This window comes from Argopecten irradians, chromosome 8 (assembly GCF_041381155.1).
Source record: "Argopecten irradians isolate NY chromosome 8, Ai_NY, whole genome shotgun sequence".
Lineage (NCBI taxonomy): Eukaryota > Metazoa > Mollusca > Bivalvia > Pectinida > Pectinidae > Argopecten > Argopecten irradians.
Window position 1 is genome coordinate 41,181,824 of NC_091141.1, and position 72,089 is coordinate 41,253,912.

The 72,089-nt window shown below is 33.7% G+C and overlaps 5 protein-coding genes across 7 annotated transcripts; 3 read left to right on the top strand and 2 right to left on the bottom strand.

Annotated features, from left to right (window-relative positions):
- Window positions 1–6,234: 6,234 nt before the first annotated feature.
- LOC138330383 (protein phosphatase inhibitor 2-like) lies at window positions 6,235–15,597 on the bottom strand. The gene is made up of 4 exons (XM_069277969.1): window positions 15,496–15,597; window positions 14,260–14,490; window positions 13,031–13,128; window positions 6,235–12,491 (listed from the first exon to the last, which is right to left on the bottom strand). Exons 1-4 carry the CDS (start codon window positions 15,570–15,572, stop codon window positions 12,286–12,288), a joined length of 612 nt encoding a protein of 203 aa, XP_069134070.1. The 5' UTR covers window positions 15,573–15,597; the 3' UTR covers window positions 6,235–12,285.
- A 198-nt stretch (window positions 15,598–15,795) lies between these two features.
- LOC138330385 (deubiquitinating protein VCPIP1-like) lies at window positions 15,796–33,732 on the top strand. The gene is made up of 18 exons (XM_069277970.1): window positions 15,796–15,915; window positions 17,302–18,218; window positions 18,600–18,728; window positions 19,246–19,376; window positions 19,723–19,834; window positions 20,555–20,654; window positions 20,874–20,983; window positions 21,564–21,651; window positions 22,131–22,274; window positions 22,556–22,689; window positions 23,608–23,783; window positions 24,544–24,681; window positions 25,217–25,336; window positions 25,678–25,912; window positions 26,387–26,506; window positions 26,837–27,027; window positions 27,468–27,989; window positions 28,626–33,732. The coding sequence occupies exons 2-18, from the start codon at window positions 17,354–17,356 to the stop codon at window positions 29,178–29,180; spliced, it is 3,870 nt and encodes a 1,289-aa protein (XP_069134071.1). The 5' UTR covers window positions 15,796–15,915; window positions 17,302–17,353; the 3' UTR covers window positions 29,181–33,732.
- Window positions 33,733–37,543: 3,811 nt separating this feature from the next.
- On the top strand, window positions 37,544–44,641 carry LOC138330386 (CD151 antigen-like). 2 transcript variants are annotated; one of them, XM_069277971.1, is made up of 8 exons: window positions 37,544–37,668; window positions 37,838–37,899; window positions 38,388–38,579; window positions 39,323–39,397; window positions 40,690–40,794; window positions 41,042–41,191; window positions 43,198–43,281; window positions 43,880–44,641. In XM_069277971.1, the coding sequence occupies exons 2-8, from the start codon at window positions 37,849–37,851 to the stop codon at window positions 43,943–43,945; spliced, it is 723 nt and encodes a 240-aa protein (XP_069134072.1). In that variant the 5' UTR covers window positions 37,544–37,668; window positions 37,838–37,848; the 3' UTR covers window positions 43,946–44,641. The 2 variants fall into 2 exon arrangements, with proteins under 2 accessions (XP_069134072.1, XP_069134073.1); XM_069277972.1 differs by having other exon boundaries at window positions 37,595–37,711.
- A 3,257-nt stretch (window positions 44,642–47,898) lies between these two features.
- LOC138329009 (CD151 antigen-like) lies at window positions 47,899–57,856 on the top strand. 2 transcript variants are annotated; one of them, XM_069275708.1, is made up of 7 exons: window positions 47,899–48,280; window positions 49,906–50,097; window positions 50,416–50,490; window positions 55,789–55,887; window positions 56,406–56,588; window positions 57,046–57,129; window positions 57,366–57,856. In XM_069275708.1, the coding sequence occupies exons 1-7, from the start codon at window positions 48,215–48,217 to the stop codon at window positions 57,423–57,425; spliced, it is 759 nt and encodes a 252-aa protein (XP_069131809.1). In that variant the 5' UTR covers window positions 47,899–48,214; the 3' UTR covers window positions 57,426–57,856. The 2 variants fall into 2 exon arrangements, with proteins under 2 accessions (XP_069131809.1, XP_069131810.1); XM_069275709.1 differs by having other exon boundaries at window positions 47,901–48,280; window positions 49,913–50,097.
- Window positions 57,857–58,937: 1,081 nt separating this feature from the next.
- LOC138330387 (uncharacterized) lies at window positions 58,938–61,277 on the bottom strand. Its single transcript, XM_069277974.1, has 2 exons — window positions 61,111–61,277; window positions 58,938–60,723 (listed from the first exon to the last, which is right to left on the bottom strand). The coding sequence occupies exons 1-2, from the start codon at window positions 61,166–61,168 to the stop codon at window positions 60,095–60,097; spliced, it is 687 nt and encodes a 228-aa protein (XP_069134075.1). The 5' UTR covers window positions 61,169–61,277; the 3' UTR covers window positions 58,938–60,094.
- Between the last annotated feature and the right edge of the window lie 10,812 nt (window positions 61,278–72,089).

A 72,089-nucleotide genomic window follows, 5' to 3' on the forward strand; every position in this document is an offset into this window, starting at 1 on the left:
TTTTTGTATAGATATTCATAAGAATATTTTTTTTCTGAAGTTTATCTAATATATATTCATTTCTGATTGGTCGATCAGCAGAGTCATTTTCTAGTCATTTTCTAGCTTTCTGATTGGTCATGCCTTGGAGGGGCGGGCCAAAATAGGGATAATAGAGCTAAATCCTTTAAATCGCTATTTGTCCTAGAGTATTCTGCATGGATTGTAACCAAAATTAGCCACAGACATCCTTGGGGGAAGGGAAAACAGAACTTGTATAAATTTTGGTTCTGGTCCCCCGGGGGCAGGAGGGGCGGGGCCCAATAAGGGAAATAAAGAGTAAATCCTTTAAAATTGCTACTAGTCATAGAGTTCTGAATGGAATGTAACCAAATGTAAACCACAAAAACATCAATTGGGGGAAGGGGGAACAGAACTTGTTGTGTAAAATTTTGGCTCTGGTCCCCCAGGGGCAGGAAGGGCGGGCTAATAGTATTAAAATAGAGGTAATTCCTTTGAATCGCTACTTGTCATAGAGTTCTACATGAATCTGAAACCAAAATTTGGCCACAAACATCCTTTGGGGAAGGGAAACTTTTCTGATTGGTCAGCAGGGTCGTTTTCTAGTTTTAATCCATGGCAAAACTGTAGAGTATAACTTGTCTAAACTGGCCCATGTCTAATCTGGGTCCCTGTGTATCCTTCTTAATTTAGCATAATTAGAACCTGTGTGATCCGGAAACCTGACAATACTCAGGTCAAATATGCTAGTCCCAGTTTTGACAAGTTACACTGTATAATTAATTTAAAAGTGATATTTATATACATTGTATTGTTTGTTTAATGATAAATACTAATGCATGTACATGTATTACAGTATAAGTCCCCCTCAAGGCGCAAAGTACGGGTAGCCAGTTGATCAAAATGTCTCAACATCTTAACCCAAACAGATACATTATGTAGCCTCCTGTCTCTGGCTGACATTATGTAGCCTCCTGTCTCTGGCTGACACGACATGTGGTTGTTGGTGAGTTTCTAGGCAATGTATAGCTTTTTAAATTTGCAGGATCAGTATTTTACAGTTTCCTATACAGATCATATTCAAAGGTTAAATTTCACAGGTCACTAATTCTTATAATTTTTTTGAGCTACTGTAATTGTAGTACGAGGTACGTCAATGATTTTCTGAATATTTGGCTGGTGTTTAAAATTCACGGATTTCAATGAAAACGTGAATAAAGTGAACATATACCACCAGTCTAAATATTAACACCATGTATATATTAACTCCAATTTTACCGACTTTAGCTTTCCTTTGCCTGACTATTCACTTTAACAAAATTAAAGATTTTAAAATTACAATTAAACCTTGTTGGCTCGAGATCAGAATCAGTGGGACTGAATGGTTAAACTTAATGAGTTATTTAAGTGTACTGAATATATGTATAGAACACATGTAAAACATTTGGTTGGGACTTTTAAGTAATTTGTGTTTTGAGTGAACAGAATTCAACATTTAAAAAAAGTCCCGCTAGAAACCTTTGAACATTATAATTTTGCGTAAAATTCTATTTGAGCTTTTCTGTCTTTGCATATTACATTGTGACATCATTATTTTGTGAGCAAAATTCAAGTAATTTTTCTCTGAAAAGTATGAAGACATGATGTCACCACCAATATAGTGCAAGGGCAGAGAACTCTATGTATTATATATGTAAATACAGAATAAATGATAACAGTTCTATGTATTATATATGTAAGTACAGAATAAATGATAACAGTTATGTTTCTTGGTCTGATGACTCCTTACAATTTCAATTGCCTTCCACTGTAGGTTTTACATGTTATGATAACTGAAATGGTCACACGACTATGGTTTTTATTTTCATTAACTTTTTTGGAATGTTAAGAATTTTCTTGTCATATATTTTTATAAGCGTTCTGTTATTACAACTTAATGGTTGTTGGGCTCATAATGTACTAATATGTTAATGGACATTTAAAAAAACTGAACTTTAAATTTGTGTAATTTATGTATTGTTTGATGTGTTTTACACAAATGAATGTACTTTGTGTTTTAATTTTATTTTAAGAATGTATACTTTGCATTATACTGAAACGCACTTGCCCTATTCTTTCTGTTTATTTATACCAAATGTTGTCTGACAAATTGTATTTATATTGTATGATGCATGCTGGATAAATTATGCCATTAATTTATGTACAGAGTTGTTGTGTTCTGTGAACATTTGTTTGTAGTTTCTAAACTGTTTCTTACATTTAGGTCAGATTATTTATTTACTTTGGAATCACATTCTTGGCCTAATTAATGTGAGCTCACATAATACTGCAATGATCTGAAAATTGTTTATCCACTCCAATCTAGTCAAAGCTGGCCAAATGGAGGTTGTACTGTAGGCCTAATGTGTTGTATTTACTGTAATGTCCGTATAAAATGCCCCTGTTCCTATAAGCGCCCTCCCCCTTTTTGGGGTTCAGTTTCACTTTCTTCAGATGAAATGTGGACATAAACCATGAAAACTGTGTTTTATTTCTTTTGCAAATTGTTTAATGTCTCGACAAATTTGTGAAATATACGTAAGTCCAAATTAAGTTTTATAATGTTTTCAATTTTTAGCGCCCTGGTCGATTATTGGTTAGAACATGGTACAAATGTCTTGTAATTCTGAACTTCTTTAAAATCCTCTTTCAACAGGTACTTTAATTACAGAATTTAATCAAATTTGAAGTATCTCTGCTATCTCCAGGAAATTTCATTCTGATTGATCCGAGTTTTCTGCCTTCTACTGCTTAAAGTTTGAATTGATTAGCAGGAACCATCCCTTCAAAGTTGCACATAGGTTTTTATGTGAGAAGTGTCACCCTATATTATACTTTGATGAGATTAGAAGCTTAGTTCATGGTTTTAGCCTAAATTTTCCTCATCAATTTCCAACTGTACCTAGGTAGTGGCATCCTCAATACTCCAGGGGTTACTGTAACTGACATTATATCCACCCCTGGACTATCTCGTAGTAAAACTGGAGGCAGCTCAGGTGAAAAAATCGGAACCAATCACAGGTCTCCAAATATTGCCTTTGATGATAACAGAGAGCAACGCTCAACTTCAAAGCCTGACATGGCTCTTTTGGTGTACACTAAATTATCCATTCTGTTCTGTTGCCTCCAGTTTTACTATGAGATAGTGCAGGGATGGATATATCATCAGTATTGAGGATGTGGTAGTAGAAATGTAATGCCTTAACCAGATGAGTGATAATACCTATTTGGCCACTTATTTTGATACAATGTCTTAACGTCCGATTACTGGCCTAATATTTAGGTTGTTTGTTTGACCGATTATTTGACCATTGCATGCGTTTGATTTTGATACATTTGAATTGTAAGTTTTAATGTGTGATACAGGCTCTTGTACCATTTGGGTTGCAAAAATGCTTTAACTAAGCAAAGTCTATGTTCATATATACACTTGCCTTGCCAAAAGTGCTTGTTAGTGTAAGGTCTGAAGGTCAGAAGTCAACAGTGAGTAACCCTGAAAACTTAAACTCATTCACCCCTGAAGACACATTTAGGCTCTTCTAAATCAAAGACTAGACCAGTCCATTATGAAATTTCAGGGGTGAATGAGTTAAGATAAGTTTTTTTTAAGCATTAACATATCTATGTAGGTCAATCTGATTAAAATACAGATCCTTAATATCACTACGTTGGAGTGGTTATAAGGATCTGTATTTCAGTCAGATTGCTATGAGGTGAATGTATGTATTATTGGTGTCAAAAGAAAAACCAAACTAGACTGCTACATTTTCATGTACAAAAAGAATATTTTCCTTCTAAAAATGAAAAATTTTGAAAGCTCTTAATTTGCTTGCAGACTTAGATCTTAAAATCTCACACTTTAAGCACAATTTAGTATTTAAAACTTGTGAACAAGGATGAAGTGTTCCTTAAATCCTACATTGTTAAACAATAAAAAATGACTTGAGATATTTTGTTGTGGTTGATTCTTCGCACACTGTAGCGAACCTAAAATGAGGACCTGTCAGTACATGAGGACCAAAGTGAAAACACATCTTTGTGTCATTCTGTATCAGAACTCAGATGAGTACTACAGGCCTTTTCTTTCTTTAAAGGTGCCCTCTTGGACTCTTGAGGATAGAAGCAAGGGTTTTTGTATAAATGTTTGATAATGACTTGTAATACCATTAAGTCCTTGCTGAAATCCACCTGGATTCTTAAAAGTGTCAACACTCGGATACACAGTAAGGCCTCTGGACTCTTGATTAAGGCCGCGAAACTAAATCATGTGTACCTGTGTGTTAAATCCTCTGACACAATTTTTATATCAAATAGCATGCTGAGATGAAGGGCTACCAAATTTATTCAAAATAATGACTTTGACCTTCATTCAAGGTGAATGAAGTCATAAGCTGAATTGTTTTGAAAAAAATGTATAGTAATCAACTAGTAGGCTTAGAGACCTGATTTGGGCCTCCCATGAAGGGCTACCAAGTTTGTTCACACATGGTTCAGGTCAAATATCCGATAATCTGGTTCTCTTGGATATACAGAAGGAGTCTTTGAAACATTGAATGAATGGCAAGGCCATTTGTACAAATTTTATTGCCCGGTTTCCATCATGCTACATTCGAAAGATGTATCAGGACCTTTGCCTTAAACAAATCATACACAAGTGACCTCGTTGGATCCTTAGTGAAATGATTGTGGCCCTCCTTTTCAGTAGACTGAAAGATTCGTCTTCAAATTAATTTTAGATGTAGGCTCACCTATTCTGTAGTCATGCATATCACAAGCTGGGAATGATTAGATTTTAAATCTTGATAATTGAAATTGCTTCCTGTTAGTATATTGGCTTATTAAAGATGATTCACCACTGATGAATGGTATTTTTTCTCTATCAAAAACTGGAGCTGTTGAATTTTTTATTTCTTCAGTTACAAAATCTAGCTTTACACCATTACTATCATTGAAAAGTTTGAGCATCTTACTTTACTTCATGATGAAAATATTTAAAATAATTGTCCTGAAAAAATCCATGTCACTATCAGGGATGGGTTCAGTTACATAGCAATGTAATTAATTAAATTACACATTACATTTTAAAATGGCATTACCATTACCATTACATGTATTTTGCAATGTAATTAATTAAATTACCATTACTTTACCAATGTAATTAATTTAATTACACATTACTTTCAGTTTTTAATAAAAGAACAACTTTTATCCCACGGACTGGGCACTCACTATGCCCCATATAGATTGAAGTACTGGTTGCATATTTACTAAAAGCAAAATAAATTATTTCGTTTTAATTTTTGTGTTAATTTGTTAATAAGACACACATATATATACAGGATAAAACATCAGTTATTGTACAAATGATGGGTATTGTTTATGCACTGTTGGTGGTGGAGCATCTTTAAGCTTCCTTGTGTGTATCAAATTTTAACGAAAGAGGGAAAGAAAGGAAAAACATAGAATAATCTCCCTTTCAACTGTCCCAAAACACATGTCCCAACTTTGATAGGTAATAACTTTTGCAATACTAAACTTTTTATGAAAATTCAAAATGATTTGGAAAGCAGGAGTATCCAAATTTAACTAACAGGGTATTAATGTATATATTACATCATCATTTTGTGTGATGACATCATAATAGAAATGATGACATCATTGATTATGTCACATTTTAGTGACTTTCTAGCACCATGAAGATTCAGGCTAAAGATATTGAACTCTACAATGCCGATGGAAAATCCCCTTCTTCAGTAAATGAAATGTCATGAAAATGTCATACAGGCATGCAGTCCATCATCAGGAAGCAGATTTACAGGACTGTGAGGTGGTGAGGAATTTCAGGGACATAATTCATCATGTCATCGAAAAGAATGGCTGACATCTCGCGCCCATTCTTTAAATGAAAGTTATTGATTTTCTGAACTAATCGCAAAATTAGCGAAATATGACTTTCTTTCGATTTTCAATATCAGTTTTAACAAAAAGATATTTGTCCAGGTTGTTATATATCGTTGTACAGAACAGATCACTAGATTTCTAATGGTATATAGATCAAATTCCTTCGTCTATCAAAACATTTTTTATAAAGCGTCAAACTGTTTTTTGGGACATAGATCATAATAAAGTGAGTAAAAACCATGTCTAATAGGTGGGTGGTTGATAGATCTATATTTAGTAACAAAACCACTTACGAAATACTCAATCCTTTATTCATAAGCAATACTTTCAATTTTAGATTTCAAACTTCTGAAATTCTTTGTTCAAAATCTACACTATACACAATTACAGGATATATATATTTACATACATATACATATCAATATATTAACAACACAAGCACTTTACCAAATCAATAGGAAAAATTTCATGTAATAAAAGTAAAAATGATATGTCCATTTCTATTGTGAATTACGAAAGATTAATGCCAGACTTACAAAATATAACATAACAAATCTGTTCACTACGATAGAAAATTACAAATAAAAAGATATTGTAACATATCTTCAATCTCATGAAATTTAGGATGGAATCAATAGTATTAAATATAGAACAGAACTAACACTTTCCATATCATTAGAAGATGCCGGATTCCGTAGGGAAAACAATTTTTTTTTTACAAAAAACATGCACATCAATTCAAGATATGTGTATCAATTAACATGTCTCCAGCATTTGTTTTCAAAAAATCTTCGAACCATCTTTTTTCAAAAAGTTTCTAAATCATGTGATATTCTTTTTTATTCTTTTGTGACATCAGCTCTATTCGTTCCTAATCTTTGAACCGTTGTATAATACTTATTAAATTTTTCTTTGATTTTCATAATTACATTTCAATTATTATTCAAGCATGGACAAGGAAGGAAATGATATATATTTTTGTTGAATCACAATTGAATTTTCAAATTGCTTACAAAATTATACATGATGTCTACATATCAAGATGTTACAGCATTTTCACAGATGACAAATATTCTTTTAAAAAAATCTCCGTAAATTTAAATCAATGAACCAACATATTATATTTTCGGAATAATGCAGAAATTTCATTTTACTTCGTATGACAATGACAAATTCTGCTAAAATTAATCATTTACTTTTTAAACATTTTAAACATACCCTGTAGTACATGTATCAAATTTTTGAAAGAAAGAAATTTCAATGGCTGTATAAAATAAGATATTTCAGATTTGTAACATAAAGCATTTGATCATATTATGCAGTTACCAACATTTCCAGTTACCAACATCTCTATAATCACAAAAACAACTATCGCACACAACAGAATCATTGGACTCATAACATGATTAGGATAAACATTCTAAATCTGTAAAAAATAACTTTGAATATTTTGATATAAATATGAACTGCATGATACCCAAAATTATACTACTGCGCAAATGTTTTAAGATAATTATCCATATGAATTTTTTCGGATAGGCTGCCATAAGCGTACATATCTCTCACAGGGACCAGCTGGCACTAAATTTTAACCAACAGTATACATATATATATATAATATAGTATCATATATATACATGTGTATACTGGTGATTAAATTTTTTGTCTCAGGTCCCTGTGATATCTCTCATACACAAAGGATATGAGGCGAATCTGTTTCAGTACTCAGAAGTATATTTTCAAATTCTAACCCCAACAGTTTCCTGATAAAAAATTATTGGCTATATTTCAAGAGTATATGACATTTTATATTACCCAGGTACATGTACATGCAATGTTTAACATTCCTATCTAAAACCGAAATCATTCACAATTTTGAAAGGAATGTGATTTTCAGTTCTACAAGTATCACAGAAATTTATCAACTAAAGCTATACTGATTTTTTTTTATTTGAAGACTTAACCAAAAATAAATCTTTTTCAAAGCTTTTAATAATTAAGTCTCACAAAAGTAAATGTTTATCATATTTTGTGTTCCGGTAATTTACATTAAACATTTACAAATAAACATTTACACTATTGAGTTAGGATGATGTTTTATCATAATAACTTAATCAGCAACCTTTTTATCTGTGTAAAGTACAATATATTTGCTGAAAACACTTGAGAATAATAGCACTTTTGTATATATACTGATAATATGCATAAATGTATCTTTTAATATTAGCATAGTAAGCACTTATCAATTATGATGCATTATAAATAAAATTTGGTATTAACATGAGGTAAAACATTCACATACTTATATTTCACCGATATCTATTCCATCTACCCATCACTAGAACTCCGAATTAACTCATTCACCCCTGAAATTTCATAATGGACTGGTCTAGTCTTTGATTTAGAAGAGTCTAAATATGTCTACAGGGATGAATGAGTTAAATTATCCCACCCGAGTTTGAGTGTTTTTCCTATTTATTTGTATGTAATTCAATTTTCTCATTTAAAGACAGAATCCCTCGAACTTGGACTCCTTGGGTGAGTGCGGTAGATGTTTTACTGAAAAAGTCCAAAATGTATACAATCACAACTTTTAATATTGTCAGGTACTGCACTATGACTTAGATGAACAAATTTATCTTTCTGTTGTATAGTTTGATCTTTTGAGGTATATTTAAAATGCTGCATCAACCTAGAAATTGTAACTAAAGTCTCCTGATATAAAATACTATTCATTAATGCGGTTTTCTGATGATGTCATCAATCTATGTGCACATGTTTAATTTTTTTTTACTTAATTGGCTATAACATTCATTTTCAAACTTGTGCCACAATTGACAGACAGGTTTCTCTTGAAACCATTGTAATGTCAAATAAAATATTTGCTAGGAAACAATGCTCTCCATAGGAAACTTTCAAATGCACCAGGGATCAGTTTGGCTAAAAATAAACGGGTCATTTCCAAAATTTTGACAATTTGTAATTAACATATTAGGGTCCATCAACAAACACATATTAAATAAGAAAGTTCTTAATTAGCAGGAGGCCATTTCTATAAAAGTAGGCCAAAGATAGTTTTTAAAATGATCCCTCAAACTTAAAAAAAATATTGGGGGTGGGGGTAACTAAAGGTGGAGGGGGAGGGGTATAATTATATTAGAAAGGTGAAAGGAGTCACGAAAAGTACTTCAGACATAAATTTTTGGAATACCACTACACAAAGCATGATCAAATTACCAACAAATTCACTCATCATGATCAGGGTCATTCCGAGTGTGTGAGCAGTTAAAACAATCTTGTTCCGACAGCTCCGTATATATTGCTATACGATATTACAGTAACCAGATCTAAATATACACAACACAAAAACAATACAAATATACATAAAGCTTAGCTCTGTATATTACAAAGCTTCAAGATGGAGTTTACAATAATTACATCTATGAGATTAATATAGTCCTGCACACATATTGCAACAAACCCTAAAGATCATTCTACACCTCGCCTTTATAAGTATCTGAGGTGGATCACTGTAGGATTACTAGAGGTGGATCGCGAGCAATTCTGAGAAATACTTATTCCAACAAAGGAAAACATTCATTTTAAGTTTTTGAACCTTTTTATTAGACAATCTTATCACCCTAGGTAGACAAAACAGAAATGGTGGTTTTAATTTCCTTTGTTTAAAGGCCTGCTATACCTTTCCGAAAAAGCTTTTAATTTTTAAAATGGGATTGTAAAACAAGATTGATTATTTTGTAGAGTCACAAAAGTTTTTAGCATTAATACTACACTTGTGAACATCTTCCGAACAAATGAATTAAAATAAATCAAAATGTTAATTTTTATAACGCCTTATAACGTCTTATATCTCCTGTTGTCATCCTAATTACAGAGCGTTAATTAAATATAACTGTGTCAAGACAGCAGAGCAGCAAAATGAATCTTCACTGTCAACATGGTTTAAAGGAAGAAAATCTTGTATTTGTTAAGTGTTGTAACCTTATCATAGGTCATTCATATATATTTTCTGATGTTTTTAAGAAACTTTAACTTTTTGTTTCAGAAAGGTTGTAGGCTTTTAAAAGATTTGGAAGTTTTCTATTTTTTTTAAGCATTGATCTAATGAACACTATATGGTGAAATTTAGGAAATAAAAGAAAATCTTGTAGAATAAAACATCACAGATTATATTATAGCCATGCTTGGAAAGGACTGTATCTTAAAGATCCACAAAATTTGTGGAGCATTATAAATCATATTTTTGTATGCTGAATTGTTAATAAATTTCATTAAGAAAAATTTACCAATGTCTTTGATATTTGGATTTTTTCTGGAATTTTTGCATAGCTACTTAAATAACAACAGCTTTATATATAATAGCTATAGCACACACTAACTCACAATTACAAAGGTTGCTATATATAGTAACACACGACATATCTATAAATAGCACTTCTGTCATAGATAACATCAGGAAACTGATTCCAGTGAAAACATCAAGCACTTATATCACCACTGTGATAGAACTAAAATTATTACAATTAATTCAGAGGGCAGTTAAACATATCAGATATGTGATCGACTGTACACAAATGACTGATCAGATTCTACAAAATATCTGCTATCAAACCAACAAGTTCTAAATCAAATATAATTCATTGGCAAATGGACAGCTGAAAGGCCAGTTTAAATTTTTTCTGAACAGTCTTTTGTTAACAGTCGCAAAACTAAGAGGGCATGTGAATTATGTTCATGAAAATAGTACAGTACAGCCTTGGAAAGTACAGATACACATATCCATAAAAAAGATTTGCATATATACTTCTTAATGAAAATAAACATTATGAAACAGTCCGTAGTGGTATTTGGTATAAAATATAATAGAACATTTTTCGACAGAGAACAATGTCTTAGCTTTTGCCATTGACATAAAACAACGGACAGGTAGAAATATTGTAGTTTTTGCATACCTTGAATAGAAATAGCACAAATATGGTATGATTGATATTTCTTTTAAAAGAAAAAAAATGTCTTCAGAAACAAAAAGATAATTTTAGTTTTACACCAATATCCATCTAAAATATGAAATTCAATTTTAGTGTGAAATGCCAGTAAGCCTAAGTAGAAGAACAACCAGAAAAGAAGAAAATTGAATTTCATGAATAAACCTTATCATTTTTTAAATACCTCCATTTAAGCCATTTATAATCCTGTTAGCCATCTTAATATCTTTTAGTTAATGAAATATTTGGTAACTGGGAATTGAAACCATTTCTAATCAATTTAGCCCAAGAAAGAAGATTTCAATGTATACCTGGGTAAGTATTAAATACAAAAACCGTTGTGAATAAAACTAAATTAGTAATATATACTGTGCCCTTAACCAATCCCTAATACCCACGATTACACACCTATAATACTTCTTATAACAATGTATTTCCATCATTTAAAGAGTGCATTCAAAACCAGGTGATTATACATTTTACACTTGTAGTGTTTGACAATTTAACCAGTGTTTTTTTCCTTTTGTCTTGTGATTTCTTGTGAACAGTGTACACATTATGTCTAATAACTCAGATTTTGAGAGCACCCTTTCTGCCAAAAAAGTGGACAGATTTTTTGTGGAAGGAAAGTTAGTAACACATTAACTGAAGATACATTAAACATGAATCATAAATAAATAACGGCTCAATCGGGATAAGAAAATAGGGGATTGAACAATCTGGGAAACAGAGATGTTAAACATTTGTATATTTCATATAACACACCATAACAAGCTATAAACATTCACTTTGACACAACAATTCAGGGGTCCTTCTAAAACGTCTCTGTAAACGGTAATGACACGTGTATCGGTCATGTCGTAAGTGGTAATGAAGTCATGCTCAGTAGGGCATAACCATGTCATTTTCATGAAACTTTATAGAAAAGTGTTAAACCATCATGTGAACAAATTCAATGAAATTTAGATTACTACTTTTTGTGAATTATTATCAAGAGTTCCGCCGTATGGTAAATTGCTCGACACAAAATGTAGAAAAATTTCAAATGATCATAATTTCATTACTTTTGCATCAATCCTCAGGAAACTTGGCAAAAGGGCAAAATGAGTCCCTGTCTATCTCAAAATTTTCAAATGATCATAATTTCATTACTTTTGCATCAATCCTCATGAGACTTGGCAAAAAGGCATATTACTGGTGTTAATACAATAACAATATGTCAATAAAAATATCCTTGGACATTTTACTGCATTTGCGGCTACGTTTTAGTAGGAGCCATGTTGAGAGTGTATAATCTAGCTTTACCTATGAACAATGCCTAACAATTAGAACCTATATATCACTGCTTACTCTCCCCTGTTAATGCTGTATCCGGATTTGGCTGTCGGCTAGAGTCTGTCACATTATTTTCTAATTTTTTACTTTCATTATCATCTTCATCATCATCATCATCTAATTCATCTTTCATCAACTGCTTGGCTAATTTGACCGCTTGAAATTCATTATAGTGTAGCTTTCTCTTCTGCTCAAATGCTTTCCGCTCGGCTGTAACAAATTTTTAAAAGGTATGTAATTATGCTACAAAGTAATCAATGACAAGCTAGCACATTCTGCAAATCTGTCTGAAAATTTTCAATTTTACTAAATTTCTTTTGATTTTATTTCTGGGTGTAAGTGCTCATATAATAATTGGGTTGCGTAATATAAATATTATAAGGGTAATTAGTACACATTCATACAATTGTTAAAACTCACAGACAGATTTTAATGAGCATTTTATGTATGCATCTTAAATGGAGCACTGAAAATGCATTTAGTTGTCTACCCGTAATTAGATTTTTCAATCTTAAGGTAAACGATGCAGACACCTATCAAATGTATTCAGCCAGTATTAAGGTGAAAAATCAGAGTATGCAGTGAAAAACCATCAACCAGCACTCAGTACCTGGCAACTTACAAGGGTTCAAACTCGTGACACAGAGTTGGAGGGCCTGTGGTAATATGTCGGGATATCTTACCCACTCAGCCACCTCTTCATTATTTAAAATCTAATTCTAGACATTGTTTGCAACACATTTCCTTACCTCTTTGTTCTTGATTTTCTGGCTCTTCATCAGAAGAAGATTCCTCATCTATAGAAGCATGACACAGCACAGTTGGATTTAAGCCTTCTTCAGTTAATCTGGGAACAAAATTAAAAGTAGAAACTCGGTATCAGCCAAGAACAAGCACAACATCTAATTAAGGCATTGAAACACAAATTATTTCAAGATTTTTGAAGATTTAATTCCATAATTGTTTAGTTTTATTAGTTTAATGTCGTAGTAACAGCCAGGGTCATGTAAGGACGTGGCAGGTTTGTTGGTGGAGGAAAGCCAGATTACCCGGAGAAAAACCACCGACCTGCGGTCAGTACCTGGCAACTGCCCCACATGGGATTCGAACCAGCATCCCAGAAGTGGAGGGCTTGTGATAATATAATTGTAGAAATAACTAAACTTTAAAGATATATAACTAATTGAAAGATTCATTGAATATTGTTGCTAGGCAACATTTTTCATCTGGGGAAGCTTACATATATAATTCTTGCTCCTATCTGAGCTTTCTGGCTATTGAAAAGTGGTATCAACATGCATATATGATGGTGGTGAGATCAGCTGGGTCGGGTGACACACTGACTTATAACTTGTTAGATGATATATACACCAGTTTCTTTCAGCTCTTTGCTTCTATCCCAGCCAACAAGTAGGACTTACCTGGGTAGTACTCGTGTCAGGATTGTTGTAAAATTAACAAAGTTTACTCTCTACTTTTATCTACATATATAGAAAACTTGATTGAGAAATATAGGTAAGCATAATATAAGATATTTCATATCCAATACCTTTTTGAAAAATAGATAGGTACAATCACAGCAGGCAAAGGAGACCTCTTTGGTTGATCCTTTATTGTCAACTGGTTTCGCTTTTACTGGGGCTTCATCAGGACACAAAGTTACCAAAAAAAAACAGGATGAACCAATGAGGTCTTCTTTGCCTGCTATGATTGCACCTACCTATTTTGCTGTAATAGTACTCCTTACTCCAACCATTCTGCATTTCTCCAGATATCCAGCCTATTGGACCCCTTTTTTCAATACATTTTGAAATACAAGTATAAGTGAAAGCTGGGGGTTAAATATAATCAATTAAAAAATAGAACTACAGCAATAATTCTTTCCAGTTTGGGCAGTTTCTCTTTTTAAACACATACCGGTACAATAGATAACCATCATACAACCATACAACACTAAGAGTTATCTCAGACTCATTACCTTGATGCGATTGTCTCTGCATTTAGTTCACTCTCCTTTTCACTGATGCTGCTGCGTCTTTGGTGCGTCTCTCCATCCTCATCTTCTGGGTCAGAATATTTGCTGTACGGTGTGAGTGGTTCATCAATCTTCATGTGGCCATAATCTTTATCTGCAGGATGATGTGTAGCCAATATATTCATTTCATCCCACGTCATCTCCTTCCTCCCATCCCTGGGCGTGTTGGTTGTGCTGAAAAGTACTTACACAATTTACCAGGTACTTTCAATAATCAAACACAATATATCATTGGGAGATGATGATAATGATGAACTAATGAATTAGTATTATATATTCATGTATGAGTGTCATGTTCTGTTTTATACATGTAAAAGGAGCAGGTCGGAAATAGAAATTAATATGGTCTCTTTCACTCAGCTGACGGAGCATGCTTCTTTGGCTCAGTCGGCAGAGCCATAGCTTTTCACACCGGAGACTCAGATTCGATTCCTGGTTGAGGTAGGATTTGTATGAGTGATTTTCCCTATTCTTCTACATATACGTTTATGTTGAAAAACATTTAAGAGATGTATTTAGCCACTGGTCCACTGGTGAGTCAAAACGTTAGAGGTAGCAATTTAAGTCCACATAACCATAGAAAAATCCATGCACCTCTTTATTGTATATTGTAACGTTATATGCCTATTGCATTAATTATAATGATAATTGTATCATATTTACAAATGTATTAATTCATTTTAATATTTTTCTATTATTAGCGGGGAGCGTAAGTTGGTCTAATCAACTGATAGCAACAGGAGACAGATACACTACATCATCTTATATGCCAAAGTATTTGTTCATTGTATAAATAAATACAGTCAAATACAACTTCAAAGAATCAAGAAATGTGTTGCTGTCATTGATTGATCAATGAAATCTCTCAATCTGCAAGGATTATTTTACGCCAGAAAGATTAATTGAACACATGGGGATTAGATTCGTTTGAAACGAACTATAAAATGATACAATAACGTCATACTTAAAAAGTCATTTTGACTCTTTGCGAGACGTAAGACATTTTTATCTATCTACTAGACTAGGCTACCTCTAAAAGGCTACTCCTCATAATCATAACAAATGAGACAGCTGATTATGGTGCGCTGTGTATACAATAGCGTTCTAGGTCACGTCAAAAAATTGCAATCATCACTACACACACAATCAAACCATCCATAATTTTTGCATAATTCTTACTAAATAGGTTCTGGTTTGTCAAAACTGGAAGATGATTTAAGAATCCCCTTCATCGGCTTCCTCTGCTGGGAAGCCATCTTCGAAGCTAATGATATGACCGAAGGGCAGAGGGTTTGTCATTTCATTGGTCAAATAAAGGAAAATAAAAATAATTTTAAAAACTTTTATAGACAATTCAAAAAATTTCCGTAAATTTGTGGAATAACCAAATGTATTTGATCTCCACTTTAGATTTCGAGATTTTTGGAAGACTTTTTTACCTTTTACAATCATAACGTCCAATTGAAAAAAACTGATTAATTCACGTCGGTCCGAATTATTACACTTCCGGTTGTAAATGAAATCGAAACAAAACTTCGTTTTGGGATTCCTCGATTTTATTTGTAATGACATAGCTTATCAATCGATTGTCACATGAAGGTTTGTGGTCCAAATGATAACTTTCTTTTAACTTAATTCACAAAATGTTTATGGTGAAAATATGTGAATCGGTATTGACGCATTTGATGGACCAAAACTTTGTTTACATTTTTATTCATGATTTTGACGTTCTGATAAACACGAAATGGCAGATAAAGGATGTAGTCAGGCGTATAAGTCAATAATGTTAACAAGGCAAACAAATGATATACTTTGACACAAGAGTAGAGTACAATAAGACAACTTAGCATATTGATATATCAATTATTGAACTAGCCAATCATTTGTATTCCAAAAACTGATGACATAAGATGATCTACATTTTTGGGTAGGTCCAGTTTGAGAAAACATGCACTCCTGACTCGCGCTGATAATCGAAACATTGTTGCAGTTTCGACTAAGCCTTAAATTATGACTCAAGTTTAAAGTTACATTTTTGTACAGATTACTATTAATTTAGTTTTTGTATAAATGTTTATAATTAATAATTGTGATGTAAACATTTATTTAAATCTACATGTACAAATCACTGGTAAATATATGGTGAGGTCAGCATATTGAACCTCTAGACATACAATTGAGTATAAGCTAACCTTTATACCTTTTGAACTAGAAGTACCTGGCTGGTACACTTTATTTTAACTAGTAGTGCACTGCATTTAAACTACAGGTAAACTGATAGTGCACTACACCCAGATACAATGTAGGTGATTGACACCAAAACCTCCTTACAGGTAATAGTGCTAATGGGCAGTGCAGTACAGTACCCAAGGCTACATATGATTTTCACCTGTAAATGTCTTGCAGCTACATGCATTTGTGTGTACATCATCTACATCTATATAAAGTTAAGATTACATTTGGCCTTACGAAAAGATTTAATCTTGCCAAGGGCAAAACCAGTCAGAGTTTTTAGAAATACAGTAAGCTTCCTACTTATACTTTCACTTTTAAAGTGAAGATTTTTTTAGGTACATTTGGGGCCAAATAAAGGCCCTTTCCCCTAAACAAATTTTGCTGTTTTGCCAATTTAATGCATATGTTTCCCCAGATTCTATAAAAACTCTCTCAAATATATATGTTTCAAGAAAAGTGAAACGTAATGTTTTCCCAATTCATATTGTACAAGCCCCTGAAATTATTGAGTAAGAAAATCACTGGCAAGCATTTATATTTTACTTTTTTTAATATGATGCTGTAACAACAATGACATCAAAGATATGATGATGTCATGGATACCACACGCACTTATCAAAAACAAACATCATGTGAATCCTACCTTGCTCTTTTTTTTTTAGAAGAAGTTCTTGATGTATATATAAACGTTATGATTATTTACAGATATTTAAGAAATCATCGATATATAAATGTTACGTTTATTTACAGACATTGAAGAAGTTATTCCTGTAAGATGTAAATGGACTGAAGAGACGACACTATGCAGGGCTTGTCGAGACAGAGGAGTGACGAGTATAAAGTTCTGTGTGGATCGTGCCCAGATGAACTCTGTCAGGCAAAGTTGTTTTTCCCTGCCTATGATAAAAGCGTCGAATGCACAGGCTGTGGTAAAAGACATGAGCAGACGACGCTTCAAAATATCGCTGAAGTCACCAACCCGAGCGTAGCTTTGCACAACATTCTGAAAAATATCCTTCTTGGAAACGTAAAGCCAAAGAAAGGGACAGATGACGTTAAAGTTCTGGGCTTGTCAAATTACGTCTGTAAGTCCATCTCTCCCATTCTCTCTCAATATGGAATGGACAAGAGATCTGGAAAGGCGAAACTTTTGAGAGAACTTTCACAGCAAGACATTTTCAATTGTGGAAAGATTTTGAGTGATCGAGCGTTTCTTATTGAAGAAGAGAATTTAGAGGTGATTGGATATGGGAGGGATAGATCGGGAAGTGGGAGATACCTGGCCGACATTCTAAAGGAAATTAGACTCTATAACGATAATCAGGAACGTCTCATCCCGATTCACGCTGACGGAGACGGACATTGCCTTGTGCATGCTGTTTCTAGAGCACTGGTAGGCAGGGAGTTATTCTGGCATGCTCTCAGACTGAATTTAAGTGATCATTTCAAGACAAACCTGTCAACTTACAAGGAACATTTTAAAGAATTCATCGATGTTGATGAATGGGATTCGATCATTGGAGAATGTGACCCAAATTTCATTCCGAGTGACGGAGAACCTCTTGGCCTGAGAAACATTCATGTGTTTGGTCTAGCTAATGTTTTACACAGACCTGTAATTCTTCTGGATTCTTATCTTGGCATGCAAAGTTCTGGAGACTATTCAGGTAGGTTTTACAAATATACACATGCAAATACAATATATGTATTTTAAAAAGACATATTTTCGGCTTCAGCAATTTATGTAGGATATTAAGACGAATCCTGAAGACTAAATTTCAAATTTTGATGAGTCTAGTACAAAGAAATATAAATGGTTCTCAAAATTTTTGAGACTCTTAGTTGAGTTCTGTTAATCAATATGTGAACTTCTTCAGTGTCTGAAAAATTAATCATAACATTTAATCAATAATCTAATGCGTGAAGACTTTTTTAACAGAATTAATTCAGTAGACAAAAATAATTTTTCTATCAAAATTATGAAGAATATTTCTAGAAATCCGTTGACTCTAGATCTCTGAAAGATGTTCTTTCTCAACTTTTTGCAGGTGTTTTCCTTCCCGCCCTTGTTGAACCTGAAGCTTGCAGGAGTCGAGATGGCACATTGAACAAACCACTATGTATCGCCTGGAGCAGCCCAGGACGAAACCATTACATTCCCCTTGTAGGAATCAAAGGTAAGAGTACCTACGTACTAGTACTAGTCACTTCAGAAAACTTTTACATTCTTTTAGAAGGAATAAAATGCAAGATTTCATCACTTCAGGAAAAAATCTTATGAATGATACCCAATGTTTTAAATGTAATAATATAATTGCTCGGTATCATAATTTAATGATCATAAATTCATAAGCTGTTATCTTGAATTATAAGAAACATTCAGCTCAAAATTGATGATAATAAGTCAAATAATGATGCACTGGAAATACCCTATCAGTTCAATGCTAAATTAGCACATATGAAATAATACCTTCATTAATGTCATAGCTCGAAGAATTTGGAGCAGCAAATTTGTGTTTTGATGAAAAAGTAGCGAAATTATGATTAAAACATCTAAAATAGGTAGCTTTAAAATATGCAATTGTATTTCTGATATTATTTTCATTAAAACAGACTTTGCTTCATATTGTTTATGACTGACAGTATCAAGAAAATAACATAAATGTGTTCGTTTTTTGTTGTTGACAATCTCAGGAAGAAAGTTACCTAATTTGCCTCGATCCATGATCCAACGAGCTTGGGGTGTTCCTTCCGAATTAATTGAAAAGTACATTGAGTTTGACCAATCAGGACTTTGCAAAATTGGAGGCAACAAGTGTTTATCGGTAATATTGATAAGGCAAAAAAATTCTTTGTAGAATGCAATACTTTCTGTATGTGGACAACTCATCTTAGTTAAAGTGAGGTTTAAGAAAAATATTTTCTGAATGAAACTTCTGGCTTATAAGTGTAGGAAAGTTTATAACAGTAAAAGAAACGTAATTCTAACAAAAATAAAATTTGTAATAATTTAGAGATTTTCTCAACCTGTTTTTATTAGTCGAAATTGTTAAAACACTTTCAGTATGTCATGAACATGTTTCTATGTTCTTTGAGCAAGTTTAAACTTAAGTTAAAGAATAATCGTAGATTTTTGTAGTAAGTTAAAGATGTTTTTTGTGTTTCACACAGGACAAATACATCCGCCAACTCGTGTCAGCCATGGATGAAGTGTTTATAGAAAAGAATGGAGTCCCACCTCAACTTGTCGCTGATGTCCATCAGTTCTTGTACAAATCGTCAGGTAAACCTTGGTTTACTCTATAGTTGCCAATATTTGCGGGAGTTTTAATTTTGCTAAATGCAGATTCATTCAAATTGAGAAATTCCAAACCTCACAATATGGATCAAAATCGTTGTCATACATTTTACCTGTTAGATGAATATTTTTTTCAAAGTTTATAAAGGTAATTCGCAAAAATAATTCCGCAAATAAGTTCTACTTAAATCGCAAATAAGTTTTAAACAGTGAATCGCGAAATTTTACACCCACAAAATTTAACATTTATGCAGTACTTCTCTGAATATCATGAATAATTGTCACATTTAGATACTCCATTTTCTTTCAGTTAGTAAAATAAAAGTACCATATTCGAATTTGACCCAATAATCACCCTGGATGGCGCTGAATTGGACCAAATTTGGGCTTATAACGATATTTCACAAAATTATTGCACAGAGTATTAGCCATTAATCAATTTACAAAAGAAATCAAATAGAGAAATCTTCCCTGTTTTAATAGTTTAAGTCAGTGTTATGGAAATGGAAGCCTCAAAAAGAGGGAGGGGCATTTAATATAAAGATAGGGACACTTACTGGATTTAATTCTTTTACTATTGAAAGATGTACTATTAGAGAACTCAGTGCTGATTTCAAAAGCAGCATACAATAATTTGAAATAATACTGTAACAACATGAGAATTGTTGATGATGCACAGACTGTACCGGGTAAATTTTTTTGTAGGTATTGTTGGGGTGAAACTTGAAGAGGTCATAAAAACAACAAAAACAGCTATTGAGGAGCAGGTCCTGTACCGGTGCCTTACATGTGAGGCCCTGATAAAGTATGTATATACTTGTATGACTATATATAGACCCTTACATTTTAGTTATTATAATTAACAAGACATGAAAAGTGCACACATAATTATGATATAAGAGTATGATTACTTATTATGTGCATATTGTTCTCAATTTCAAATAATTTCATTAACAATGGTTTGTAGGTACCATCTCCCCCTTGGTGAGCCCTTTTTGTTATATTGTTATATTTGCCTTTGTAGGTACCATCTCCCCCCTGAGTGGTTTAGGAGAGGAGGGAGCCTGTACAATCTGGCAGTGAAGACACACAAGACTCTCCTTACAGACAAGAAATATGTCTTTCCCTATCAAGGTGAGCGATTTGATAAGTTAGTTCTTAGTTGGAGACAAAACAAGTTAAATTTGGTACAGTAAATCAGTCACTCAAAATATGCAGATTAAAACCAATTTGTCTCACTTGTTTGCCTAAAATAAGTCTTGATTGGTTGTTTGATTTTATTTGGTTGGCTGTCTAGATTGTGTGCTGATGTACTGTTCAGAATGAGGCTGTATTCTGCTTTATTGTTCAGAATGAGGCTGTGTTCTGTGTCACTGTTCAGAATGAGGCTGTGTTCTGTGTCACTGTTCAGAATGAGACTGTTTTCTGTTTCACTGTTCCGAATGAGGCTGCACATATGTTTTGTTTCACTGTTTAGAATGAGGCTGCACATATGTGTTTTGTTTCACTGTTCAGAATGAGGCTGTGTTCTGTTTTACTGTTCATAATGAGGCTGTGTTCTAGCAGATTTACTGTTCAGAATGAGGCTATGTTCTGTTTCACTGTTCAGAATGAGGCTGTGTTCTGTTTCACTGTTCAGAAATGCCAGGTTGTATTTGCATTGGTTGCCAAAGACATTATATTGAGAAGACTTGACCTTATATTTCTCACACAGGAGTGACATGCATGTACAACAAAGAAAAAGATGTGCTGGTTCCTGATAAGAACTCATCAAAGCTGAAGACATGTTCATTTTGCCAAGGGTTTGTATATATCATCCTAATTTGGTCATTTCTATTATGAGAAGCCAATAAGGATAATGTTTGCACCTAGCAGGAAAGCCCTCTTGAAATATGTAGTTTTTAAGGCTTTAACAATTAATATGTGTAGACCTTGATTTGACAAAACAATTTTCATGATTGTAAAGGATGATTCGTCACTCTTTTGCCCTCCGCCGTTAAACCCGGAAATTTTGTAATGACTATTGTAAATGTACATATTTTGGTGTAATAAAATTTTATTGGTATATGAATTAGTCCCATTGTTTATGTAATGGTAATATTCTGACCTCCAAATTTTCAAAACTTTCAAGTTTTACAGTTAAATTCCTAAATATCATGACTGGAAAAATTTCTGTCTTTTTTCCCCACAGTTTTGTTCACAAGATAAGTCCCACAGACAAACCATTGGACATGATGATATGTATTACACACAAGTAAATATTTTTTTTGTTTGATTTCAGTGACAGTGTGCGTCTAGTCAAACCTGACGGGACTGTAAAATACTACAATGGTGACCGTACCACGACACAGTCGACCTGTGGCAGGTGTGCCTGTGGCTTCAAACACTACTGGGACGGCTACGAGTATGACAACATTCCTGAGATGTACGTATTGATAAGCTTCCGTTAATCTTAAAGTGAAAAACTGGTTGTGTGTTAGCTCCACTATCAAGTAGGCAGGTAGGCGTTATGCACAGTATCGTTACCAAAAAAAAAAAAAATTATACTCAAGCTGCATGCCAATTTCCAGGGGGAAAAATCTGGGTTATAATTCAGAGAATTTCAATGGTAGAAATATATTCATGTGTTCAACACAACAATCAATACAATAAACAGATAAATTGGAATAATGATACTTTGTTGATATAACAATGTTTCTGTGCTAGATTTCCAGTCACGCTTCAGTGGAGCGGTAAAGTAGTGGAGGAGAAGGTCGCCTGGTTTCAGTACGAGACTGACCCCACGATGAACAGTAACGTGTTTCAAGTAGCACAGAAATTAGTCCAGAAACATTTCCCAGGTAAGTTTTATCAGGTAGTGATTAACAATAGGCTTTAAAGTGTATATCATATGTATGAGCTGTTTTGCACCTCACTTGTGTAAGACAGAGTTGTCTTCTCCTTGTGATTAATAGAATCTTACATGGGTCTGTCAAGTGGACAGGGATATCTCAAACCGAGTGAACAGGGATATCTCTAACTAAGTGGACAGGGATATCTCAAACCAAGTGGACAGTGATATCTCAACCATCGTGAAAGATTTACGCATGTCAACCCAGGGCTTGTCAAGGGTTGACAACCAAAATCTTTCACGAGGTTGAGATATCCCTGTTCACTTGACAGACCCATGTTTGATTCTTTTTTTTTTATCCCATACATAGTAAAAAAATATGATATTTCCTGTTGCATTCCAGCTTTTTCATTGTGAATTATCAATGGAATGTTGTTATGCCTAAAATTGATGACATCATCAACATAACAATGATGTACACGAGTTCGTTTTGAGCTCTCCAGACTTCCCCCCTCATATAATCTTATCCCGAGGGTTGGGATCTCCTGTCTCACCCCAAAGAGGGTGAATGATTCTTTTTCTCTTACCTTTTGTACCATTTTGTGATGTCATTATGATACTATTACGGCGACATCATGATACTGTTGTCGTGACATCATACAATTTTTGAGCACGTGCAAAGATCTTGTGTAGCTTGTCTTTACCCTAGGGTGAGATAGAAAAATCTCACACCAGTAAAACTATGGATATCCCTGTCTGGGGAAAGAGAAAGAGTTATCTTTTTCCTAGAAAACCCAGTTCATATTTTGTATTTTGTATGTTGCATTGATATTCTTATAGGATGGGGATTCATTTATTAATTCATTTACATTTATTTATCAGCATTATTGATTGAACATTCTAAATATAATAAAATGTATGTATACAGGTGAATTTGGTAGTGAGCGTCTCGTCCAGCAAGTCGTTGACACCATTTTACACAACACAGCTAGTCGGGACCTGAGTCAGAAGGAAGACGACGTGGGATCACAGGAGGTGGACATGGCCGACGATCCTCTATGGTCGTCAGACACCGCTTCCAAAATTATACTGACAGGTTATAAGGTAAAGGTCATTTCAAGGTCATGTAGAGGTCATCTTAGATTATTAGCTCACCTGGTCCGGAGGAGTGGCATGAGGGACAGAGCCAAAAGGGTCAATTTGGCTATTTCCTTATAAATGACTTCTTCACTGAAACTTAAAGTTTGGTATAGCACTCATATTACATTGGTTGCATCCCTATGATTTGTGGGGGAGGGAATTCAATATTATACAAATGGTTGGCCTGATACAAAGAGGGCATAAGAGGCAGGTGTCAAAGGGGTCTATTTGACTATTTGCATATATGATAAATGATTTTTCTCTGAAACAAAGCACCCGTGGCATTAATAAAATAAGCAGATGAGCGATACTGAATATTGATTTGACTATAATATCCGCTGATTTGTAATATTGATGACTATAAAATTTGTAATGAAAAACTGTATGCTCTTGAATCAGGATTCAAGTTAAATACTTGGAAGACTTTTTCCAAAGAATTATAATAATGTACCATCATCGGTTTCCCAATTAATGTTGACATTAATTATTTATTAGCAACATATAGCTAACACGGAAGAATTCGTTGTCAAAATACTACTTTTCCACTTAAGCACGTCAGACACATAGCGGGGCCCTTTCTGACGTGTCAGTGTTCTAGTTCTTATAAATATATAATGTACATGTGGTGAAGAACAACTGCTATTTTGGTCAACATTGCATAATTATGGCCTTTACAAAATGTTATGTGCAAATTAAAAATATAGCTATTTGTATTTGACATTAGCAACAAACCCTGCATAAGGAGGAACTGACTAAGAGTGAGTCGGAGAAAACAGTCCGTAAACAGGTGGAGAGTCAGGCTCCGAAACAGCAGCAGAGGAGGACCAAGGAGGTCATGGCCTCAAAGTCTAGTCCGAAAAAGGTCAGTCTAGTCCGAAAAAAAACCCAGTCTTGTCTACAAAAAATTTAGTCTAGTCGGAAAAGAGAATAGTATAGTTTACTGATGGAATGATTCCCTATGTCATTATAGCTGGAAATATTTGCTATGTTTTTTTAACAAAAAATATTTTGAAAGAAAACTTGCTAGTATTAATTATTCATAAAAAATTAGGAAATTTGTAAAAAAAAGAAAGTAAAAAAAGTCTAGAATGTAGGTTATGGTTTTGAGTGGTTGCGGTGGTGGGGGTGTGTGGGGGGGATTAGGAGTTTTAGTGGTTTGTTACTGCTTGGTAGGTGGGGATTTTATGTGATTAATGGATGGTTAAATGACAAATTGGAAAATGTTTATAAAAGCTATTGGATTCACATATAACTATAATGTGTGAGTAATGATGATGTTCATTACTTTTGTCACATTACAAAATTAACTTAGAAATATAAACCAAATATATGAGATGAAACACAAGATGTAAGAATTCTTGTTGATGAATTATATTAATCTTTTTTGTTTGTAATAGTCAAAGTCTGAAGTCACCACCAAGAAAACAGACAGCCCTTCTCATGTCGCTATGGAAACAACACCAGCAGTAAAACCCAGTCAGAAGAAGATTCGCCTTGTTACATCTGACGGCCAACAGGTAGGCTTTTGTCTTCTTCACAAAATTAAATGCATTTTTGTAGGTTTTCCAAATACAGTGGAAGCCTTTTAATGTCAAATTGGTTAATATCACATTCTGCTTAATATCACATTTTCTTGATGTACAATAATTTCTTTTCTTTATATACATTCTTTGTATTGTTACAACTGATGATATCACTTACTTCTGCCCTAAAACGCTTTATATCTCTTTATCTGACAAACTATGATGTTTGAAAACAGAAATTGACATTAACCAGCATGATATTAAGTGGAATACAGTTTTGAATTTCCTAGCACCTGATGTTGAAATACTCAATATATGTTTGTTTTACTATGAAGGTCATGCTGACCTTGACCGAGGATTTGACCTTTGATGGGCTACAACAAAGGATCCAGTCATCTGTCAATGTCCCGCCTAGTCGACAGAAAATTAGAATCGGATTTCCACCAAAGGAACTCAAGCCTCCTGCTGAAGCAGATTCAGATAAACTCTTAAATATCCAACACGGAGACAAGATTTCCGTGGAAGTATTACCAGATCCTTCATCGGTTGGCGGGAGGTCAAAATCATTTAGTAAGTGTTCACCATTGTATAAGATTTTACTTTTTCAGAACATACAAGTGTCATGCAGAAGCCATTTTTTTCCTCAATGAAAGTTTCCTCACGAGAAAAGATTCACCCCTCCACTGTCATAATTGGCTCTTGATGACTTTGTAAAATTCAAAGAAATTTTTGGGTCTCAACCTAACTTTATATCAAATTCAAACCTAATTGAACTTGAATACTGAATTATCTTAAAATTTTCTCATTAGTTTCATTGACTTTTAAATTAAAGGATTTAAAACCAATTTTACGTTGAAGTTTGATACCCCTAAGTTTTAACTTATAATATGCATAACAATTATTTCTACAAAATTGTTCATCAAGTTTTAGTTCAAAAAGCTGATAAGATATTATAACATAGTTAGAAATGAATTTTAACGATGGTAAATATAATATAAACACTGTCGTCGCCTGCTCAGTTGGAAATTAATTGTTTATCATTAGGTGCTGTATCGCCATCGCCTGCTCTGAGCACCCCTCGAATGAGTTGGAGTCACTTTGATGAGGACACACACCCGGCGTCAGCTGACTCACTGTTACAGAGTCTGAAGGACGCACAAGATGGTAAATATATTTTAAAAATCAGGTTTGCTGTGGGCATTACTATATAATTGATTTGAGATTGATCGGTAATAAATCACACATTTATTATACAAATAACTTTGGAATGGCCCAGAATTTAGCAGTCAATTGGTCTTAGAGTGGGAGGAAACCAGAGTGTACGGTAACAACGAAATAACCTTTGATCAATTCACTTATCTTGCCAGCAAGGTAAAGACGAATTTCCTTCGTAACCAACTTTACCAACTTATAACTCTGTGTTATTATGAAAAGCTTTTCAAATCACCTTCCGTCTGTGGTCTATCTGTCACTGACTTGTGTTTTATTCCACAGCTAACGACACTTTAGATGCCAGCATTGCCTCCCTTGCCATCATGGCCACCATCGCCGGGAAAGACCTTTGGACTCAGGTTCAGAGCATGCCACACCTGTTCTCTGTGGGGGGTCTTTTTTACAAACAAGTGGAGCGTGACCTTGGACTTGTAGATGGTAAACACTGCCAGCTTCCTTCGATTCCAGGAAAGGTACAAACATTTGTCTCCTTTTTGTTCCATTTGTTGTTATGTACACTGCAAACAAACCCTTTTTCATGTCAATTTTCTCCTGGGTGTAAATGGAATCACGCGAGGTTTTCCTTGGGTATCAGTGATGGTGTCATTGTGGGCTCTAGTTAAGGTTTTAGTGCTGTATAACGATTGAAATTAATTTTGAAAATTTCATTTTTGATAATTTGATAATTGATGACATAGATGTGATTTTAGGTCTGTACAATGTTAATTTTAAGTGAGAAAAGCAGGATTTTGAGAACTTTAGGAAACTGATTAGAGCAAATTCTATATAGTTCATTTCTTATTAGTAAAATGCAGAGGCAAGCTTTAAATTGAAGTTCTCAAGCAATCATTGCTTGGTTTTGTCTTAAATTGAAGTTCTCAATCAATCATTGCTTGGTTTTGTCTTTGCACAGGTTTTCCGCTTCAATGCCAAAGAAGGTAGACTGGAGCTGTGTATGGAGCCTTATGGTCACTTTCAGGTGGAACCCGGCATCGACAGAAAAATGGCACAGCTGAAAGAACAGGAGGAAAAAATCAGATTTGGTAGCAGTGGAGCCATAAAGCATGACAAAAAAACCCAGTCCGCTTTCTCTGGTGAAGGCCATTCCTTACAAGCCATAAACATTGAGCGAATGCCTGGCAACATGCTTGATATGCCCACCCACCATCACCATGGCAACCATCACAATACTGTAAGAAACATGCAGACAATGTGTAATCCCAGCAAGCATGAAGCTTCCATACCAGAAGATATGATAACAGAGAGCTCCACAAAGGAGAGTAACTCTAGTGATGATGAAAGAAAGTACCAGAGATTGGGACCAGGCTACAGTGTGCTGGATTCTAATGTTACTGAGAGTAATAGTCAAAGTGCCATGTTCTTCAAGGAAATTACAGACAGTATGGAAAAGTCGATGAAAGAGATCGATCAAGAGGTATTTTACAGCAAACATGGTTATAACAAACCTCTGGGGACCAACCAAATCACTTTGATATAAGCATAGTTCGTTATCCACAGCGGGGAATGAAATTTACTGCATTATAACCATAAATTCATTGTAAAAATGATGTTTTTTATAAACATGTTTACTGTATTGTTTTCCCAAAGTTGAAACTTTTGAAATCTTACTCGATACATTATGGATATGTACTTTGTGCATGTATTCTAAACTTGTTTTGGTGTGCTATATTTGGAAGAAATTTGAATGTTAAATAAATACTTAAAAAGTAAATACAAGCATTACTGAAGTTTAATAGCCTGACCTTTAGGAATTCCAAGGCAATTTCAGTTTGATGACAACCTCTGAAATGTACTATTCTGTTTTTGCATTTTGCAGAGTTACCTCCCTTGCGAAAAGGTATCCCATGGTGATGTCTTTTGTTTGCAAGGGTAACGTCGTAATTTTAAGAGAAAAGAACGTGAGTTTTACTTACAAAATAATGCCGTCACCATGGGATACCTACTAGCAAGGGAGGTAACTCTGAAATATGTAAAAATGGATTTTTTTTCATCTAGTGAATCCTTATGCCATTTGCATTGCCAGAATTAAATGTAACAATTTGCTTTATAGATGGAACGCCTTGATGAGGAGGAAAGGAAGCATTATTCTGCCTCCAGTGGAAATACGACTTCAGAAACAGGATTAAATCATCCCTCTGTACAGACTGACAACACAACCAAAGTTGGTTTGTCGACTGTGAAACCTACTCAACCAATGGCTGATGTTGTAGGCACAAGTCAAGGACAGATTCAACATGATTTAGATAGTGAAAGTATGGATGAAAAAATACAAACAGAAAGTGAAAGTAGAAATGAAAGTATGGATGAAAAAATACAAACAGAAAGTGAACGTAAAAATCCCATTGAGGAGAGCGATAATATCCCACAGTCCAGAGATTTAGAGGCTACAAGTAATACACAAATAGCTCCTAATGTAGAGGCTGATGACTCTGTTGAAATGTCAGAAATTTCCGAAAACAAACCACCAAAATCTTGTGAAATCGTGTACGATCGTACCAGTGACAGTTCTAAAGCTTGTGGGGAAATGGAAGAAAAGGTAAATATCAAGACAGACTCTGAAGAAAGTATGGACAGTTCAACAAAAACAGAAAATATTGGAGAGTGAGGAACAGTCCAAGTTTGAAAATGTTGACATTATGTATAGACAACGCAGATATATCTTAATGATATATCTTATAAAGTGATCATATTTATAACTTAATTAAAATGTTAGAAAACAGGAATGTATTTATAAATGCAAGTAGAATGTTAAACTTTTATGAAGACGGCCTAGATTGGTTATGACTTAAGGTTGACTCTAATGGAAGTTACGACAATATTTTCATGTTTAACCCTATCACCACTGTAAATCATAATGGACTTGTCCAGATCAATGCATGGTAGAATCTACTAAAGTTACATAGGGGTGAAATAGTTAATTGATATTACAGGAGTATCCATTTTGTTGTTTTTATTTTTTTCTGCCTGGTACAGTCAAAGAAATTGCTTCAGAGATTTTCAAAAACTCTTTTAAAAAAATGATGTTTAGGCCCCTCATTGATAAAAAATTTCACACTTTATTTTTAGAACTCGATTGACGTTCAAAAATGGTTGATCTGAATTATTGTATTGATTTTAAAAAATCAAAACTTAAATGACTACAAATACTTTCACTATTAGGATTATTTATTTCTGTTTATTTTGTTGCTGTATGACACTATATATAGGCTTATATTCAAATTTTAATTGTTTGCATAAGATTATAAAAGATTAACTTAATATTAATTTATTTTTGCCATATTGAGATGTAATTTGGTACCTTGTCATTTTGCACATCTGCATTCTGTATAAGTCGCACTGGTGTATAGGTCGCATTCCTGATTTTCAGAGGGAAAAGTTGCAACTTTTACTCTGTAAAATATGGTATGTTTCAAGCTTCTACAAAACCGAAATCTCTTGGTAAAGTTGTAATTCAGTCAACATCATACCCAGGTAATTTATAATTATGGTGAAGGGTTATAATCTATAAAAATGCTCAAATAGATGTTCATCCATTTCACAGTAATAGTGTTACAAAATATATCCTTCAAACTATATATTATAAAAGCCTAGTCTACTTTAACCAAAATATCATCTGGATGACGCCCCCCTCTGTAACACAACAGAAAGGTATACTTACAGAATGGAAAGGAAATTAAAATATTAGCTTCATCTCAATAAGTCACAATGTCATTATATTTGTCATCAATTTATATCCTGTATGTTTATTTCATATAGGTTACACATACTTTCTCTGACGTCAATTCAATGTCAAAGGTTACATGTACTATCTTTGACCTCATTTGGAGTTCACATGTTAAATGTGCTAGGTTTGATCTCATTTGAAGGTCACAGGTTACATGTGCTAGCTTTGACCTCATTTCAAGGTCACAGGTTACATGTACTAGCTTTGACCTCATTTCAAGGTCACAGATTACGCATATTAGCTTAGACCTTGTTTGAAGGTCACAAGTTACATGTACTAGCTTTGACCTCATTTGAAGGTCACAGGTTACACATATTAGCTTTGATCCCATTTCAAGATCACAGGCTCCTTGTACTAGATTTGACCTCGTTTGAAGGTCACAGGTAACATGTACTAACTCTGACCTCATTGCAAGATCACAGGTTACATGTACTTTGACCTTGTTTCAAGGTCACAGGTTACATGTGCTAGCTTTGACCTCGTTTCAAGGTCAAATATGCTACTGTGTAATGGTAAAAGACACTTCCACATATGAATATAGATGATAGGGATTTAATTCTTATTCCTTATATATATTGAAATGATATGATGTTTATCTCTTTGTGATTTTCCCATCAAGGTATCCTGTCAATTTGAAAATTCTGTAGTATAATTAAATTCAGAAAATTTTGACTGAAAATATATTCTTCATACTAAGAAATTGCATTACATTTTAAATGCAGATCTTGCTGTTTATATCCTTTTCAATGAAATGACAATAAAATTTTACCGGGATGATGGCCATTTTTGTTTTTTTAGCATGGTTAGCCATTTAATACAGCTTCAGATGACACAAGTGTATTTCATGAGATAAACCAATACTACACCTGTAAGCACAGGGATCTGTGCGAATTTCAAACCAACATTATTTATCAATCTAATTAAAATTTGATGTTCATTATCTACTCCGTACACTCCGTATGAACGTTCATACGGAGTGTACGGAGTAGATAATGAACATCAAATTTTAATTAGATTGCATTATTTATATATCATATATTAAAGTATACTGGTAATACAATATATATGTATAAATACTGTTGGTTACAAAATGTGTGCCAGGTCCCTGTGCCTGTAAGTATGAGGGGGAGGAAAATTCTTTGTGGAAAGAAAGGTTGGTGTGATGGCTTAATTTTTAAAAAGAAGTGACATAACCTCATTAGAGAGTTATCTCCCTTATAGGAAGGTATGAATAGTTACAAAATTATCTCCCTTATGGGTAGGTATGAATTGTGACTAAACTACTTTTTGGGCGAAACTCTCATTGTTTTTTCTGAAAATTAAGACATTACGCTCACAAACACCAGACGTCAATACCTACCCACAAGGGCAGAAAACTCTAATATACAAATTCAGAATATCCATCGGTGATTTACATGCTCATGTATCCCTTTTGTACATTTAAATTGAATTGTATCTATACAGAAAGGAAAAATCATATTCAGAAAAAAAATCGGTGTAGGCAACAGTATATATTATAACAGTATTAAATTTTTTTCTTTTGTAAAACTTGAAATATTTTCTTAGAAAATTGGACAAGATCTACAGTCATATGAATTGTACCTTCAATCTGTATAATTAGAAATGGGTGAGAGTTTTAGGCTCTTTTTTTCATTCCTGATAAACCAATTTGTCACTACACACAGTATGGTGCATTATTCAATATTTATCAAGAAACTGGAATGGAAATCATCTTTAGAAATGTATACAGCCTTTAGAACTAGCATAACTGCATTGATTATCTTTAAATAAAAAAAAATCATCCTTGGTATCTAAAGATATGGAAAGTATACTGGAATCATTGTCTCTACTTCTATCAATATGTCTGTCATCTGCAAATTCGTCTGACGACTCCTCTTATCTGTCGTCTGCAAATTCGTCTGACAACTCCTCTTATCTTATTAGCTGATTTTGATGGTGTCATGTGTAAATGTTGAAGAAAATGTTTTTTCTTCTTTTTGTTTGGTTGCTATGGTAACCAGGTAACTCTACAGATTTTGTGAGATTGTCAATAACAAGACTTGTCAAGTTTGGTTGTTTGATATTTTTAAATATTAAAAATAGCATGTTTCAGTTATCGTTACCATTGAAACTAAATTGACTCATCAGATTGGTCAAAAAGGGACTAATTCATGTACAATGTGATATCTGATAACGTTTGTGTGGTACTGTTGTTTCTATTGGTGATGGAATAACGTCAAAAGATGATATTCCATGCTAACGTCATTTCAGCAAGAAAATTACGAATAGTTATGTTCCATCACTACCGGAGATAATAGTCTTACACAAACGTTAATAGGCATCACGTGGTACGTGAATTAGTCCTATTAAAATATTATCTGATTATGATAAAATGCCATTTAGAGATTTTGAAGGATGACCAATTGATAAACTCTTTCACCCCTGAAAATGCATAATGAACTCTCCTAGCCCTTGAATTGGCAGAGCTCAAATTTGTCTTTAGGGGTAAATGATTTTTTTAAGTTTCAAAACATTCAAATATGTCACAAAATACGGTATTTATGATTTGTAAGAATGATGAAAAATTGAGTATTTATGATTTGTGAGTTTGATCAAATATATGAATATTTTGAGTATTTACGATTGTTGCTTGTTTTGAGATGTGACAAATATGATAATCCTATTTTCTAAAATAGCAAATGTCATTTAGTTGCCTTGGTCTTACATGAGGGGTATTTAGATACATTATTAATTTTTATACTATAAATGTTGAGGATGTTGTAAATTAACTTAAATATTCCTTCAACTGGTTAAAATAATGCTTGAGCAGGATGTAATCATAAGTTGGCTATTACTTTAAATTGATGATACACATGTCAACTTATAATTAGTAGAAGTGAAAAAAAACCATAAACTCTGATTAAAATGACAGGAAAAAAATTATTTATAGAAAAAAATCCATCAATCAATTATTATCAGAAATCCTGTTATGTCTAACACAGCTAGGCTTAGAGTGCTATGACCATCATTTGATTTTATTTAAACTCATTCACCCCTGAAGATGCATTAGAACTCTTCTAATTTAAAACTAGAACAGTTCATTGTGAAATTTCAGGGAGAATGTGTTAATGTGCAAGTGACTGTTTTCAAGTTGTAATAAAACGATTTTAGGTAAAATAAAAATAACAATGATTTATTTTTAAATATTTCTAGAGGAAAACTTTCTTGTAAAGTTGTGAAAAATGACATTAAAGATATGTGTACTAACTTGGTTGTCATGGTAACTGTCACTTGGCATTAAATGATATCCATTTTTGTAGTGCCTGAGCCACAGTAAGTGATATTTAGCATAAATTATACATAATGTACACACGCTGCTATTCTTTGCAATTTTCTGTTTCTGATTTCATGATTAAATTGTAAATGCATCAAATTTTGTGTCTGATCTATTTTTTACTGCAATCATGACCTATATGTCTATATACCTATTCTGTTTGTTTGCAGTATATACACAGGGACTTGTAATGTAGAAGGGAAGGGTTTGCTGTGTACGAGGATATATCATATACTATATGTAGTCAGGCACCCTCCCTATAGTTCACATTACAAGTCCCTGTTAGTTTTATGCACCTTCACCGGCATCACGTATTGTTGCAACTTGCAATATACAAATGCCACGGGTTGTGATTTCAGGCCACATACGTCACGGTCATGATTTCAGGTCACAGACATCACGTGTCATGATTTCAAGCAGCTTGGTAGGCTGGGACACATGACCTTGACCTCTTCTACATTGTAAGATCATTGAACAAAACTAGCTAGATAAAAAGGGTCATTTTCACAAATGTATAAAAGAAATCTTCAATGGACTTCTGAATGTTTGGTAATTGAGAAGTTCAGGAACTCTTGCTATGTGGACTGTAGGAATAATGAATTTATTCACGGATGCCATTAAATTGACCTCTATGTTACATTGTACTTCATGATAAACTGAGACAATATATAAACAATCTGATTAAACTACTGATCCTTATAACCACTCCGTTCAATAGGGGATCTGACGACATCTTGTAAGGGGTCATGTTCGGATGACCTTTTAACACGCGTACTTCAGATCAAATCCATTTTCTACACATTGCTACGTCAATTGATAACGCTATATCGTCCCAGTATACATACATTTAGCTTTGTTGTGCACTTTGGACGAGATGGCTACATGCACGAAAATACATGTAAGTCTGACAGCTTTTTCAAACTATTTCGTTCCCAGTCAAGATTCTGGCAGTGCCGATTTGATTGGCCATTTCCAAAGGTCATCTGGACGTGACCCTTAATGAGATGTTGTCATATCCTCATATCTAACGTTGTGATAATAACGATCTGTATTTTAATCAGATTGATATATAAACGACATTCAACTTTCAGGATCGCAATATGTTAATTCATCAATAAGAGATCAAAGGTAAGACATTTTCTTTGACGGAGGCTATTGCTAAGTGAATGGTTTTATGTTTTGTGTACCTTTTATAAATGATTGTATTTATAGGAAGAATGTTATATGCACATGTATTGCAGTATTATCATTTCCGATACCATTGACAATGACGAGAGAAATGGGGACAAATGACGGAGCCTTATGGTATACCAGTCCTTCAAAACAATGTTTACGGCACTGGCGCACGCATATTGTTTTAAAAAAGGACGGGGACTCAAGGATGACACCTCGGTTACGTGACTGACGCACCCTTTTCACCTCTTTACAATGGCAGTGTAGGCGGCAAAAACACGTTTATACAAACACTAATCAGGGGCGTAGCTTGAGTCTTTTACATGTGCAAGCCCAGGCGAGGGGTCTGGGGGCCGCCTAGGCACCCAGCGGGTCCAGGCAGCGCCCTGGTTAGGGGGTTCAGGGGGGCGAAGCCCCCCGACGGAAAATGGTTTAAAGGAATTGTTTAGCCCCGAAAATGATGTTTGATAATGCTTGGTATTGCTAAACTAGATTAATTAAAATCAAATGTATAGGTCTGTTTTCTACCTGTACCTGAAAATTATGCGTTAATATTGAGTACAAAGTGTATGAAAATCTCATGATAAGTCCTACAAGTATCTTGAGTGACTCTAAGGGGATTTGATGATAGATTGACGGATTTTTTCTTACGTTATGGAATTTTTTTATGTGTAAAAATCGAATTATACATATATGTGAAAAAATGAATGAATATAAAAACAGCGCCTCATATTAAAAGGCATAAAAGTCGCACTGATAGAAAAATACAGCATTAAATTGTCTTCTTAAAGTCTATCTTGACGGGAAGTTTTATTTCTCTATATCGTTCCAACAAGAGTATGTGTCAGTAGATTGTGTATTTACTCTGGGTTGGGATTTTGTTGGGATAATTTTTGTTTGTTTGTTGTTGTTTTTTTTTGCCTAATATATAGACTTTACATTTGGCAAAATAAATAAATAAATAAATAAATAAATAAAGCCTAATAATATAGGCAGGTTTTAGCAGACTATCTAAGTAGAATCTACTCTGTGTCACTATAATTTCAGATGTGTCACTTTTCGATATTTCATCTGTCGTCCTTTGACTTTGTTTGTCTATCGTTTTAAGCTTGAAAAAGCCATCTTGTGTCTTAGAAGATTCATATTAACGCACCAAACAACACAAGCACTAAACACAACAGATACAACTTCAAGTTTCCATTTCCTCTACGTTTAGGTTATTTAACTTTGATTTTAAATTACATTCAAGACTTTAACGGATCGACATAGATGTTTTAACTTTACCAGACCATGAATAACTCATACTAGGATTTTTTATGTGCAAGCCCGGGCTTTTTTTTATAGAGCAAGCTACGCCCCTTTATTAAACATTAATTTATTGATATTATGACTTGAAAGGATTTAAAAGGGTGTGAACTCTACTTTGTCAAGGTGTATAAAATACCTCAGCCTGTCAATGTCTCTGACAGCAAACGTTATTAGATAAACAGGCTGTTCATAACGTACAGGAAATCCTTGTTAATTTTACAATGTTACTTTGTTATAATGGCCGATAGCATATATGTGAAGTGTAGGAAACCTGCACATACATACATCGTAGCATGCGCATGCAGGCTTCAATCGCAAGTTATGAATTACAAGACTTACGTAAATTCTAATTTTCTAAGTCCTAGAAGAACACATTCGTCCCGAAAAAAGTTTCTTAATCAAAACAATTTTTATCGATGGCCTTATATGAGGTTACTACGGTGGCTGGGAGCGGACATGAAATAAAAAAAAAATATTGCGTGTGAACGCAATAGTATTGCGTGCGAACGCAAAAGTATTGCGTGTGAACGCAATAGTATTGCGTGCGAACGAAATAATTATTGCGTGCGAACGAAATAATTATTGCGTGCGAACGAAATAATTATTGCGTGCGAACGAAATAATTATTGCGTGTGAACGCAATAATATTGCGTGCGAACGAAATAATTATTGCGTGTGAACGTAATAGTATTGCGTGCGAACGCAATAATTATTGCGTGTGAACGCAATAATATTGCGTGCGAACGAAATGATTATTGCGTGTGAACGTAATAGTATTGCGTGCTAATACTATTGCGTTCGCACGCAATATTATTTCGTTCGCACGCAATAATTATTGCGTTCATTTCGCTTCAACCGTTCAATCGTAAGTGATCGGAACGCCTGGAGTATCGAGGATGTCATAAGGACGACGGCGGGAAACATATACAACCCGCGTTATGAAAATTAGGTTAATTCATTTTAATTAAGTTGTCCAGAAATGTTGATAAATGTTATAAGTATAAACGTTAAGCTAATAACGTTTGTGACTCTACAAAGTTATCTCGTTTTACCTTAAGTTATCAAATATCAAATATGTTTCGGAAAGGTAAAAGTATAGGAATCAAGCTTTGAGATACAATAAAAATAAATTATATTACAATTAAACCCTAATTAAACATCGTCTGTTACACACGTAATAATCCTTCACCACGCAAAATGGGCATAAAGGTCTAGTGGAGTTTGAACACTGTGGTTTCCTAGGTTGTAAAATTTAGATCATTTAGGAAAGGGGGATTTGGCATTTTTTGGCGTTAAAACATCATCTTAGGCCTATGATATTGGTGTTCTGATATTTCTATGCTTATTGATAAATTTTTATTTCGGAATATAGTGGGTACCGTATATCAAAATTTCTACTGTAATCGGGCAAAGAACTTGAGAAACAAAGGGAGACAACCTTTCTAATAAAAGAAACTCAATGTATACAGAGTAATCTCCCCTACCGGAAGACGTCGTCTGCTAAAATTTTATGTTGGTGCATACATTCATAAGTTTAGCGCTGTAAAACAAAAGGTAATAACATTAATTGTATATTGATATCTATCAGTTACAAAACGTAAGTATACAATTTTTCATTATGTTATGAAATTGAAAGAGAATTTTGTCGTTTTCTAAAATAATATTTGTTAAGATGGATCAGTTGACTGTAAATTTTCATTCGATTTTCCGACGTATTTTACAGAAAGAGAAGACATGGCAAGTTGTATGAAAATCACGCTTCTGGTTTTGAATGTTATATGTTTGGTAAGTATCACGTACATGAAGCTATATGATTTTCTTTAAACATGCGAGCACAAAAGAAAAAAAAAGAACAAATCAAAAAGTACTTGACTCGAGAAGTTTTTTTGTGAACTGTGACACATTTTTAGGTAAAATTCACACGTTAACGTAACATAGATGATAATGTATTGCAATACAATACCTGTGTATGTTTGTGTCGAAATCTTCTAATCAGTTCATAGTTTCTGATGTCGTAGAAAGCCATTTCAAGCTTGTAGGCCTACGTATTAAGTTAACACAGGTGCTTGAAGTTCTTCTTTAATTAGATATACTTTTATTATAGTAATACGATATTTTTTATAAACAGTACTACTACAGTAGTGAGTACACAACAATCATTAACTATTTTAAAAGAAGAAATTCAAGCACCTGTGCCGTGGTATCTGGTAGTCCAGTCTAGACTAGTAATCACTTCTGGAATATATGAATATCGGTTTATAATTATAAAACAGTTGGCAGGACTTGCAGTGTTGGGACTGGGATTTTGGGTGATGCTGGAGGGATCCAAGTACATCGCCCTGTTGGAGGCCAGTCTCTTGTCCAAAGCGTCCTATATGCTGATAGCTGTAGGAGGATTTGTCTCCCTTATATCGCTTGTGGGCTGCTGGGGAACCCTAACAGAGAACAAGTGTCTACTGGGAACCGTAAGTATAATTCTGACTTCACGGGGTCAGGCTAAGAGATTTCAATTTTGTAGATGAAGCAGACAACACGCACTTTATAGAACTTTGGATATCAGTGAGTTTTTTTAATACATTAGGAGCCAGGGAAATAAAGTATATATTTAAAAAAAAATATGAAATGTACACAGTGGTATTTTGACAGTTTTCCAAACTCAAAGGGTATGTACCGACTCCTGAAATAAATGAGTAAGCAAATCACTGAATATATTCTAGAACTTTTATCACAAATAAACGTGAAGAATACGTACCAAATAATCAAATGTCTTGGGGACGTAAATTCGTTGATTTTGCAAAATAATGTAAAGGATAACTATTTTGACCATAATTGCAAAATATATATTGTGTAGATTTTTTTAAATCGTTGCCAAGGTAACCCGAAATTTCTTTATCAGCGGTTTTACAGTGAACTTGAACTTGTCAGATGTAGGCACTGGCACTATATAGTCAATTTCCAGTGCTTTATTTGGAGTTCAACTAAATATCAAAATTTAAAGTCTCTACTAATATATAATGAATGTATTTCACATTTTTCTGCTTAGTACTTGTTATCAATTGCTTACCTTATGAGAGTTACGTATACATTATTTTGTTATTTTGTTATAGAAAACAATGTCATATTACTTATAGAAAATAGGGACTTACCAATCAATACGTGTTCACAAGGGCAGACAACTCTGTGTATTGTCAATTAATTTATTTTCCAGTATTTTACCTGCCTACTCCTGATCACCCTTCTACAGGCTGCCGCTGCTGTACTGGGCTTTATGTTCTTTGATAATGTAGGTATTACTATCTAGATTAACTAATACTGGTCAAATATTTTGTCCATTTGTTTTTTGTTAAAACAAATTTCGAAACCCTATACTGTACCTCTTTATATGTTTAAATCATTAAAAGCTACCCAAAAACATGCATGACAACCCCCATTAACAATTTAATACAGATTTAACATAAATGCAATATCCTCACGCTAATGTTAATGGAAATACAGAGATCTCACCCCGGATCTGACACAAATTTCCAACAAACGGTATATACAAATATACATATACATATATTATAGTACATGTTGGTTGGAAATTCGTTCCAGGGCCCGGTGATTAGAAAGTAGTAACTGTATATAAGAAATCACTTTACAATTACTGGATAATTGTGAAAATGGAAATAGGGCTGTAGATAGCTGCTTCCTGGTTTGAATCAAGGATTTATAAGTTATAAATCCTTGGTTTGAATGGACGATCGCTATCAACGATGGGGATACACCTTTATAATTTTTAAAGGCACAATACCTTTCCGAAACAAAAAATTGAAGTTTCTTAAAGGCCCACTACTTTTCCGGATCAAAATATAAAGGTTTCTTAAAAACAGTAATAACATCAGAAAATATATACAGATGGCCAAAGATGAAGTTACAACACCAAACTTATGCAAGATTTCCTGCGTAATATATGAAAACAACGGAAATGTCATTTCGCTGTTTTGCCGTCTGGCGCAACCGCGCGGTATTTAGGATGACGACGGGAAACATAAGACGACCCGCGTTATGAAAATTAACATATTATCTATTTTAATCAAACTGTTCAGAAAATGATGATTTGTGTAGTATTAACGGTAAGTTGAACAATTTCGTTTTACACTCCCATTTAAAAAAAATTAAAAGCCGTTTCCGAAAGGTAGTGTGCATTTAAAAACAACTATAACTGAAGCAAATGTATATTAATGGCCTGAGATGAGGTTACAAAACCAAATTAATGCGGAAAATTCCCTCTGTATATGTTACCAATGAAGATTTGTTTCCTGTTCAGCCGTCTGGCGCAGAGATAATCAAGTAACGCACTGTAATTAGGTCGACGACGAGAAAAATGAGACGACCCGCGTTATGAAAATTCAAATTTATTTTAGTTAAATTGTTCATAAGGTGAAGATGAGGGTAGTATAAACGTTAAGATAATAACTTATGCGAATTTACAAAATTATCAATTTCGTTTTACATTTCCATTTAAAAAATTAAAAGCCGTTTGAAAAATGTAGTGGGTCTTTAAGTCTGACAGATACAGTGTATTTACTACAGGTGAACAGTTATCCGGACAAGTATGTTGGGGATGCTATCCTTAAGTCCTACAGTAGTGATGGGAAAAACCTGGTCACAAAAGCCATAGACACCGTTCAGGAGGAGGTAATTTTACAATACTGAACTATTCACTAATCATGACATGTGACTAAATATACTATAGATGTACAGTTCGAAAATTATGAAAGCTGAGTTAGCCGCGAAATAAGTTGAATTACAGTATTTTCTGACCCTTCTTCTGCTTTTGGTAATGCTAGTTTAACTGAATGGAAGAAGATTTTAAGGGAAAAAAAACATTTGAGAAGTTATGATTTACCAAATTTGGTAATATAACATTATGATTGTATTATAGTTTGCTTGCTGCGGTTACAACAGCCCTTTTGACTGGGGACATTCTGAAACTTTCAATAACACTGTGGTGGCTGTCCCTGTTTCCTGCTGCAAAAACAAGAATGAAATCCTGTGTAACCAGAATGTGCCATCGACAAAGATCCACATGAAGGTTGGTGGTGGTGATAAAAGTATCATTACACATTCCGTCATACTCGCCTATGCCTCGTTTATCCCATGCAATACAACCTCGTGACGTCACTGCATGAACAAAATTACTGTTTTTCTCAGTGAATTTAAAGTATTTTAGAAACTAGACTGTTTTTCCTATAAAGAATGCAAACAAAGGAAATTGCATTAAACTTATCTTAGTATGGAGAATGGACTTGTTGTCTTCCAACTTATTTTAAAAGAAAGACCATGATTTAAAGAGAAAACTGCTCTTTCATAAAAAGTCTTACTCAGCTATATAGATCTAGTATTGGTTTATTCCATGCATCATGCTCATGCAGAAATGATACATCAATCAGCAGATTATCTCCTGTCTTTCCTCACTTTTCCTAATTTTGATTGATTATATTTTGATTATAATTCTGCCAAAAATAAACTATATTGTATTGAAAAGGTCCCCTAAATTGTAAATGCCTTTTCTAAATGATTTCAAGCTTTAAAATGTTGTTAAACTAATCTAAAATATCGACTCTGTTTAAAACATATGGTGTATGTAATTAAGCTGTATGCATATGTCTATTTAACTCGTGTAATTTGCGCACCAATGTATCTTGCACAAGGACTTAAAATGATATTAAGGATGTATTCTTCTGAGGTTTCAGTCCCGTTGAAGTCTCGTTTTGACATAAATAAAAAAAGTGATGAGATTTTCAAATAAAATCTATCAATGTCTGTAGCAAGTTCCCAGTTGCAAATTTTGTCAAAAAATTACATTTCTATTTTTAGTGGATTTTTTTATACGGGGATTTTAAGAAATGACCCATTTGGCGGCCATTTTGAAATTGTGTCTTTTTTCGCTTTGAGAAGAGCCACAGTTATACTTTTTTTTACTGAAATTGTTTTTACTTAAATCATCACTGCGCCAGTATTTTTAGATGTATCGAGCTAATTTTTGCTGCAAATCTTGACTGGAATCGTGGTAATTAAAATATTGAGCATAAATGTGTGAAATGATATACTTTTGTCACTTAATTTTTACATTTAATGGTAATTTGAGCAGTTTTATGTTTTACTCTTAAATACTGAAAAATAACAAATATTCAAATGGGGCAAAAAATTAAGCATACGGACCCCCCACTTTTCTGCCTGATTTAGAAACAACAACCTTTTCCCTGTTGATATGCAAAATATTATCAAAAGTTTAAAACTAGAACTTTTTCTACAAAGGGTTAAATTTGGAAAATATAGCTGACAAAGGTGCATTTTATAGCTCAAAATTAAGGGGTAGGGGTAGCATATGTTGTTATTCTGAGAAAAAATATTAGTCCTATTAATAAAAACTGGGTCATTTTTAAAGAAGACTACAGAAAAAATAATCTACAAACATCCATATATATCAAACACCTCATTAGGAAATTATGGCTTTAATCTCTTGTGTATATGGTCAAAACGACAAAATTCCCATAAAATCCAATATTTTGTTAACTAGGTATGTTTGAGTGACGATAGCTCAAAAACGAGCACACAGACATATGTTTTTTATTCCATTTTCTTTTATGGTATGAACTCCTATTTCCAAAAATCTATACGAGAAAAAAAGTTTGATTCAAGAAAATCTTAGCTTCTCAGAGGAGTACATCCTTAAGCTATATATAGCTGTATTGAAGTTGACTTTTAACTCGTGTAATTTGCGCACCATTGTAGCTAGCCCAGGGACTTAAAATGATATGATGCTGTATGCAACTTTATTGAAGTTGACTATTCAACTCGTGTAATTTACGCACCATTGTAACTTGCGCAGGGGCTTAAAATGATATAATGCTGTATTAACAGCGTTGAAATTGACTATCAAACTCGTGTAATTTGCGCACCATTGTAACTTGCACAGGTACTTAAAATGATATGATGCTGTATACAACTGTATTGAACTTGAATATTCAACTCGTGTAATTTGCGCACAATTGTAACTTGCACAGGGACTTAAAGTGATATGTTATATTGTTAAAGGGATGTAAGGCGAAACTCGTGTCCTGGTTGGAGGCTAACGTCCGAGCATTAGCGGCTGTAGCTATCTCGGTAGTGGTTATACAGGTAAGCTTATTTTGATTTCAAAATCACTTTGATATGGCAACTACTGTATAACATGAAATGTTCGCTGCGTAGAAGGTTTTGTTGTTATGGAATAACGAATATAAAAACAATGAAATTAGTTCAATACAAAACTGGTTACAAAGATTTAATTAATATTTCTACCCACGTAAAAAGGAAAGTTTCAAACCACGAAAAAAAAGTATCAACAAATATTTCATGTAATACTATAACAGTATATAATTCCAGCCAATATACAGCCAATTTATAATGTATAGTCGATAGCAATGTACAACTAAATGAAACATCAAAATTAAAAGATTTATATTGTACTTTTATGAAGGCAGAAAGGCCTAACAACGAAGTCTGGAGTTTTTTCTTTTTATATTTATACCTTTGCACGATACATTGATTTTTTGCTTTATATCTATATAAATATATGCTTGTTTATAACATAAATGTTTTGAGAACAATAGAGACGATTTACTTTTTAGTAGTTTCAAAACAATTTTAAAATGCTTTAAAAATTGAAAGAGAAAAAAATGAGTAATACTCTATTCTCAGTTATTCAGTGATAACTTAATGTTCATTACGTTTTCAGTTGATTGCGATGGTATTTTCCATGTGTCTCTGCAAGCAAGCTGGAGATAGCAGCGTGTACGTGTAGAAATTTTCGATATTTATACGCCCTATTCAGTAGAATCACCCAGGAACATGTTTAGTATAGAAAAGAAAGACATGTTTTGTTTGCTTATTGTATTTTAAAGTGTCCAAAAATCTAAATATTGTAAAGAATCGGCTGATGCATAATTTGATACTTAGCTGATTAAATGATATGTACAATGTACACTTTGGTAGAATGTTACTGGACCATGATTAGTATGTATGTGTACAGAAGTTTAAGCTTATTTTTTGCTTTAAATTTAGTAGATTTAGCTATTAACAAATGTATGGATACAACCCATGTTTTCTCGTGTATTTTGTAAATTGGTCTTTTCTGTAGATTTCGTTTCAGTTATTTACTTATATAAATATGCATTTGTTAGTTCTATCCATCAGTTTTTAAGTTATATTCTAATGCATGGAATTACATCAAAAGTGTTTTGACGTTAATTGTATAATAAACTCTTATGTACGATGGATTATGCAATTCGACGTTTTCACGCATCGTTGACTACCAAATTACAGTTTTAGTTAAGGTTTACATTGAATAAATGTTATGCTTTCTTTTCATGTAAAAGTATGGGGATGCCTATTTGCTAATTGTGAAGGCTAATTTTATATTCTTGAAGTTATTTAATGTTTGTATTCAATATGCATATAATGCTTGAGTTCGCTGACAAAATAAAACCTAATTCTATTGTTTTGTTCCTTATGCCTTTTATTTGACATGATCTGGTCCGCTTGCTCATAATTGTGGACGGCCTTACCGTATTACCGGTAATTTTCGGGTGGATGGTATTTACGTAAGTTCGCAAAACATTGATTCGTGTAAAAGCTAAAAAATAAAAAAAAAAACCAGTATTGTATATATAATATGACCACATCCCGAATTCTTCAAGTTGACTCGTTTATATCAATCAGTGAGCACTCGATTACTCGGTAGCTCGGTATTGTTAGGCCTTAGAGAGTAAGGTTCAAAATATTGCTTGTCATATTTACTAATAAGTGAGTGCAATTATTGATTTACACCAGATAGGGGGAAACTACTCCTGTTGGTTTAGGTAGCACTTAGTTTTGTTGTTAATTATAAAATAGTATTCTGATCTGTATAATTACAGTACCTTAATGTATATTTTTGAAGATATTTAATTACTCAGAGACATGAAGTAATGTACAATGTATAATGTATATTTTATGTAGCCTACTAAGCATGTATTATAGTTGTAATTCATAACACAAAGACAAGCTGCTTATCTGAGTAGCTTGATTACATCGCAACCGATGAGCCATCCTATATGAATGGCAACGCCACATTATCTATACTCAAACACGTAAATCGGGTTTTAAGTTTTAACCCGAGCAAAAGTTATGTTTGCATACTTTTTTTATATTTTAATGCACGTTTTAGAAAGCAGTTTACATAAAGATAGGTATATATGTACAGACATAGCTGCCTGGTGCCTGTTGCTGTGCAGCATTTACCTATATAAGGACATTAAGTTTCGGGGTGAGTGACAACACATGCCTTTTATCACACAGTGTTGCTGGGAGGAGAGGAAGGCCTGCTTCTTTAGTGTGTAAATATCACGTCAAATACACCTTCCAATCAGCCAAACTGGGCGGAAATAATTTCACAGGGTGTTCTACTGCTCTCAAAGATGATATACAACTTGTATCAGAAATACAAAATTAAAATTAAAATTGAAAATTAAAAAAAAAATAAAAATTAAAAAAAACCGGTGGTGCGATACATGTATACTGTATTGCTGTTAAATTTCGCGGATGTAAAACTTCGCGGTTTACTGTTGGTCATTATTCGCGGGGTTTATTTTCGCGAAATTTCTTTTAATCCTTTGAAAGTGTCATTCATACGACAGGCTTTAATACGTACACCATAATTTTGGTAAATTTTGCGAGGTATAAAATTTCACGAATTTGGATGGATCCGCAAAGTTAGCGAAATTAAAACCTCCGTGAATTTTAGCAACTATACCGTATATTTAATCTAGGGCTGCTTATAGTGTTACGGTATACGTTTGAAGTTTATAAAATAGACACGAAACATGATTTGAATCCATCATGGATTACATTGCTTAACCTATCCGATAGGAAGTGCGACAATCGTTTTCCCCGAAATTTTGGTATTCTGTATTTTACAAAATAATTACGAAAATTCGATACCTGCTCGTAAGAGAAGAAACTGTAATATGCAAAGACAATGCCGACTAGACGATATAAATTATTAAGAATCTTAGACAATGCCCTTTATTGACCATTTGAATTGTCACAAAGAGACAAAGCCGAATTCTTCCATACATCACACATCGCTATCTTCGCTTGCAAAGGACATTCAGTATGATACTCTCCCCTAAATTTGACACATGGCATACATAAGAAACCTAGCTGTTGATAAAAATGCAAAACAGCATAAGCATGTCTAAAGTATGAATTGGGATTTGGAAAATATTAATGATTCATGAATGTGGCGAAATTCCAATCACAGTATGCCTTGCTGCGCTTTTATTACGCGAAAAAAATTTGATCATTTTATGTAATATCTTCGCTTGCAAAGGACATTCAGTATGATACTCTCCCCTAAATTTGACACATGGCATACATAAGAAACCTAGCTGTTGATAAAAATGCAAAACAGCATAAGCATGTCTAAAGTATGAATTGGGATTTGGAAAATATTAATGATTCATGAATGTGGCGAAATTCCAATCACAGTATGCCTTGCTGCGCTTTTATTACGCGAAAAAAATTTGATCATTTTATGTAATCACATTATTCCTGTCGATCACTTGGTGAGGACTCGTACGCGGGCCTCCCGACATTACAAACTAAGCCATTTAAAGTCACATTTTGTGATCCCTTTCAACATACCGCTGGACAGATTTATACAATTTACAGTCATGGTATATTTGTTCTGAGTTCTAAATCAAAAACTATTAAAGTTATATTTTACTTTAACGAAAATTAAAAACTTATTGAAAATATGGTTTTTGGCACCTTATATGTCTCAGCTATTTGCAGTTGGTAATATGTTTTTGCTTCCTGATTTGAGAGTAATTGGTAGATATATATAGTCTCACAGACGGTATTAAAGAATTGTGTAATAGAGGCTGACTATTTGAAATTTTACTTTAAACTTGGATATTTTTGTGCGCGGATATTTTCGTCAGCTTTCACACTGTTCGCGACGTGGTAATTTTCGAGCTGTATATCTATATTCTTTATTATACATATGTCGAGATTTGAAATAGGTTACGTAGTATTCGTGCGTGAATATACTTGCGGATATTCAATGAAAGCAAAATTTTCGATGATTTACGCGCTGCGAATAATTTATCATATTACAATATTTATCTATTTCTTTAATTTCTTCATTAATAATTTTGTGAAATAATCATATAGATCAAAACAGAATCTATGAGATTAACTTAATCAAGGTGTCCTTATAAAATTGACCTTCACTTCAACAGAGCTTAGTTAAGTTGTTTTGTTTACCATTTTTAACATGCAACTGCACCTTTCGAATACTTTCTAACTTGTTGGCATTATCATATACAAGTAAATCTGGTGATGTCAACAAGAGGTGCAAGTGCATTCCATGTTGATAAATTAAGCGTTAAATCTGCAAACAGGGTATTACCAGCCATTAATACGTCCAAACTGTACTGATGTAGACACTGGGGTAGGATGGTGGGTATATAGATAAAGCTGGCCTCACCTGGTCAACGTATAGTTAGCTTGAAGTTAGTAATATTGAACTAAATATCAAAAGTATTAGGACAAGATAAAAACATAAAAATATATTATATCATTAAATTGAAGATTTTAAACGTTGTCGACAAAGATTTTAAATGATATTAACAAAAAGAAATGTTATTGATGAAATGTAACTTGTGATGCTTCATGGACATCAAACTGACAATACTTTTTTCAAACTTTCCTAAGTATACCCCTGATACTTACCTGTAGCAGGTATATGTGGTCACCCGTGGATCTGATTAATATCAGGTAGGATGTGATATCCACTTGTAGTCAAGTTTTTTTTGTTAATTACACTTTGGGGGTAGACTGTGGAGGGAATCTGTCGAGGAAGTAGCAACGCCAGTAAAATGAAAGTCAACGTTGGGTCTTTTATTCACTTTATTGAAAGTGAAGTTGTGTGATTCAACTTTAATGTGTTCAACAAAATGATGCCTTGGTTTCTCCTGCCACGACAGCTGTGTTCTGGATTTACCGTCGAGTGTGCTTTCTGACGACTATGGCGGAATGTTGTCCCTTTTCCTGTGTCAAAAGTGCTATGATAACGTTTAACGTTATATTCTGGGTAAGTGCTGAGAACCAATTCACTAAGTGGAATTGCTTAAAAAAAAATAGTAAAAAACAAGTAAATAATAACTTTCAATCAAGTAATAATGATACACACGAATACACAACGTTACAATCTTACATTTATATAAAATAGATGCCAAAAGTTTAACTGAATTATTTTTTTATTTGTTTGTTTGTTTTTATTAATGGCTCGACCGCCAGGGTCAATTCGGGCCAAACGAACATCAGCAATGGTACAGCTAGCTTTTTAAACATAATTATGGTAAAAAATAGTCCGTTCTTAAATACTTTATATGTTTTGCCCTTTCTGTCAAGTTCTAATATTACAATTCTGCTGAAACATGTCTGAAATGACCAGGGCATAGTCCCGACAAATGTTTTTATTTACATTTACGGGTTGATCGGAAATTCAAGATGACTCCGAAGGTCACCATATCGGAGAAAAAAAAACCCAAAAAAACCCCAACATTTTGAACTTGTTTTCAAGTAATATGCTGGTTCGACTTAATTGAAACTTGCCTGAAATAATCCTGATATGGTCCCGACGAACTGTGACTTTTTGTTGAATCCGAATCCCAAGATGTCCACCTTAGCCTCAAGTATGAAAAACACTTTTTAAAGTTATTCTGTAGTCCCATAAATGTTGAAAATGTGTATGAATGTAAAAGAATGACAGTCGTAATAAGCGTTGCCATTTTATACATCCTAACACACATTGCATTGTCTTTTCAAAGTCCAAGATGGCCGCCAAAGTCACCATATTGAAAACATTTTTATTTTTTATCCTATTAAAATAGTGCCAAAGTTGTAGGATGGCCGTTAAAATACCGGTCAGATGAATTTTCATACCCACGAATCAAGAAGAGCTTTTAATATCTATTCAAAAGTTACCAACATTTTGAGAATAACAATACTTACAAGCATTGGTTTTAATTTTACAAGTAAAGTGATAGCTAAAAATGATATTTGGCAGTGCCAAAAATCATAATATTTACATCTACAGTGCAGTGAATTAAGTACATTGTACCTACGATCAGACCATGAAGCAACATTGTGATCTAAAATTTCTCATTTCACATTACAGCGTTATTAGTAATTGTATAGGTATTTTTGCAGGTATCTTACCATCTAAAAATACATAAGGCCTAACAAACAATCAAAATTTACAGTGCATAAGTTCTGTGTTGTAACGGATGTTCATAAGGCGTTATAATGCTTGTCTGTTCATTTGAATGATTTTCAAAGCTTCAATAGATTACTGAAGAAAAAATGAAATGTCAAATTTTTCGCCCACTTATGACATATATAAATCGAGAGAAATAAATCTTAGTTTTTAATTTTCGCTTTACGACTTTCTGTCATTTGTCAATATTTTGTGGATCAAATTTTCACGATCATTGCAATGTCCCGCAAAATTGCGAAAATAAAAAATATCTGATCATCGTGAAAATAACAGGCTTTACGGTAGTATTTCCAGTGTTTTTTTTATATCATTTACATCGGATACCCTTTATCACTATTTACTTTTTCCACATTTTGGGCCATATATACTATTTTCGAATATTTTGTTTTTGCGTATACCTCTTTCACAGCTGTATTTAGTCATTGTTAAATTGTCAGTTTTCAGGACCAGCAATACTTGGACTTTCCATTTGGTTTTATCTCACGGTAAACATGTACAGCCCCGTCCTCGATGTGACGTCATTCAACACTCAGTCTTACGTCATGATTGCAACAGGGGGTGCTTGCATCGTTTGTGGTATATGTGGCTGTTTGGGCGGAGTGAACGAAAATAGAATACTAATATGCTTTGTAAGTAGTTATGTATCTTTATAAATGATTAATGGATGTATATGATTATAATCTGTTTATGTGTTCAGAATTAAGATCTTTTCCTGGAAATATGTTAATATTACAGATCGTAATGTGTATTTGGTGTAGATGACCTTTGACCCATATGCATGTATACTAATAAGTAAAATACCTGCCTTTATAACCATTAAACTTGTTAATTTTTATACCGTTGGCAATATTGTAAAGACATATTCATTTTGAATATATAATATAAATATGAAATAACTGAAGCTACGTAACAATTCCAAATGATTATAGAAGTTTATTATTTTATAGTTCAACTTTTCGCTGGTGGTGATATTGGGCTGTCAGCTGTATTCGTGCGTGGCGTCCTTCTACATTTATGATGAGGTGAGTCACAGCCGTCATTTAGACCTATCTCTTATGTCGGGCTACGAGTACTAACCACGCACAAGTCACCTGGTGATTAATACACACTAGATGCAAAGTTAGACGGTCACCGACACTCTGGCCACTTTGTACTATAACAGTCTACCTAGACCAGAAGTCAACTTGCCTTGCTCTGTTTGTCAAGCAACTTATTAAGCATATTAACTCGTTCACCCCTAAAATTTCATAATGGACTGGTCTAGTCTTTGATTTAGAAGGGCCCAAATGTGTTTTCAGGGATGAATGGTACATGCTGTCAACCAACTTTTGGCGAAGACTTAATTTTGCGTTTTATACCTAATGCAATTCTGGCGAATTTTTAATTTCGCGATCTAGACTTCTGGATTTCTGCTTTACCTCTATTTGAAACAGTTTCGTGGAGATTTAATTTCTCATTTAATATGCGTTTTATACCTAATGCAGTTTTGGCTGATGTAATTTCGCGATCTAAACTACTGGAGTTCTACTTTACCTGCATTTGAAATTGTTTTGTGGTGAGACAATTTTGGGATCTAAACTTCTGTAGTTCGGCTTTATCTGTATTTGAAATAGTTTTGTGGTGAGATAATTTCGCAATCTAAACTTCCGGACTTCTGCTTTACCTGTATTTGAAACAGTTTCGCGGAAATTTATTTTCTCGATTTCTTGTCGCCCGCGAGAATAACTTGGTTTACTTGTGTCATCCATGTATGTCCTTTCCCCTCTAGCCCGACGTCCCCTCTAGTCCGACATCCCCTCTAGTCCGACGTCCTCCCAAGTCCAAAGTGCCCTCTAGTCTGACGTCCCCTCTTGCCCGACGTGCCCTCTAGTCCGACGTCCCATCTGGTCTGACGTCCCCTCTTGTCGGACCTCCCCTCTAGTCCGACGTCCCCTCTAGCCTGACGTCCCCTATAGTCCGAAGTCCCATCTAGTCCGACGTCCCATCTAGTCCGATGTCCCATGTAATTCGACGTCCCGTCAAGTTCGACGTCCCATCTACTCCGATGTCCCATCTACTCCGACGTCCCCTCTAGTCCGATGTCCCCTCTAGTCCGACATCTCGTCTTGTCCGACGTCTCATCTTGTCCGACGTCCCATCTAGTCATCTAACCTGACATTCCATCTAGTTCGACGTCGTTTTATGTATCATCGTGACCCAACTTTGATGTATTATAGCGTGTAATTGTAATAGCTAACTGCAAGTAATACTTAATTAAACACGCGTTTGGAATTTTTGTTCTAACATGTTTTGTTATGTTTTTGTTATGCATTTATAAGACAAATGGAAAAGCGTAAACTTTGTCTCGTAAATTTCCACAGCTGAACTGTTACTGTGGGTTTTTGTTTGCCTACTCAGCTGTAATTTCATTATATTCAGCTCAGTTGACAAATTTGCAACCCTGTTATGTTTTAATGTGGTAAAATATTGTCACATCTAATTGTAATTGTCTAACGGCTTTCTGTGTTGTGGCATGCTACTTGATGCTTTTTGCCCTGATTAACGACTTATACATCTATACAAGCGAGGATATTCTTTATGACGAGGAAATATTCTTTGAAACTTATTTTTTTCCTCCTTTTTCATTCTCCTTTAAAAAAAACTAATTAACAGGAAAAACTCTAATTAGTTCACTTTACCATAATCAATATAAATTACCCAGTAAATTTTAAATCAGGCATTTTTTCAACCCATCAATGTAATTTTAAAATAAACCAATGATCATTTATTATTTTGTGATTTTGTTGTTAAAGTTAAGTTTATCACCAGTACAGGATCATGAAATCCTCGCTATCAGACTCAAATATAAAACTAACATGATAATTGTTAGAATAAAATATGCTGACAGTTCCGAAAGTAATTATATATATAATTACAGTTTATCAAGTTTATCAAGTCTGTTCTTGAATTAATTTATTGTTGCTGATATTGTATAAAACTGTTAGATTTTTTTCTATATATTGACCACTCGTAATGCGTAAAATATCTTTCAGAATGTCTAACTGTTCACTGGATTTCACAAATGCAAGACAGAACCTTTCCAAATTTCTAACTGTTAATGTGATTTCACAAGAAAGTAACAGGAAACAAGATATTATCTAGCAACCCAATTAATATAAAATGGCGTTACTTCAAATCATACTCTTTTTTTAATGGACACGAGTCTATAGTAAAGTGGTGAAAGTACACTGTATCCAGACATAGCCACAGCTAGTCCTCCTTCTCTGGGTCACGAGTTTGAAACCCACTTGGGGTAGTTGCCATATTGGTACTGATAGTCGATTGGTGATTTTTCTTCTTTATGTCCAAAACCATCTTGGCTGTTTAGTATTATACGACGTCAAAATTTTCAAATAATAAATAATTTAATTCAACTGAAATAATAATAAATAATAATTAGCGAAGATAAACTTTAACAAATGTATATTAATCGTTGGTTATCAGTAATTTAAGATATATTATTTAAAGTAGGACATGATGATATTTTATACACGAATGATTTCGAGAATCATCTCCATTAATTGTAAAGCCCGGATTATACGGGATCTTATCTCAATACCCGGATGTAGATGGGCTGAACCTCCTGGGACGTCTCCGAACCTGTTAATAGTGTATACTCGTGATTGAACTAACACTATTTATACCACATCAAACTCCGTTTAACACTTCCTTATCTTGAAATGTGTGCCTTTGCTAAAAAGATCTGTAAGATTGGATGAATCATGTTCATTTAATGAGTGTCTTTATCGAAACCGAGAGTATTTAAAACCATTAAGAAGAGAGTAGCCACGTGCTGAATATTCATGGAGATTTTTTTACGATTTAGAAAAAAAAATGACGTATTGGATTTTTACACTACGATTTGATTTTATATTCATGTAATTAATTCTCTATCCACTATTTAGTTTTTAACATTAATTTAGTAATTTATCAATAAGTTATTTTCTTTATAGATTAGCTCTAATTATTCTAGATTAAAACTTTGGTTATGATGATATCATGTTGAATAATGATGACAAAACATTGCTTATTTCTTATTTTCTAAAACTTTTGCTCGTTGCTATTTTATAGTTCATCATAAAAGATAAATAAGAACTTAGGATAACAGAACATACTTAATCACAGTGTAAATTTTACTCTGACCCTTTATTAAGTGACCTTCACGTGTGAACATAATACAGAATACATGTTTCTTTGGAAATGTATCATCTTCAGTCAAAACGCCACTCCCAGTACTTGACAAGACCACAAAACAGGTTGTTATTTGAAAAAGAAACATTGAATATGCAGGTTTAGATCCACTAATTAGACCATTTAATTGATATTCTAAAATAATATGTGTTGATTTTATTCTCCTGAAGCGTTTTAGAATTTTAATCAGGATGCTAATACACCATTACAATTCTAAACGTAGCTGGTTGAGTAATGACCATTCATTCAAAAAAGTAATTTATTATTTGTTTTTATTTCTATGAATATTTATTATTTTAATATGCCTGTCATATAACAATGAAACGTTAGACACGGTGACGTGCGGTATAGATATGATATATAATGAAGGTCTACCAAAGATTAGATGTTTTAAGTATTTCATACGTGTATTAACATATGTCTCCTTTGTTTCATGGTCCATAGTTGAATTGTATTCTGTGTTCCTGGCTGTGTATTTTATGTCTCTTTTATTGCGGATCTGATGCATTTATTATCTTACATCGTGTTTATTTTTTTTATATTTACTTCAAATATTTAACTACTGCTTAAAATACGATCTGCCACAGATGATTTCACATTGTAAGAGTCAGCCCCACATTGGAATATGGTTAAACTCATTTCAGTGTCACTGCTTACCAACTTTCTTTCGCGTGCGACTTTCATGAATTTCGCAATCAGAGTAAATTCGCAAAAGTTCATATCCGTGATTTAACATCTACATCCTTTGTATTATAGAGAATTTCATTTAATTTTTAGATCCGTGAATGTTAATCTTCGCGAACTTGTTTTGAAATGGAAATCGCGAAATTTAGAAGACGCGAAAGAAAGTTGGTATTATTAAAGTATTCAGCGAGAAGAATATTTAAGAAAGTCTACGGATCTCAATCAAAGACTAAAAAAAAAAAAGAAAGAAAAAAACAGGCGAGTGAAAGTTTACATTAACCTTATATTTTTTTATATTAATGTTTTCTTCTTTTTCATGCTACGCTTCAGTTTCTCCTTTTGTCGTTTTCTTGATAATAGTTCTCATTTATTTCTGTTATATCATTGAAACCTCGTTTACTAGAAGTCACCAGGCCATAGTAAGTATCTGAATAACTCGAGTATTCGAGTTAAGAGGACATGATGTAATATGATTTATTTCGTTGATACCAATAAATTGCGTCGAAGTGGGTAAGGTCATAGAGTTCAATGAGTTCGCGTTCCGACGATCAACTGTACAACGAGAACTTACAAATAATAAGCACAGCTACGTTCTATGTCACAAAAACGTCAATCACAGTTGGAGTTGACGTCAGACGGTCATATCTGGTACACGACCCCTTTTGGTAGATTGATTATCATGTTCCAAAAACGTCTCATTGATAATCAACTTCCGGTGTATATACTTCGGATATTTCGTCCTATATCAAGATTCATATTGTATCAACATTAACACTTGGTTCAAGATATTACTTCGAAAGATGTCTTATAATTAATGGTTTCTTTTAATTTATTTACATATTATATCAATAGATCTATCTAGAAATAAGACATGGTGAGACACGTTTCTATTCAAAATATCTTATTACATATTTATCATTTATGGCCCGAATCAATGGCCGTAATTTTAATTTTATCATTTATGGCCCGAATCAATGGTTTTTAATTTTCATATTAGATGTGATACTTGGTTTTTTAAAATTCTGTTTCATGCTAAATATTGAAGAATGTCCCGATTATATTTTTTCGAAAAAGCTTAACATCGGGATATTGTGACGTCACAATTGCAATATCAACTTAGGAGTGACGTCACAATATAATATATATGTGACGTCAAGAAAGGAATATCTACGAAAATAAAAACACAGAGTCGATATTCTAAATATCGACATCCATGTGACAGTGTATTAGCTAATGAGAATTATGGAAAATAAAGATATTTTTAATATTGTCGTATAACACCTATGCTATTGTGTATATTATTGTTTTTAAAAAATGTATTTTTTTATAACCTATCTATGACAGTTCTATATTTTCTTTTGTTGTTATAGCTACAAAACGGTTTTATGATTACCATTTTGTTGCAGGTTGATGAAAAGGTCTCGAATAACCTGAATTACAGTATCTATCATCTTTACCATTACACAGAAGACACGACTGAAGCCATCGATAAGATCCAGAGGGAGGTAACCAATTTTGTCTGTAATCACGGAATATATTAATGGTATTTATTTCCCAGTACACCTGCTTTATTTCGTTGATATAGCTGTATTTGTGTGGAGATTGTATCACTTTAGTCATAGGCTATTATTATATAATTTGCTTGTACCAATCTATATATGTTGAAATATAATTACCCTAACCGTTCAATAATATTTGTTATATTGAATTGTTCGAGATTGTAAGACTATGAGCACCTAATTTCCATTTATATTTCAATTTGTATTTTTTCAGATTTGTATAAATTATGAACTTTGCGTTAATGCTGAGTATATCAGAATAGAGTGTCCTCAATGAAGCAGAGAACTTTCATTCGTATGAAACACATGGTCCGTTGTGTAGCCTTTTCTTAGTTTTCTGTAATTCTTCTGTCATATTCAGTCGGGGATCTTCATGAAATAATCTCTTCATTTTAGCTACGTAATGACCTAAATTATTTATGTCTTAAATATAAAATGGCGTTCTTTACGTCTCTCTGTCCTAGTTACATTGCTGTGGAAACCAAAATTATAAAGACTGGTCCTCAGCTCTGTATTATCGGGATGTCACCTTATCGGCCACTAGAGGGCGTGAAGTGCTGCCATTGTCCTGTTGCTACGACCCGGTCGGCGCGCCATGTAACATTGTAGCAGACATACCACTAAATCCAAGTAGAATATATACTAACGTAAGTAATCACAAGTTGACACATTCGGAAAGATATCAAAGGCAATCTTTAAGCAATGTTGTTCAAAGAAGTTAATATGTTGACTTAAGGGACCTAGAAACGATAGAGAAAGAAAACATGTACCATTCATATAGTACATGTACTTAATTGTTGATTTTAAATTTGTGATGCTTATACTGTAATCAAAAATATTTTCACGAGTGCTTAATTTCGCGATGTGCAAGAACAAATATTTTGTGTCGGTGTTCGCGACAAGTATAAATTTTGGCTTTTGGCTATAAAGTTTATATATTCACAAAACTTTATGCGCGATGGAAATTGTCGCAATGAAATGGCCTTCGCGTAATTAGAAAAAAATCAACTTCCCCCTCCCCGCGAAAAAAATTAATGTTTACTGTATGTTATGAAGCTTATTTACTATGTAATTCATTATAAAATATTTTGATTTCTCATTTAGGGATGTAACGAGATCCTAAGAAAATGGCTTAAAAACAGAATTTTAATCTTTGGTTGGGGAGCTTTTGTCTTTTCCTCATTTCAGGTAATTACTATGATGCCTTAATGTACAAACGTAGTTTATTTTGTAAACAAGATGAACGTTTTGAATAAGTAATTAATGCCATTTGGTACCATAGCTATACTGTTTTAGGTATATATTAAGCAAAGATATGTTAACCTATAGACCAGTAATAAGCTATCTAAATGTAAGTGTATATCAATATCCATTGCTCATTAAGATGACTGCTAATTAATATTGATTTCCCCTTTTATTTCCAGCTTCTTGGCATCGTGTTGTCCTGCTGTTTCTACAAAGCTTTATCGGACTTGTACAAATAACTAAGACTTACAAAATTCAACATACATTGTATACTCAATGTAGAGTACAATTACACATTTTCCCGTAATTGCATTTTTGAAGCAGAACCCATTTAACAAAAATGAGCATGTACTTTTGATTTGTGATCTCCGGTTTCAGTGATTGTGACGTCATGTTGAGGTGATTGTAACGTCATTTTAATTGAAAAGGACCAGTAATTTTCGTACGTAAACTAATGACGTAACAAATAGAAAATAGCTTATCATTTTAAATTAAAATGGAAAGACAACTGGAGAATATTAGAAGGAGATCTGAAACAGTTAGGGAGGAAGTCATTTTATGTTGTTGTCCACAATAGCCTCTCACGATCCCCGTGTGTTTTAAAATGTAATGTTTTATAATTATCATTGTTTATTTTTGTAAGTATTAAAGATGATCTAAGAGAAGATTATTTGTAAAGTTTTAAATTTTCTTTTCTCATCTTCCCATATGATGAGTGGACAGAATAAGTCAACATTATAAGTCAAAGTACACTTTGACGCTATTCGACATATCAATATTCCAGGTGATTATTTTTTGCATGATTCGATACAACTCTTATTTGAACAGCTATGGCGACCTTTCAAATTGACCAATCAAATTATTACCTTTAAAATCAATTTCTTGACGAGGACGAAATAGTTCACAGTGATTTTCGTGGTGACAAAGCAACATCATATGTATGTTGTAACGAAACGTTGTTTGCAATTGATGCAACTATGTGGAGAAAATGTGTTTGAATTGAAGAATAGGGTAAGGTATAAAGGTCATGACCCGTGACCCCGTAATGGGATGTTGTCAGATCCTCTATGACACATTTTGTTTATGGATATGTATTTTATTCAAATTGCTTTAAAATGACGTGAACAAGTTCACAAAAATTCCATAGTTTCATCAAATTATTTTACTGAACAGATTCTGGTGGATTTTATGTTTGGTTTGTTTGTATAGCGACCATAGAAACAAACCAAAAACAGATTTCTGGAAATCCCCTCAAGATTTTCAAAGAGAGGTTAATGTGTCGGAGTCTGCTGATTGGTTGTTAATGGTGCACCAGTTTAAAATGTTTAATGAGCGGGTAGGGCAATATATGCAGATGTTAAATATATTAAGAAATTTTGGAATTCGTTTAAGTCTGTTTCTGACAGGGAAAATAATCAAAATAGGAATTTCATGAAAATGTTGGTTAAATTTTAGTGCGGAAATCAACAAAAGATGGAACATCCCCCTCCCCCCATTATAATTTAGCAAGATCGTACAGTAATTTTTGATAATGTTTTTCACAGTTATGCGAGATGACCCTCTTAAAAATTAGTGATGAATGACCGGACTTGAATACTTATTTCTTTGTCTTCGTCTATCGAAAATCATTTGAAATAAAACTTCTATTACTCGAATTATGTATTAGTCCCAATAACATTTCACTCGAATAATTGGAGTGTTTTCATGGTCCCGTCGATTTTTATCGAGATTTGTAAGCAGAAAATAAACAATATAACAAAAGAAATGTTATACCGGTTTTATTATTAGTGTCAACTTCTATAAAATGAAACATGAATATCATGTTATTTCAAAATCTAACATTAAACAATGAATGTCTTACAGTAAAATAGTTTGCAGTTTGGTATAGTAAGGATATCATGTAATGTATTAAATACTTTAATATTTTATATACATTATTAAATATCACTTGCTATATTAAAATGTATTTTAGCAATATGGATACACCATTTAAAAACTTACTGGACATGACCTAAAAACCTAAATTTCAATTCATTTTTGAATTGCATTACAAATTCAAAATAATAATATGGGTATAGAATATAAAATCAGAGTGCTTTAGCCAAAGCACGAGGCGAGCACTATTTTGCGTTTTATCTTCATGACATAAATCTGTTCAATGTAATCTATTCCAGTGTAATTCTAAATTAATTGAGGAACTATGAGAGATCTGTGAATAACGCAAGAAATAGGCAAAAATGATGAATTTTACTTACCGAATGTAGCTTTTGATTATATCGTAAAAATGACACCAACTCACTCCTAATGTTTTTGATATCTACTATGGCCCACAATAGTGTGTATGAATGGACCAGAGTCCGTATCATGTCTGCCCAAAGAAAGTACTAAGAATTCACTATTTTACGTATGTAATTATGCCCTTTTTTGTTTCGTTCGTAATATCTAAACCTACCGCATTCATATTGAGTCCTTAACTTGGCATACAGACAAACTGAAATAGATTAATAGTTTATCATCTTACGCTTGTTTTGTCTTAATAATTATTTGTTTGTCAGAACTGGCACGAGTCATAAAGTCGTTTGCGATATGTCTATAACGATATCTGTATTATGAGCACATGTACTCCACATGGATGAATATACAATTGCATTACCGGACAGTTCTTTTCCAGCACATGGAGTGGATTTTTCTTGTTCTTAAAACTTACAATAAATGTCTCTTCATCACATGACGTCGTTTCTTCTGTAGACATTTAGCAACGCTTTGAATTGTTACAACGGGTTCCTAGAAGCCCTGTTCATGAGACACGATATACCTGGATTCATCTGGGCATCCGAAGACCTGTATGGTGTCTCGATTATTACATCAGGTAAAATTTAATTGGTAAATTGATTAAATGTTGTATAGCTTATCCAAGAGTATCCCCCCCGCTTACGTGGTTACACGTAGCAGTGATGATTGGACATCGTTTGCAGCCGTTGCTATCATCTTTGTTAGGAATCACACACTGGCCAGGGCGGACCCGCGGGCAATTCAGACGGCGACATTTCTGTTTTGGTGGTTCGCTACACAGTTTTACTGTTGGACAAACTGGACACCAACGACCTCGGATGAAGCTTCTTTTGGGGACAAGACACTCACCTTGGTTTAAATTCTTTTTACAAGACGACGATGATACTGATGGGCATTGGCCTAAATTTTTTCTCTGATTTCGTCTGGGTGATTGTCGATTTTTACAAGTAATCACTTGACATCCATTTGGGAGTGTATCGCCGCTGTAGTATATCATTTGGTTTGAATTACACTGAGGCTTCTCTGGGCACTTAGGTTTGATTTTCACACATCGCCATAGAGGACAACCTTTGGCCGAATATTTCTTTATTTCAGCCTTATATTTTGCTGCACATGGTGGTTGCTCGGGGCAATTACTTTGGGAAGATTTAGCCGCTGAAAACGATACCGCTGCGGCGATTTGTTGTTGTGCTGGTTTCCTTTTTAATTCAGACACCTGACCTTGTTGTCTGATCGTTACTGCAGCTGTAACATAAACAAAAGCTACAATTTGTGTTGACTAGCGCGTTATTGGTAAAGTGTATAGAATATTTCAAGGATATACTAACCATCCCATTGACATCATTGGAATAATTCCAGTGATCAAAGTGCGAAAAAGAAAGCCATCAAACAAATACCAGAAAAATAACAATCACAGAAAAAAATAAAGAAATCAATATTTAAAGAAATTGTTGACAAAATCATGTTTGATTATACTATGGATAGTGCCAAATATTAAAAAATGTCATAGAACTTTTTGAGTAACACAAAGAGTTTCAGATGAATTATTCCTTCATAGTTATTTAAAACACAAAACAAAAACAATATTACAAAAAAAACCATGTAAAACGATAAATCATTGTGATTACTCACCGAAAATTATGGTCCATAACGAAAAAACTACAAGCAGCAGAAAGAATAGATTCCTCATGCTTGTGTCTATTCAAGATGGACACTTAAGTCGTATGCAGTGTCGGCACGCTCTGTGCCGCAAACCGGCTTGTGATGAGTTAGGTAGAGCCTAATACATTCGGAGACCTTCCAGGTCATATATGGTCTATGTTAGTGTAAGCATACGTGTTTAGGTATATGTGTGTGTATATATATATATATATACACATAAGTCTGGCACTATTGTTTTTCATCAACTGTATAATTTCACGTTAATTAGCAAGAATATACTCTTAATTAACCTAAATATATCATGTTTTACAATTAAGGTTTGAATTAATTAGTAGGAGCTGTGTATAACGATACTTCCGTGTTCCTTTGGACTGTTAATACCAGTAAACTTCGGAATTATTATTTCATAATGTTTAAAAAATTAAATGTTTATTATACTTCATTAATTTATTTTTTACTATTGCAGAAATGTCAAAGAAATTTGAAGAGGCGTAAATTACTTACAGCATTCAGAAATAATTAAGAGTAAGAAAGAACTTTGTACTAAAATATTTCGACCATAAAAACGGGAACATTTTTTAAACTAACATTTTGCTTACATTACTTGTAACCTGAGTGGAAAAGTTCGCATATTATTATATAGTCCCTTCTTTCCAATGTGTTCAATACAATTGGTGCGGTTAGATTACCGCTTTCAAAACTTCATCAGTCTTTTAAAGTTAAAAATACATTACAACAATTTGGTCTAACAGAAATGTTGTGGTCTTGTTACATTACTGTGTTAAAATCCACACCAACCTCTAAAGTTATTCTTAAATGACCACAATAAAATATTTCAACGTGAATTATGTCTATACAGCGGTTTACATAATTCTGTGAATTGTCCGCTATAAGATGCGTTGACTGCATTAGCATAATTAGTAACTGCAAAACTAACTAGCAACAGAAGAGAAATTATGTTATTTCGCTGTGGAGACATCTTATTGCATAATGTTATTTCCATATGTAGATTTTATTATTATCCTAGCATGAAATTATAAACCACAAGTTAGCAGCAAATGTAACATTGTGAAATTCAGACACATGCAGGTAAAAATGTTTTTAAATAAACCGGCTTGTTAATGATGAATAGAGCATTTGACGAGTATACCATAACATATATTCTGGTTATATATTAAAAATGTTAAGAAAAATATGAAGAATTATTATAATTCTGTAAGGTTTTCCACCTTATGCAATGTCCAATTAAGTGTGTTTAATCTTAAGTTTGGATCATTATCAAATCTCAGATTGGCTGAAGATTAATAATGTATGAATACAAATACTGCTATTTGCATGGACAATTTTATAAAATAAGATACATTACAAATATAATTTAGTATTTTCATTACAAAAATGTAATATTTTGGAAAAATTACGAATTTGTTATTACAAATACCTAAAATCCATTTTCTTTATGTATTACGAATGGATTTCTATCGAGTTGTAAAAGGGCTGGATTTAACACACACAAAAAATATTATCGTACTCGCTTTCCAACACTTTTGGTTATTGTTTTTGTTTTAAATACGATTTTTTTGGTCATTGAAATGCAAACTGCCTGTTAAGCATCTAGAATGAATCTCTACTAAGAATGATCGGTCGCGGTTCCATTAATGTATTATCCAGTATATTTATTTCTGTTCCGTGTTATTATCCATATCATTGTAACTGTATTTTCTAATATTTTGATCGTCAGTTGACCTCATGAGGTCAAACCTGACAAATGTTACTACATATTATACCATGTATTAAATACAAGGTATATAACGAGTATATACAGAAAGAGACACGCGAGGTCAGGCGAGCTGTGACGGACATATACATCGCAGAATCTGTCAGGTTGGTGAGTGGTACCTGTCCACACATCAACAATCACCTGTCATCGCCATAAACAAAACCTCTCATACTGCAATACACACTTACATATTGCATTCATGGACATAACAACCTCATAATTTTCTCGGATGAAAATGCCCTTGGGTTGCGACACACATCGTGAATTATAATTGTACACTATAAACGATATATGTTGCCTTGGAAGCTACTACTGACATATAATGCACAGGAATAATTCCACGATGTTGTGGTGAGACTCGTTCCTTCCTCCATCGTATACGAATATATCACACCAGCCTTTAAGTTTATCTAATGCATTATTTATATTTGGTTAACCTGAGGAAACTATGATAAACTGAGAGCTGACAGCATCGTACAAAATACCGCAAAATAGATTTGTATTGAAGTTTGACAAGTTCAGAAATATGTAATACTGTATTTTTATTATTATTATTGATACAACTTGTCAGTTACAAACATGTTAGTCATACTGAGAAAAGGTCGACAACGAGTTAATCGAGATATATACACAATCATCTGAAGAACAGTGCCAGAACAATCACTCTATGGTGTATGGCACCTGAGAAGTTGCAATATTCATAAAATAGAATAGAAATGAAGTTATCTTTAAGAATTTTAACCAAAATAAACAATTGTATGACCTGGTCAAAATTATTAAATATTTTATCAAAGCAAAAAAATAAATATTCAACAAAAATGTTATGTTATGCATCTATTGTAAAAATAAAAATATTTTTTCGATCTTAGCATTAAATAAAAAAAATAGAATATTGTCAAAAATGTTTGCGGAACAGCATGATCTCTAGATTTATCGTTTTGTTCCAATATGATCAGACTTAGTTTTACCGCGGGGAAGTTAAACACCTACATAAAGGTAAGTCAGTAATGTTTTACTCGAAAGTTCAAAGTTTATTCACGCAGATGATAGAATATATTCTGCAATGTCGATTAGATTATCATTATAACAGAAATTACGTAGTGAGGTGAATCGCCAGCACGAATTAATAACACTTCTAAAGCTTCAACTTTTGATTTTTAATACATTACAAGAATACTAAGCCATTAAAGTACATAAATACTGTATATTATCCTGGATATTCTAGGGGTTATTATCACTGTCATTATATCCACCGCTGGACTATTTCATAGTAAAACTGGAGGCAGTCCACCAATCGCAACCTCTAGAGACTTCCATTGAAGAATACAGAGGGGACCAAATTTCAAAGACACACAGCCAACCACAATTTACCGTTATTCAATTCAGGTCATCATACACATCTATTTCCCATGTCTTGTAATTTTAGGTCTAATATACAAACACATCACTTTATGACAAAACTGTCTCTTCTTTCTTGTTTTGTCACAGTCTGTAATAAACTGATTTTCGTATAATATATTTTGTTCGTTGACAGCTGTTCTGTCTTAACATATTACAGAGTTGTCTCCCTTGCGGGTAGGTATCCATTAGTTTAAACATATTTTATTGTATCAAATATGTACAATAGGATTGGGCACAAATTTTTCCAACTTATATTAAGCCCTTTCCATACAATATTAGGTAACACATACACAATTATACAAGATGACATTAACAATAAAATAGTATTTTTTGTGAAAGTGTGGATAAGGGAAAGGTAAAGATAGGATGTAAGAAGGTGCAGGTATATGAAAAGAATGTGACAGAGGCCTTCATTTATATTATCATAAATTATAGTTAAGACCTTTTCACTAAAAAAGAAGCATTGTTTAAGACTGCGTGAATGATCTTTCTCGACCCAGATGGCACAAGTACACAATCCACTACGCACAACTTTCGGCTTATCAGTGTTCATCATTTCCCCTCCATGGTTTTCCTTCACTTTGTTCATTCCTTTCCTTCTGATATTTCCGTTTCGCAAGTGTCATATGAGTCGAGAAAGATAAAAGACGCAGTATTTGATAAAGTTAAAGTAGGTAAACAGTTTATATATATATATATATGAATTATTTCAAATACACAATATATCAAATGTATCAAGTACTGAAGAGAGATATGTTGGAAAAAATTAGGAAGGCTTGCACAATTGTAACTTGAATAGAAAGAGGTAGGTGAAAGAGAATGTACAGATGTAAAATCAAAATCTTTTTGTATCGTAAATATATTTCTGATTGTGCAGAAATATTTTTTCATTGTCTGCTTTAGATAATTCTTGACTGCCATGTAAAATTAGCTGAAGGTCCAGTGGGATGAAGTCATTTAACTCACGGTACCACTTTATTCTCTGATCTACATACTTATAGCAATTAAAAAAAGTGAAAAGCATTTTCAATAGAATGTCCACAATGACAAAGTTGGAAATCAATTAAATTAGCAAGAAATAAGTCATCGTTTAGAGTACTTGAATTAGTTCTTAATCTAGCATGCAAAATATTAGTTTTCCTGTGTCCAAACAAATAATACGAGGGACTATTTATATCATTTAACTTACTAAGAGAGTGTGTATAGCTGGGGCTGTCATACTCTGTCTTATAACAGGATCTAAATTGTTCCAAAGTCGGATAGTAGAGGGAAAAAAAGAATTATTAGTAAGTTGAAGCCTGAAGTTAGGTAAGGAGTAATTGCTAGCATTACGGAGGTTATATTCTAAATTTTGTGACATTAAAAGGAGGTAGTAAAGCTGAAAGATAATTTGGCGTGAGGTTAGCTTGAATTTTGAAAAAAACGGAGGTATCCATTGTGGTGTCATTGTTTTGTGAGCAAAATTCACATCGTTTTATATGAAAAGCGTGACGCTACACTCAAAAACAATCAATGATTACGAGCGCATACAACTCTGTAATATGCAATACAGAATTAGATGTCTTAACTTTTGAACGTTTTTATTATTTCGTTTCGTTTTGCTTTCGTTTCGCGCATTACTAGTAAATCTTGAGTTGGTAAAGATGTAGAGTCAATATCATACGCACGTATCCAATCAGCTTAATGACTAGGTAAAAATCTATAATTCTAATTAGATGCATCAAATTATTGTCGAAATGTTTACATTACTGCGAGTGGCAGGAACATGATCAATACATGAAGCATGGAAGTTATATACAATTAGCCTGTTTTTTTTTGTTTTTTTTTCATCTTTTTTTTTGTGTTTTGTTTTTTGATTTGAAACAATAATTAGATATAGAAAACGTCTTGAATATTCAGAAATAATGCACTACATTTAGATAAACAGAAAGCGAAAATTAATATCGTCAAGTGTAAAGGTCAGAATTACTCCTCTACGAATGGAATATATTAAGGATGCAGATTTTTTTTATATTGATAACTTGTTATCCCTGAGGCAAAAAACACAATCCCTGAACGTTGTGTTGTATCTGTGCTTTGAAACATCGCCATGTTTCTAGTTCTGGTCTTTTACTCAATTTGGATTATGACGAATGTTGGTGAGTACTTTGTAATAATTATTTTTATATTAATGGAATAGCCATAGTTTGGTAAAGTCATGTCTTATTCGGAAACTGTGAGCTGGATGGATTATTGAATTACTTTATTTACAAATCAGTTCCATCTCGTTTGCGATTTTTAAGTCACTATAAAATATACCTATTTAAGTCTAACTATGCGTTGTTTTCTACCTGCATAATGTAAAGGTATTACCGGAACAATTTTTGCTAAATATGGTAGATTTAAGTTGATTTAAATCATCTGTTTACATGCTTAACCTTTCTGTTTTAACATTTCATTTATATTGAGTGAAGAAAACAGAAAGAGAGACATCACTTTACTTTTAAAGCGGTATGATTTTTTGTTTTTGATTTTGCCAATCACATTATTTTGAATAAGATTACCATAAGTAATGATAAAAACGCAATATATTGAATAGCAAACAATTCCAAGTTGAACGTAAGGTATCTTAATGAAAGAAAAACAATACTTTACCCTCTCTGAACGGTCCAAACACACACACTCTCCTTTTAAGTCAGGTCATATTCATGAAACTGAAAATTAAAAATACAATCTGAAAAGTTATTTATGCTTCAAGTTGTAATTTTGATTGGTTTCGGAGGTATCCATGGAAACACGTGCCCTGTTGACTCCGCCCACCACGAACGACCAAACGACAGTAAGGACTATTGCTATTGGTTAATTCTGTCCGAGCAATCGGCAGATGACAGTAACACTCTTTGTATGGACAATGGCGGAATACTAGCTACCATACCTGATCAAGAGGCCCAATCGTTTGTGGAGAAGATGATTATCTCTCGAGAGGAGTATGTAGTTCTTTCCTGTATCTCTCATGGTTTTATTAAGTAACCAAAAGAAAAGAAGTAAATAATCTGCAAATCTTTCATAGCACATATGCTTTCTCCCGTGAACATCCTGCGTTTTTTTCGTTGATACAACCTTTGAAGATATATGTGCCGTAAGTTTAGTGCTCATGAATCTAGAAGAGCTTTTAATACATTTGTTTGTTATTCATCGCCAAAAGTTAGCAACATTTTGAGAATAGCAATACTTACAATGCCTAGCTTTTAATTTTACAAGTGCAAATAAGAGCTAGAATGATTTTGGCAGTACTACCGTTGCGTTTACACATACAGTGCACAGTAAAATGAGTACATATTGTCAGACCTTGAAGCCAAGTTGTCGTCTACAATTTCATTGCACATGTTTACAGTGTTATCAGGAATTTTAAAGTAATTTTTGCCGGTATGTTTCCATCTAATTATATAAAAGGCAAAGAAAAATGAGAAGTTTACATTGCACACATTTTGTGTTGTAACTCCTGTCTATAAGCCATCATACATGTTTGTCTATGTCTTTGAATGATTTTCACAGCTTAATTCATCAAATCTGATGGTTTTCAATTGATTACTGAAAAACAATATGTCAAAAATTTTCGCCAATTTACGGTACATATAACTTTAAAAAGGATAAAAGACTGAACAAATATGGTGTTGTAGCTAATATTGTTCTCGTTTATCTTATTCTTCTGTTCTTCCGGTGCATGGTATAATGATGACTGGCAGGTTTTCAAAATAATTTGATATTTAATGTAATGGATTTCTACTTCAGACATTTCGAGGCCTATATTGGCATCAACGACATTGTTGAGAACAACGTGTACCGTACGTATGATGGCCAAATTCAAACTTACTTCAACTGGGCAGACCATTACCTAGATAACATCCCAGATTACCAATGTGTGGTCATCTCAAGGAAGTCTCATCTCAAATGGAATGACATTTTCTGCTATTTCGAGAAGCAGGCAGTTTGTTCTATGGCACTCCCAAAGGCTGAAGCCGAACTGGATTTCAATTCCTCTGCATCAGCCTTATCCACATTCATCGCTACACTTCAGGACTCCGGAGCCCTAGTCGATGGTCAAAACAAAACCCATATGTTAGTTGATGAAGAGGCGGTTGCAAATGAGCGTTCAGATACCGCAAAGCCTAATATTGTTGCTGCGCAATTGAAAAATCAATCCATCGATGATGTAAACACAACTTCGGCTTTGGTAAAGTCTAGAGACAAGGAGAGTCAAGGTTCAACAACACTCCAACAAGAGGTTTTGGATACTGAAGTTATTCTTCCTTCAGATGCACCGACCAGACCTACTGAAGTTGGTCAGGAATTGACTACACAGGGGAATAAATTGTCCGATTTAGAAGTGAATCAGGGGTCAGATACACCTGTGAATCAGGGGTCAGAAACACCAGTCAATCAGGGGTCAGATATGTCAGTGAATCAGGGGTCAGATACACCAGTGAATCAGGGTTCAGATACACCAGTGAATCAGGGGTTAGATACACCTGTGAATCAGGTGTTAGACACAACAGTGAATCAGGGGTCAGATACACCAGTGAATCAGGGGTCAGATACACCAATGAATCAGGGGTCAGACTCACCAGTGAATCAGGGGTCAGATACGTCAGTAAATCAGGGGTCAGATACACCAGTGAATCAGGGTTCACATACACCAGTGAATCAGGGATTAGATACACCTGTGAATCAGGGGTCAGGCACACCAGTGAATCAGGGGTTAGACACACCAATGAATCAGGGGTCAGATACACCAGTGAATCAGGGGTCAAATACACCAGTGAAAAAGATGTCAGATACACCAGTGAATCAGGGGTCAACACCACTGAATCAGGAGTCAGATACATCAGTGAATCAGAGGTCAGATTCACCATTGAATAAGGAGTCAGATACACCAGTGTATCAGGGGTCAGATACACCAGTGAACAAGGGGTCAGATACACCGATGAATCAGGGGTCAGATACATTAGTGAATCAGGGGTCACACACACCATTGAATCAGGGGTCAGATACACCTGTGAATCAGGGGTCAGAAACACCAGTCAATCAGGGGTCAGATACACCAGTTAATCAGGGGTCAGAAACACCAGTCAATCAGGGGTCAGATACACCAGTTAATCAGGGGTCAGATACACCAGTGAATCAACGTTCAGACATACTAGGGAATCAGGGGTTAAATACACCAGTGAATCAGGGGTCAACACCAGCGAATCAGGGGTCAGGTACACTAGTGAATCAAGGGACAGACGTACCACTGAATCAGGGGTCAGATACACCAGTGAATCAGGGGTCAGATACACCACTGAATCAGGGGTCAGATACACCAGTGAATCAGGGGTCAGATACACCAGTGAATCAGGGCTTAGGTAAACCAGTGAATCAAAGGAATGGTTTTCATAATTTGTCTATATCTAATATAGTTATTTTACCAAACCCATCATCTATGTCACCATCCATTGCTGATAATGACGTCACCACTGCTACGTCATCTGCAAATCTAACCCCACAAATCCCAGGTCTGGATATTGTAGAAGGTAAGCACAATGTCAAGTTCAATATGGTTTATGTAAGTAACTTTATTTGGGCTTTAACAGTCAGTATGCATTCAGTGTACATCAATATATTGGCAGACATTTCATGATAATAATAAAAGAAGCTTGCACGAGTTACCTCCCGTACATCGTGTAAGGACAGGTTTCGTTAAGTAATTTATTGATAAGATTAACGATGGCAAGACATAGCATACGGAACAAAAAATCTCAGATCAGTCAAACACACAATAAGAAGAATTCGCAAATACCACATTGTGTAGTGTGAGATCAATATTCTTCCATCAAACTGGATATAACAGCAGTGATAGTCGGAAATATTGAGGATATCCATGGAAACGGCCAATTTTCTTAAGTTTAAATCGGTAGCGAGAGCCAATTCGTCATTACGGTAATCAAGTATCTAATTTTTGTCTCACAAACTGTCCTTTATCCTGAAAATTAATTCTCGAAAATATCTTGCATGTGTATTACAATGATTATTGCAAAATACTTAATTGCAAAGAAAAAGAACTAAACTGAATTCCTTTTTCTTCCTAAGGGGATGCCATATATGTTTGGCTCAGAATTATTTAAGACCAAGCTTTGCGATACTCTGGGTCTTTTAAAATACAAAGATAACACTTTAAGGGACTAAGGCCTACCTTTATAAGGCTATATTTTCCTTCACAGGGGGATAAGACAATCGGGAACCTTCGGAACTTTCCGTAACTATTTTTCTAATTTACGGAAAGTGTCGAAGGTTCCCGATTCGTGGATCGGCGTCACCTTTCAAAGTAAAATAATTTAAAAAGGTACTATAAGAAGTCCACTTATTCAATATTTTATTTTCTGCAAAAATGATTTTAAAAAAGATGAACATTTACTGTATTTAGCGTTCTGTCTTTATTTTGCAGTCAGTGGAAAGTTCTACCGCCGCCATAGAAAACAGGGCGAAGGCGCGAAGGGAGCCCCACTCAAGTCAGTGAACGCCCGGAGTATGGTGGATTGTGCCAGCATATGTCAGAGGCTAGCAGTGTGCCACTCCTTCTACTACAGTCGTTTGTCACCCGCCAATTGTGTCATCTATGACGACAAAGTTTATGAAAACACTGCGTCTATAACAGGCATGGCGTACTTCGTTAAGGCAACTTAGAAGAGGTTGACATTAATTAGTTTATTGTTTTTGTCATTTTTTCTATTTATCATTATCCATAGCCTCGTCTTATCTTTGCTATAACATAGTTGCGTAAACGCAGTTGTTACCACGCAAGAATACATACACCGGAGCACTGACTTCCGCAAGTAGTGTGAATGCGCATTTCATTAGATCTATTATATCTGTTTTGACAAATGTTCGATATAAACCTGAGATTTCATGTTATGGGAATCTTGATATATAAATCAGAAAATAAAATGTTTAAGAAATATTGTTGTAATGGAATAAAGGAAATAAAAATATTGTGGAACTATCTTTTGTTTACTCTCTGAACTTTGTAACATTTTCCGCAAAATTGAAACCAGTTGTACATCAATTTGTATAACGTTGAAAAAAGTGTTTTACCAAAACACGAAATTTTAAGAAATGGTCAGTCGAAATAAAAATATAAGGAATTTTTTATTTTTAATGTTCACAAGTGGGTAAACTGCATTTTTATTTTAACATGAGACGCTATATATAAAAATAAAATGCAGTTTACACACAAGTAACTATACAAAATATATATCACCACAAGTTACACACTCATAGTGATAACGTCATATATCAGATATGTCATGACGTTGTATTTACATTTTCATTGCAGTCTTACTACATCATATTTACATTACTCATTGACAATGTATAAATTGCGCCCATACATAATGGTCAAATAATTTAAAAAGTGGTTTTAAAGTTTTGCGGTCTTTGAAATTCAATAGTATTATCATGTTGACAAAATAGCAAGTATTGAAAAAAATCATCACATAGTTTTCATTTGTTCGCTGGTTTCAAACCGTTTAGTGGTGAACTATATTCAGAAGCTGATGCTATGGCTTTTCCGTTTATTGAACTTGGTGACTTCAACACTAACGCGAGCGGGAAATCCAAAAGATATACTTGTATAGTTATCTTCCTTCCGGATGGGCTTCATATCAACTGTATGTCGAATATGGTAACAATTTATGGCTTAAGTATGTAACCATACCAAGCTCAGTTGGCATTCATAAATCTATGATCAGCCATC

What these genes read in the sequence shown, in the direction of transcription:
- LOC138330383 (XM_069277969.1), bottom strand. Translation starts at nt 15,572, where the DNA reads ATGGCTTCCCAGCAGAGGAAGCCGATGAAGGGGATTCTTAAATCATCT. An exon ending in GCAGAGACAATCGCATCAAG is followed by an intron (nt 13,129 to 14,259) that starts GTAATGAGTCTG and finishes TTTTGTTCCCAG; the next exon opens with ATTAACTGAAGAAGGCTTAA. An exon ending in AGAAAATCAAGAACAAAGAG is followed by an intron (nt 12,492 to 13,030) that starts GTAAGGAAATGT and finishes AATTTGTTACAG; the next exon opens with CCGAGCGGAAAGCATTTGAG.
- LOC138330385 (XM_069277970.1), top strand. Translation starts at nt 17,354, where the DNA reads ATGCAGGGCTTGTCGAGACAGAGGAGTGACGAGTATAAAGTTCTGTGT. An exon ending in ACATGTTCATTTTGCCAAGG is followed by an intron (nt 21,652 to 22,130) that starts GTTTGTATATAT and finishes GTTTGATTTCAG; the next exon opens with TGACAGTGTGCGTCTAGTCA. An exon ending in CAAAGTCTAGTCCGAAAAAG is followed by an intron (nt 24,682 to 25,216) that starts GTCAGTCTAGTC and finishes TGTTTGTAATAG; the next exon opens with TCAAAGTCTGAAGTCACCAC.
- LOC138330386 (XM_069277971.1), top strand. Translation starts at nt 37,849, where the DNA reads ATGGCAAGTTGTATGAAAATCACGCTTCTGGTTTTGAATGTTATATGT. An exon ending in TAGACACCGTTCAGGAGGAG is followed by an intron (nt 40,795 to 41,041) that starts GTAATTTTACAA and finishes ATTGTATTATAG; the next exon opens with TTTGCTTGCTGCGGTTACAA. An exon ending in CGACAAAGATCCACATGAAG is followed by an intron (nt 41,192 to 43,197) that starts GTTGGTGGTGGT and finishes ATATTGTTAAAG; the next exon opens with GGATGTAAGGCGAAACTCGT.
- LOC138329009 (XM_069275708.1), top strand. Translation starts at nt 48,215, where the DNA reads ATGGCGGAATGTTGTCCCTTTTCCTGTGTCAAAAGTGCTATGATAACG. An exon ending in CCTTCTACATTTATGATGAG is followed by an intron (nt 50,491 to 55,788) that starts GTGAGTCACAGC and finishes ATTTTGTTGCAG; the next exon opens with GTTGATGAAAAGGTCTCGAA. An exon ending in CAAGTAGAATATATACTAAC is followed by an intron (nt 56,589 to 57,045) that starts GTAAGTAATCAC and finishes TTTCTCATTTAG; the next exon opens with GGATGTAACGAGATCCTAAG.
- LOC138330387 (XM_069277974.1), bottom strand. Translation starts at nt 61,168, where the DNA reads ATGAGGAATCTATTCTTTCTGCTGCTTGTAGTTTTTTCGTTATGGACC. An exon ending in GTTATGGACCATAATTTTCG is followed by an intron (nt 60,724 to 61,110) that starts GTGAGTAATCAC and finishes TTTATGTTACAG; the next exon opens with CTGCAGTAACGATCAGACAA.